The sequence below is a fragment of the Micropterus dolomieu genome, linkage group LG03, assembly GCF_021292245.1.
Source record: "Micropterus dolomieu isolate WLL.071019.BEF.003 ecotype Adirondacks linkage group LG03, ASM2129224v1, whole genome shotgun sequence".
Taxonomy (NCBI): Eukaryota; Metazoa; Chordata; class Actinopteri; order Centrarchiformes; family Centrarchidae; genus Micropterus; species Micropterus dolomieu.
In genome coordinates, this window is record NC_060152.1 from 7,827,327 (window position 1) to 7,899,415 (window position 72,089).

Here is a 72,089-nt window from a genome sequence, read left to right on the forward strand (position 1 = left end):
TTCTTCTACACGGGAAGCTGACACTTTAAAAAAGTCTGCACACTCAAGTGTTTTTACAGTATCAGATCCTTTACTGCCCTTTTCATGCTTTGCTGTAGTTTTTTTTTTGACATGGCCAGGGATCATGAAAGAGTGCAAATGAGTCCTTGATGGATCGGATAGAGCAGTCTAAACATGGGGCTTGACCTCCTTGCCCCTCCCTTCTTTCACTCCCTGGGCTGTTTTAGTGTTCGGATCAGGACCAACTCTCAGGCCCTAATGGAGGCAACTTGTTTCGAGGGGGCGGGTATCTTTGATGCAGAGCCTGTTAACAATGCAGCCATTTCTGTGACTGGGTAAGAATTGGCCAGCAGGGTTCCTGCAAGAGAGGAAAATGTAAACGGGGGATTAGCCGGGCTAATGGCCCCAACTTGTCGTTGATGTTAATTAGCGTTAATTAGGACCCCATCATTTAGCAGGTCGCATTGAAAAGCGGGGGCAAGCTGCTAGTGTTTTTGTAAATCTCCTGGCTCATGTTTATGCACACATGGTAAAAATTCCCATGCACACTTTTTCACACTTGCACACACAAGCCAGAGCACTTTCTCGTTAATTTCAGCATCTCGTTGGTACTCGTACACTGACAACTTCCTTCTGTTTGTTCTTTGCTCGTTGTCAGAGGCCATTTGCTCTCGCCACAATGACTGCCTTTCACTGGGTTTGATCTTTGCAGCTATTCATCCTCCTCTTTTCTAGTGGTCAAGAAAAGAAACCACCATTCCACTTCGACTCTTTGCACAGTCCTAAAGCCAATCGTACCCCTCCCCCTCCCAGTGTGTGTTTCTGTGTCCACTGATCCAGGGGAAAGACAGTGTGAGGATTTGGGATCTTTATGCTTCCAAGGTTCCTCCACAGACATAATCGGCCACTTTGTTGGGCCGGTTAACCCCGTATTGTCCCCTTAGAGGCCCCTAGAGCTGTGATGCCATTCAACCTGCCAGTATCTCTCCCCCTTCTGCTTGTGGTACAGCTTTGTGCATTATGTACATGTGCAAACTCACATTCACGAAACGGGTGACAGTAACACATGCACAGAAACACAGAGAAGGCATGTCTTGCGCGGTACCTGACGCTTTTTTTTACTTTGACATGCACGGCCACCCCTTCCAAAGGGCTCAACGTCCCAACAGGATTCAGTGGTGTGAAATGGGGGGCCCACAGTTTGCTGCTGGTGGGAGTTAAGAGAGAAGAAGGGGGGAAAAAACGCTTCTCTCAGGCCAACACCTGGTATCACTTTATTAACCCTCGGCTGTCTTGACCCCTGAGAGCCAAGGAACAGCAGGGCCAAAGGGGGCCACAAGGGAGTGAGAGGGGGTGGAAGAGGAGAAGGGGTGCAAGGGGTGTATGGACGTCACCGCGCAGCCTTTGAAGGGGGAAGCGATGCCCCCGCAGCGGAGCCCCTGCGATGACTTTACCAGTACTGTGACCCCCCTTGACCCTGACACCCCCCTCAGCCCAACCCAAAACCCCTACCCTCTCTCCCTGCAGCTGCTGGTTCTCATTGGCCCGCCGTGTGCCACTGTGGCAAACGGAACAAGGAATGGACGGAGTAAAGGAGAGCGAAGGAAAGAAGGGAGAAGGACGGGGGAGCAGCGAGAAGGGGGCCATGCAAAAGGTCAGCTGTTGGTCAGAGGTTTTTATTGGGAGTGCAGGAGGGAGGGAGCGGGAGTGGGAGTATGCGTTAAAGACCACCGTCTGAGATTTTAACTGCAGGGAGGGGAATTTGGCCTTTTTCCACCCTTTAGCAGTTAGAGGACAGGCTCTGAGTAGACCTGTGTGCTAGCGGCCTTACGCAGAAGTACAGAGAAGTTAAGTGAAGTGACGCCCCGTGGGTACGGCATGGTCATTTCAACTTCCACAGCTTCGATTTTGGGGATTGTATACTGCATGTTGCCTTGTAGTGCACAGCAACAAGTCAGCAAAGTTCAGTATCAACACAAAGAATATCCTCACGTCACATGCATTACTTGTTCAGGGTACTGAAGATCTCTTGGGTCATGTAATTACCGTCGGACAGTAGGCCTGTGGAAATTCCATCAGAGGGACGTCATACTGAAGGATTAGTGCTTATCCAATCGGAGGTTGCGATCGGTCTGAGGCAAGTCTGAAAACCCTATATGAGCCTCTGATTAGTTGCTGGCACAGTCAATAGGGATTCATGATCCACAAATAGAACCTGTAGGAACAAGTTAGCTCCTCTGACCTTTCATCAAAATCACCATCAAGATGCTTGCTGACCAGTTGTCAGTCTCACCTGTACTTCAGACAACTGATGCACTTGGATAGTCAAAGAAGAGTAGGGCTGCATCTTCAAATGATTTTCTTTATAAATGATTATTTTTCTAATTCTAATCTGAATGTAAAATGGGAGTCAATAGCTATCACAAGTGATGATATTTTAACAAGGTAATTTAACTTTTTGGCCCGAAAAAAATCATATCAAACAAATTACTTTTCAAAGCAGAATATTTGTATTTGTTACTGTAAAACTGTCTGGAGAGGATCTTTAACTTTTATACAATATATTACTGACAAAAGCAGCAAACCCTCACAGTGAATGTTTTGCTTTTTTGCTTGATATTTAACTTAATTAGTATTTGCTTAATAAAATGATTGTCAATTCATAATCAAGTAATTGTAATAGACACAATCCACCCTGATTCCCACATATTTGGTCCAAGCACATTCGGTGTAGCCAACTCCAGACAGATCTGGAGATCATCCAACCACTCAGGAACCACTTGAAGATGAATCAAAACTGCCTTCACTATCTCCAGTTTCTCTGCAATGGACTCTCATGTTGGCTAATTTTTACTGGCCTCCTTATTACAACCTGAGCACACGCAAAGATGACATCTGTCTAAAGGTGCAAGTTCTCTGAGAGACACAGCAGTTGCCAGGTCAAGCTTTTCTCTTCAGGGGAACAGATCACAGCCTTTCTCTGGGTCATGTTGGGCATTCATCCAGACTTCACTCCACGACCAGGAAGACTTTGTGAAAAACAAGGTTATCTCCTGACTCTCAACCCCTGCAGTGCAGCGTCAACACTGTTCTGCTGCAGCTCGCCTTCACTGGCGAGTCACAAGGGCTCAGCCTTCAGCCAGGGTCCAGAGGTTAATTTATTGCCTGATGGCATGACCGCAGTTTGGAGTAAAAACGGCAGTAAACGTTGCATTATGAAGGTGGAGGAAGGGTGGAGAATCAGAGTCTGCCTGTAGAGTACACCGCTTGGCTAAGTGCATTGGTCACAGTCTGAACGCCTGACAGTTTATAATCAGGGCTGTTTGACCACAAATGACCAAACAAGACAGTATGTCTCTGCTGTGGGAAAAAGGAAATGAATCATGATTCATTTAGGTGAACTCTTGTTCTTTGCATTGTTCTTGTTTAGATAGAGAGAGAGAGAGAGAGAGAGAGAGAGAGAGAGAGAGATAGAGAGATAGGAATAGAGATATATGCAGAGATAGATAGATCTCTGTACCTCTACCTCTCTGTCTTCTTTTTTTCTTTCCTTCTTTCTCTGTCTGTCGCTCTTTCTCTCTATAGGCATCTTTTTATGGAACTGACATTCCTGGAGTGGTTGAAACAGAAGCCCTTGTTTAGAGGCAAAACCCTCCCACCCTATCCCCTTTTTTCATCTTCCTAGTTTTGGAGCTCTGGGTCAAAGGTCGAGACCCCCTCCAGCTTCAGAGACATGTCAGGTCATGCAAGCCACATAGCATTCCCTGTATAGCCCCCACCACCCTGCCTCCCCTTCACCCCAGCAAAAGGCCCACTGCCTCTTAACAGTGACAAACCCCCTTACACAAGAGGTGTGAGAGTATGTACGGCTGAGTAAGCGTGCGTGTGACATTTTGAGAGATAGTGAGTACTAGCAATCACTTGAGGATTTTAAGTTGTCAAAGGTGGTTTTTGAGATGATCCCTGACAACCGATGTTAAAATGTTAACTCTAAAATGACATATAAGCAAGATTTAAACACATGATAATGAGGTCTAATCTGATAGCATGATAGTGAAGTTGTGAATTACTGATATTTACCTAAAAATCTGTCTTTGCAAACATAATCATTTGGATTTTTTTGAAAGAATGGCAGATGGATTTCCTACAGTAGAACTGATGTGAAAATAAATAAAGATATTTCACTTCCTAGAAATAGTTTTTTAATGTTCTGACACTGATGAATCGAAGTGATAAAAGTAAATAAACATAAGATGCTGGTTGCAATAATAAATTGGTGATTTGTACGGATGATGTTTTTAAAACACAGTTGGGATGGTTATGGTGATGATGGTCCTGTGTGAAATGATGAACTAAAGTTTCACCTGTCAGGGTTGTCAGCAATGGTTCACTGCCTTTGTGTAACATACGCAAGCACTTATAAAATAATGCAAAAATAGGAAATAAAAGGCCATAAATTAAAGTGCAGCTGAATTAAAACTGCCAGGAAGCAATTAGGAAAACACCATAAGTCCTCCAAATGGGGGCCAAAGTTGAACAGATAGCAAAATACGTGTTAAATGAAAATAACTAATTCTGGGAGTGTATCGCTGCCAAATGTTAAAGGTCACGAGACTCGGCGGGGCCTTCGCTCGTGTCCTCTTCGCTTAGTCAGCAAATGGAACCAGCGCCATAATCCCACAAGAATCGAGATGAAAAATGGGTTTGAGATACACAAACAGGGCTGAGATATAGTGCAGAGAAAAGGGTGACCTCTTCCAACTGATAAACAAATAACTAAATAAATCCTGGGGACACTGGGGGTGAGGGAAGCTACCCCCAAGGGGTCAGAGCAGGAACAGATAAATCTCCCTTAAAGACGCCATGCCTCTCCGCAGTTAACCTCTTAATCAACCCCAATCGGCCAAAGGAAACAGCACTGACTTTCAAAAACTATCAGCTCTGTGTCTCTGCAGTGAGTAAACACCCTCGCACATTTGCACAGTGTAAATGTGGGGCCAATCACTCTTCCCTGAAGTTCATCAACAGTGACTCTGAAGAAGATGCAGATGCTAAAATTTAAGTTACACGCCATTCACTTTTTCATGTTCTGTCTTTGTGATGTGCACATACAAACACACACACACACACACACACATACATCTTTTAGCAAACTACAATTGACTTTTTCCTTGTCTCTCCATCAGCGAGTCTTGCTAGAGCAGCACATCAGCGATTAACCTCCTGTGAGCACAAGAGCATCCAGATAGTATCTGGTCATGGGTCATGCAAGACACAGGCTGCAGAAGTCCAGAGCTCCTAACAGACATATTATTCTAAGCTTTGAATTTCTATTTTAGTAACATTCTCAGGTTACATACCTGGTCACTTGATTTACTACACTTGAAGAATATGCCGCTCCCTAAGCCTAGAATCAGTTGCAAAATCACCTGAATCTTTGGTCTCATTGGATGATTTTAAAGTGATTCTAAATGACTTAGAAGCAGGCTCATCTGGCTGTAGATGTTTTGAATGTCTTATAATTATATAATTCTGCGTTGCATTGTGGGCTCTGGTGTTGTCAGGCTGTATATAAATTAACAAGAAAACCGGTGGCCTCTGCACTTCCTAGGCCATCCAGTGCCGTCATGTTTACCACTCCTTGCCCCCAACCTGACACCCTCGTGTGTCAGAGCCTCCCGCTCCAGTTGGTCCAGGCAATTATCACTGAGCATCAAACACAAGTGGCAAACTGTTCTACGCATTTGTTTAAGATACTTTGAGGGCAAAGATTACTATGATTAGACAATTCAAGGTGCATCAGCTCAATCAGTTTAAAGTCATTGTCCACTTTCATTTGTTTCATCTCCCTGGAACATTTTTATGCTGCTGTGGAGCCTTGGACACCCTTTTAAGCCTCAATGTGGGATGAAACAAAACTTGCAAGTGTGTGACCCAGGTTTGCTTGGCATGCACAGGTTGTGATCTTGAATTAGATTAAGTGGAGTTTCAAAGTGGCTTTTCAAACTAACTTTTACATCTTTGAACATATATTTCATAACAAAACCTCTCAAAGGATAGGCTCATATTATCTTACAACAATACTCACATGCCACTATAATGTAAGTGAAGGGGACAATCCATTTCCCCTTTTCTGTGTAAGCTGAAGCTAATATGAGGTTACTTTTTTGCAGGTGTCATTGCCTTAGCCTACTGTATCTGAAATCTGCGAACAATATTGGTACAAATTCTTACTCTTGTGTGGATTTGCTTGTTGTTTTGTTTCACTTTTCAGTTGGGTTAATATCTCTAAACAACTTTCTACTGAGCTATGGATGAAATGTAAGATGTTTGCTCAAGCCTGAATGCATAAATAATGGGAGGCTGAACATGTTGAAAATAACCAACTATACACATTAGTTCTCCTGTTTACTGTCACCAGAGAGATAGTTTACTTACACGTCACGTTTTGGGGAGAGTTGTGAAAGAAAAAAAAAACTTAATGTCCTTAAAAAAAAGAGTGACCGCATAGGCTACATGTCAGCGTGGGTATTGTCTTAACTGAGGGATTAATGGGTGGACATCATATACATTAGCCTAGTAAACCTGAAGTTGATCCTCATTTAATTAACCCCTTTTCGGTGAAATCCTGGTCAGATTCATCATAAGCCTCAGCTGTATAGAATTACACTCTAATTATTAGGTCCCAAACTCTGAGGTGCCCTTGGTCTCTGGCCTACAGCTCATGGAATCTCCTATTAGCGAGTCACAGGGCTAATTGGAAGACAGGTAAGGTTACATGTGACAGCAATTAAGCTGAGCGTAGGGCCAACCTTATGGCCCCCGGCGAGCTGGGCGCTGCTCTCGGGACCCCTAAATGAGGTTTTGTCTTTTTAGCGCTTTCTTTTCTTTTGGGAGAAGCAGAGTTGGGAATTACAGTCCCCCCTTTAGTCTGTAGATAGGATCATGTAAGTAACCTGTAAAATCCTTTTGTTGCGCTCTTGTTGTTTCACTTTTCCTTTACTTTACTCCCCACCCCACCCCCTATTTCTATGCTTGTAATTATAATCAATAACCTATTATTATAGTGGTAGTAACATTATTATTATCAAATGTGTAATTGCAATGATAATGGCAAAGTCTCATGAACATAAGTTATAGGCGTACACACGTAACATGTAGCCTATCAAACTGAAAACATTTTTTAGCCTATATACAGCCAACTATGTAGGCTACTTTAAACGTGGTATCAGGAGCAGAAACGTCATGTCACGTAGGCTAATGAATGAAACAAGAAATTGTCCGAAATAGATAGATAGATATATAGATAGATAGATAGATAGATTCTAAAGTGATGGTGAGAAAACCCGGGAGTCCGTTTTTGATAGATTCATTAAGAGGGGAAATGTGAGAGCGTGTCTAAACACATTATCACTGTTCAGTCCGCGGTCCCATGCAGCACCCTATCTGGAAAAATAATCGGGTCCCCGCTGCTCTCGGCGTGGAAACAAACCCATTGAGAACAACACTGTCACTGTTAATTACCGCAGTGGCCTTTTGTGTGCTTGCAGAGACTGTATAACATAACAAACCGACAAAATCAACACTTTCGCGACTGGCAAACGATTTAAGGAGTGTGCATGGCTCGGTGAGAAGTTTGGCACCTTTTGTTATTGTTAACTTTGTGCAGCTCAGAGGGGCGTTGAGGGACCTGATTTGTGACCTTTTTGGAATATTTTAAATGTTCATTTATTCTGTAAAATTGTTTGTTAGCTTTAGTTTTGTGTTTTTGTACAGTTTAAGCTAAAGTATTTAAAGTTGTACGTGAAGTAAAATAGTATTAGACTATTAGACAACATCATTGGGATGACATCCACTAGACAGCTGCCCCAAGATGGATAACAAGGCAGTGCTGCATGGTAAATAAAACGGCTGGTAAACTATGACCTCTAGTCGTTGATCAGGGGGCAAAACAATGAACAACAAGACATTATATTTTCAGACAAAAACAATTCTTTACTTTTAATGTCATCAAAAATCCCCCAGATTCAGATAGCCTCTTGCACATATAATTTATGACAGATCCCCTGCAGACAGATTTTAAGACACATCAAAATACTCTATTTACTATGCTTTGAAAAAATTAATTGTGTCTGTACTGGTTTTTCCACCAAAAAGATCAATTATCTCATTAAAAACCTTCAAAAGTTTAACAGCTGGGCACAACATGTATTCTTCACTGAAGAGTCAATTCTCAGTGTATGTGCTCTGGAGGTCTCATGTTTCCACATCACACTTGTGTATGTTGCTTATTGGACCATGATTAACCTCCAAATTAGTTGTGATGTCACAAAATCCTGCTCATATAGGTCCACTTTCTTAAACTGAGATTCAAGGTGGGCAGAGAGAAACTTCCTTCAGTCGATAAATGTGAAAACAGCCTTCTTGCCTTCTAGCCTTCATCACTCTTTAGCACTGCAAAGCTCAAATACAAATTAGGCAGCCAAAGAAAAACACATGTTTGAGTGGAGGGCGACTTTAAACTCCTTGCATCCTCAAAATAAATTCCTTGAATCCTCAAAATAAAGACACTACCCTTGTAAAGCCAATTTAAAAGATAAAACTGGTTCTAGTGGTTTTTGCTCCCACTATACAGAATATCAATGCAGCAGAAGTTGTATAAGTAATGTTTATATTTAGTTTCAAATTAGCAGGTTTATTATGTCTGGACACTTTATTTCCAATGGGACACTGATGTAGCCCGTTTTAAAGTAATTGAATCACAACAACCGCTCCTGTCAGTCAAAATGATCCTAATCGACAGCCGTCCAATCAGAGAGCTCCTTACTTTTTAATAGACTTTGGAGGCCAATCACAGGCGGCCCTTCTTTTTTCACCTCTCCCGCTAAGGGGTGGGGATATGACCTTATTTGGCAGTTATGACCTTATATGGAGCGCCGCCAGGGAGGCAGCCGGACGAGGCAGCCCGCTAGTGACACTTTCCCCAAATCGTAGCTTTGACTCTCAGAGGTGGGACAGGCAGTCGAAGGGTGAAGCGATACACTCCAGCGGCACAGATTGTCCTGCGCGTCAACTGTCTTTGTTTAATCTCTCCTACACGGACGATCAGGAAGGATATTTAGGCTGTATGTTGGGTAAATAAATAGCCCACCAGAGCGCACACTGACGTCGCTTTCCAAAAGCTCATCGCTCTCAAGAACAAGGATCGCCTACTGCTCGGGACTGCGCTTTATACTGAGTCCAAGAGCTTGTTGGGACTAATTAAATCCTCCAACGAATAACATGAAATGTGGTCAGTATTAAATCAAGTGTGTCATTCAAGAGGCTGAAGATAGGCTATCTTGAATGAATCCAAATGCAGTAGGCTATTGAACGTGGGATAGACGACCGGCTGAGAAGCGAAATATTTTTGTTTGTTATACTTCGTGTGTTTAGCCCTCTTTCAAATTCTAGAGGCAAACAAGAAGTGAGATTACATTGTATTTTTGCAGCCTACATGCTGACTTATAGGACCGACTTTTCCAAGAGGTTGCTCTCTGAAGAACAACGTGTTTATGGATTGCTGCGCAGCGAGGAACACCGGGAGTTGTAGGCTACGCTCTTATGCATCGATCATGATGATACCTTGCTGTTGCTGTAAACTTTGATAGATGTTTACAGAAAGAACTCAGTAACATAGAAACACGTTTGAAGTAGGCTAAATACGATCAGATTGCCCCCCTGAGGAAGTCGGAAGCGCCTGTTCGCCCTTCCTCTGTTTTTCTTCCAAGACGTCAGCACGGATCTCTATCACTCAGTTTGACTCTCCTGTGATTTTAACAAAGAACAAAGTGTTTGGGGATAGCATGGCAATGGTAGTAAACCAGTGGTCAGAGAACATTTCTGCAGATCCGGGGTCTCAGCTCCAGATTTGCGGCCAGGAGCCTGGCGGGGCACCGGGAACACCCAACGGTTCCACCCCGGGGAACGACGCACTTTCCGGGGACAAGATCCCCAACGTGGACTGCATGGTGTGCGGGGACAAGTCCAGTGGGAAGCATTATGGTCAGTTCACCTGCGAGGGATGCAAAAGCTTCTTTAAGCGCTCTGTGAGGCGGAACCTCTCGTACACCTGCCGGGGGAACCGAGACTGCCCCATCGACCAGCACCACCGGAACCAGTGTCAGTACTGCCGGCTGAAGAAGTGCCTCAAAGTCGGCATGAGGAGAGAAGGTAAGGGCAGAGCTGTGATCTGTTGGTGTGTGATGGATGTAAAATGTGAGGTTGTAGCACGAGAGACTTTGTTTACTAAACGTATTTCTGAGCGTAATGTTGTTCCCTGTGAAATATCAATGTTAATTGGCCATTAAGTCTGGAGCTCAGTCGTAAAAGATTTTACAGTTTTAAAACAGGCGACTAATCTCTCTTAACTCTTCACACTCTTGTTTCTAGTACTGTTTCAATTAGTTTATTGCTTTTCTAGAAGCACTATTTTTGCAACAAAGTACAAATTTGCAGATCATCTTCTTTGTAGCAAGAACACATTTAAGAAACTTCTGGACACAAACAGGGAACAGTGATTTTACCACATTGACAGATTTTCTCTTGCTGTATAAGAAAACAACACATTGAAGACTAAACATTCCACTGTTGAAGTTTTTGTCATTTCACATGTCAAACTAAACAATTTCCAGTGAGACATTTGGTGCGTAAAACATGCGTCATGCTTGGTGTTGCCTGTTGATCGAATAGGTATGTTATACAGCTTATACCACAGCCACCGTTGTTATGGGTAAATAATCAGTCACCACCTGCGGCACCACAATGCTTATTTCACATTTATTTAGGCTACCAAATCTAAACCATTCACCCTGGTGCGCTCCTTTTCTGCGAAATCCCCTCCTTTGTCCTTCTGTTTTAATTATGCTGTTTGCTCACCGCTCACCGACACCCAGAGCCGCTATAAGAGGATGCCGCTACATTTGTTGTATTGTGTTGGATTAACGACGGGTCAGTTAGTGCCAAAGAGGAGGGGTGCAAACGCGTTGGTGAAGAAGAGCGCTTCCATTATTAATTATCCTTCAGCAGGGACAGCCCATTCACGAGAGATGCGATGGTGCATATTTAAAAATGTGAAACAAATCGAACCAAAAGTTCTTTCTATAAACATCTGTGTTGGCAGCGTTACTCATTTATTGTGTTTGTTTATGCACCTTGGAGAGGAGATTACTTGGAGAGGAGATTACTGAAAGTCAGCCATCAGTAGGTCTATATCATTTAGAGAACCTGATTTAGAGGCTGCAGTTTTTATGATCAGAAGGCAGTGACAACCTGTAGATAGCTACATTAAATTTTCTGTTTAATATTTGTGGGGAATGAATGAAAATGCAAACAGCAACGTGTAGGCTACACCGCTAACTATCACACACCAACACAAGTGAGCCATCATGTGCAATAAGGCTTTAATTGTCTTGTGATTGCAAAAAGAGTGCGTTTCACCCACTTATGACCTCAGTTACCCTCAACAGTCTGGGTCTTTAATGAAGACGTCACACTTCGCCCTTTTAATTTCCGTCTCAGAGGACAGCATGCCAGTGCTCATGGACACTTCGGTAGGTGATGTTGAAGGACAGACAGTGTTGCCACAACGACCCTGCTGCCCTTTGTTCTCTGCCTGAGCCAAAATGTAAATACACAGACGGTGGAAATACCCGTCCTCCTTAGAGCCTGAGATGAGATGATCCCTCAAGGGTTCTAGCTAGTGCTCTGCTATGCCTGTGTGTGTGTGTGTGTGTGTGTGTGTGTGTGTGTGTGTGTGTGTGTGTGTGTGTGTGTGTGCACTGTACACAGTCTTACCTCATGTAAAATACCCGCAAGCCACACTGCGTCGGTCGTGCTCCTTTCCAGCTGAATGAACCCGAGAAAATCGCCTGACGCGCCACAGCGTGTTTACTGCAAAAATCTGATTGAGTCTGGTTATGAAACATATAATTTTACCATTCAAACAGGCTAAAAGATATAGCCTAGCAGCAGAGATTTCCCCCCGCGGTTTCTAAACAAAAAGTCAGTTGTCTTATTTAGAAATAGGTAGCCAAAATTAACACTCCTATCTGAAAAGTCATTTCGTGTGCAAAAAAGACTATTTATTTCACTTTGGTGAATCCCAACTTGTTTTGTAGGGAAAACGTCCCTAGCATTAAGTTCTATCGCTATGTTAAATGTTTTGTTGAAAATTAGGCTATATTTTTTGCAGTGCCGACCACAGCCTTGAAGGCTGCATATTGTTCATGTGTCTACGCCTTAAGAATCGCGAGAAAAGAATTAGCGTTGTTGTTCAGATGAGATAACATTATTATGCTGTGCTAGTAGGCTGTAGACTTCACTACAAAAAGATTCCTCTTAAAAAGTCATCCAGTCTCTTGGTTTTATTAAAAAAGTGGAAAATCTGTCCATTTGGCAGAAATTGTTTCAATGTTTCTTTCAATTTAATTTCAGATTCCAGACAGTTATTAAGTTGCATGGCACGTTGGAATAAGGCAAGACAACGTCAGCTGACTGAAAGACAAAAAGAACATTTGAAACAAGTGTATATATCTCTAAATGTTGCAAAAGAAAATAAGAATTTTAAACTCATTGCCTGTTGACATTTTAATAGAGGATTTGTTGTAGTGCTGCCTATAGTTGTGTACAAAAAGCTTAAATGTGGAGCAGGTCAATTTACATTGGCTGAGCTCATTGCATTTGAGGTCAGCAGGATTAAACAGTGTCCTTAAATCCTCTATGTCGGCTGACTTCTGTTTATCAGGCATTATTTTTCTACTTAGGACAATTTTTGTTAAGACATGTTCAATTGTCCAGCTATTTTCACACCATCTTATATGACAGTTTGGAAAAGTAGAGAATTAAAAAATATATATTTAAGAATTTATTGTTACAAATAGTTAAATAGTGTTAAATAAAAGCCCTGAGAAAGGCAGTGAACATAATTAATGATTAATAATTTATGAATAATATCCATTTGCACTTTAAATTAAGTAAATCACAGTTGTTCAGTTATCTTGGCTCCCTTTGATTTTACGAGCTATAAATCACAACATATACCTATTTGAATATTTGTATAAACATAAATATTTATAAATGTTTATCCTAGCATCATTATTTTATTGTAACGTCTACAGTAAATTAAACACAGCTGCATCCTGGAATTCAAAGATTGAAGGTGTCATCTGAAAAGTGGTGGGACTGTTAAAGTATACAGCGGCTATCTTCCTCCCCAGACGTCATACATAAGTCATGTTTCCTCTACATTATTCAACAGGTTCACCTGAGGTTGTCAAGGGGACACAGTGTTTACTCTCAGTTATGATCCAGGTGAAATTGGAATTCAATATTTCTGTTTCCATTCTCAACAAAAGTTACTGAAAAGAAGATCTGGATGAAAATGTAGTTTGTTGAGCTAAAAAAGTTTGTGATTAATCATTCAGAAGCCTGTTAACTTACTTTGAAATCTACTCCGTTATAGCATATAGGTCATAATGTACTTTACACCGCAACAAAGTAAGAACTAAGTCTGAGGGAAAGTACTGCGGATGGAACAACTGGTTAATAGAATTATTTTATAAGTGTTGACTTGTTTTGTTCACATATTAAGTATAAACCTGTCAGGCTACAAAACGTTATGTTTTTGGAAAGCAGAGCCCTGTTGGTGATTAACTCAGTGTGTGTCTTCTGAAACGCCACCATTTCATCACACAGAAAATCAGAGAATCAGTTATAAAAATTGACAGCATGGTTTAATATCACTAGCAGTGCTGCGTGACTTTTCTGTTTTAACTAAACTAAATTGATATTTAGCTGCCTGCTGAGAAGACATGCTAAAAGTTTAATGAGCGGACTTCGTTAGATTTAGAACTTCTTTACTTTCAAGTGAGTTTCTTTTTTTTCCCCAAAGGGGATGTTTGACCTCTTTCTGCAGATTGTTGTGTAGAAGATAGTATCATTTGTTGGTGACTTTTTTTCCAGAGCACCTTTCAGCACCATGACAGCAAACATATCTGTTCTGGCCTCAGTGGGACTCAAACCCCTAAAACCGTGGCAGCGTTAGTGTCATTGTCTCACCACACAGCTACACACAACCTCCACTTGTTTCTCTGCCAGTGCAGTTTCCAGGCTGAATAGGAAGCAGAGAGGCAAAGAGAATCAGTCTGACAGTTCTTTGAAGTGGAGTGAATGTTTTAATTTTGAAACAGCCCACAGGGATGAGCTGACTTCACTGAGACCCAAAATACACGTGTGGTAGTTTATTGTGCTGATGAATGCATACACACACAATGGTAATGTCATCATCTCTGTCGTTTGTGACTTGAATCACACACCTGGGCAGCTATGAACACACCAAATGCATGCAGACACAAATATTTAATTTAATATTTAGAGTGTAGTGACAGTCTCAACATTAATTTGTAGAACAGGAACATGTAATACCTAAAACATGCATAGTGGGAAAGCTGCTGTCTCCTCTGACCCATATTGCACTCTGACAAAATACCAAGAGCAGCGGAAAATATAGGTCAACCAAAACTAAAACATTAATAACAGACAGGCTCAAGTCAAAGTCCAAATGTGTGAACTGGACGGGGCCTCTCCAGTGAGTAAATACCCCAGTGGTGCACTAAAGTCTGACTGACAGCATGTATTGACTAATCCATACTCCACAGTGGGCTTGTAACAGCGGGCAGTTTAACACCAAAACACAGCAGTTTCGCCTCCTTTAGCTCTGAAAACCTTTACTTATCCCAGTAATTTAGCTATTGACAAATTCAAATACTTAACCCCAGCTACCACACTCATAGGCTGAATCATTATCAAAGGTCTCTCAGAGAAAAATGGCTACCATTGACATATCGCTCAGTACTGCCCAGCATTCATTTAAAGTGATTCACTGGAGCCCATGATGTTATCTCAAGGCTAACTTTAATGCACATAAAGGCATGTGGTTGAACAGATGAATGGTGCCGATTTTTTAAATGCTTTTGGGCATATCAAGGTGAGGCTTCATGTTGCAATATAACACATAATGGCCACTTCCATATAAAATTATATAAATATGTTTTTTATCTGCACATCCCACAGTATCAAAAAGTAAATGTAATGTGACCATCTCAGGTGTATTTGGTCAATCACTATAACATGCTGACTGACTCTGGACTCTGGCCTGCGTGTGACTTAAGTCGCTCAACCTGTTTTTGTATGTCACTCGGGTCACTTGTAATAACACACATTCAAGAAAGAGGTAGGGAATTTGTCAGTCACTGTCAGGAACATTTAACCCCCAACAGGTCTTCTCCTTCAGTCTGCCACACGTATGCTCTCTACTAATCTGTGCCCATTTATATCTTAGGCATGTAGTTAATGATCTTATCTGTGCTCTCTGAGTGGAAGTGCAGTGGTAATAATGACAGTGAAAAAGAGGCAGAAGAAGCCACAATGCAACAAAAAAAAGCCATAATTAAACTTTTCCTATTTGTCCCCAACAGTTTTAGATTTTCATTTTAATAAATATGGGATATTGACCATCGATGTCTTCCACTTCTACTATGATGAAGGTTCCTCTCTGACCACAGTTAATATTAAAGAATAATTTCACCCAAATAAGTCAAGTCATCAATAGAATGAATTTTTATTGTATGATGACAATAACTAGCTTGGGAACCAGACAAATCTGCTCATGTCCTATTTGCTCTGGTATACATTTGCGAATTTGTCTGGCGATGCTAGGCTAGATAACACAAGGTGACAAATAAAGCAAGGCAGCTAAGAGCTATTTAAAAGAACACATGTATGCACAGCTTGATACATATCTTCACCAAAACATAAACTTACAAAAAAGACTTAGTCCTCCTGTGGCCCACTGTGTGGTAAATAAAGAGGAGCAGGCGGGTGTAAGTGTAAATAAGGATAGCATGAATCAGTCACTGAGTAAGGGGTGAATTTTGTTTACTAATTAATGCAGGAGCTGCCTCATCCACGTCTGAGAGACTGAGGCAACTGCATCCACACAGCAAAGCCACCAAACTTCCTCACGCAAAGCTCTTCTGCCCTCCATGTCTCTGTCTCTCTCTGTCTGTGTCACTGTTTTCCCTCCCGCTCCTGCACTGCCTCCGGTTTTTCTGCACTCTCGTTCTGTTGTGTCTCTCACGTTGGCTGCATACCTCTGCTCTTTCATGTTCGACACACAACTGGGGACAGAGTCAGTCCTCTACCAGTGTGCTGATGGCTTATTCAAAACCATTTCTCAGTAAATGTGAAGGAAGAGACCAGTAGTGTTCTTATGAGCAACACTTGTATAGTAACAAAAATCTTTGCATTTTTTCTATTTCTATATATTCTTGTTTTTAACAGTGTGTCAGTGGGGTGCAACAATTAACAATTTCCAGCAGCCCTAAGATCTCGCTTGAGTGTTCAAATCAGCCTTTACTGCACTATTTGTACCATTAAACATGTATTTAATGTGACAGTTCAGTGTTTTGTCCACAGACCAGCATTCACTTTTATTTTACTACTATTAATTTTATTTTTACTTGTGTTTTGAAATGCTGAGCACAACGAGTTGTTGTTTAAGGTGAGAATTTGAATGTTGTTTTTTTCTGTCAGCACGTCTGTGTAAAATAAACAGAAGAAGAAGTTGGTCTAGCATGAAAGCCTCTTCTTGCACAATAGCATACAATGGGACAAATACTGTGGACCATGGACTCAACAAGACTCTTTGAAACCTTTAAACCACAGTCCACAGTATGTGAACATCTCATATCTTTTTCATAGAAGTAAGTAGGACACCATGAGTTACAATGTACTACTTAACACTCAGGGGGAAAAAACATAAACTTAAATGTTATGGTGTAGAGTAGGATTTAACAATAAAAAAACAGAATGCATCTTAATAATCAGGTGACCCCTAGAGCAGTGTTAGCCAACCAAAACAAAGATCATCACAGGACTGCCCGCTATTTCATTGACAAATTATATACAACATTTAGAATTTCAGTATAAATACATACCAGCAACTTGAGCTTTACACCACAGTTGGCATTCAAATGATAAATATTTCCATAACTGTTTTTTGTCTATCTCAATCTCTAACTCTCTCTTGGTTTATACATTAGCTCCTCTTTGCTCCTCTCCAGCTCTCTTTGGGAGCTTTGCCCTGTTGCAGAGCACTGACCCGCAGGTCAAAGTTCAGGGCCAAAATAAAACTGCCATAGCCATGGGGATATTACCTTGGTGTAACATCACACACTGCCCCTCTTAGCTCGGTCACACCCATGTGCATTCACATATGTTTGTAGTGAGACACACATATAGGCAAACACACTGAAACATGATCTCTTTTACATTCCAAATCCATTTTCAGCAGACAAAAGTTTTTTTTTTTTTTAGCTTTACAACCATTTGTTTTGATATTGTGCTGATTGCAGCATTGCATCATTTTGTAATGTTATAAACCTCCTTCATACATGCACACACAAACACACACGCACACTCAGTTGAGCTGTGCCATGGAGACACAGTCACAGGTTCACGCAGGGTAACGTATTTATTTTTTACTCGCCAATGGAAGCTTTGAAAATGGAAAAGCTACTTATTAAACGCAACTGTCAGAGTGAGCCAAATCTATAATGTGTCTGTGTCGCCCCGGCACCGTGACCTTTTAGTCCAAATGTTGATAGGCCTTAATTGTATTTAGCTGCTGTAATTCCACTAACAGTCTGACCCAGAGGCTAATCCAGGGCAGCCAGGCAGCGAACTGTGCACTCTGCCAGCTGCCATTTGCTGAAGTGGCATTTTGAAAGTCGCAGCTGAAATGTCCCATGGTACCTATGTTTGCATGCACTTTCCTCCTCTCCCTCTTGTGCCCTCATTTTATGTCCTACCTACACAGGATACTGTTTGTTTCGGGTTTTAGTGATTTGTAGGTGTTTTTTAGTGTGTTTTCTGCTCTATATTTGGTATCAGATTTGCAGAGAAGAATAACTGTGCATCGTGAAGTTTTCTAGCCTTTTTTCCTCCTCTTACTGTCAGACGATAAGCTCAGTCAATTAAATTAAGCTAAGCCACGGTGCACCAATTAAAAAGCAGGAAACGGTTCATGGCAGACACCCAAATCTGACTTTATACTCCCATCCCCCCTATATTCTCTCCGTCTCTGACCCTGCTTTCCTTTTTTTCTCTTATCCTCGGGCATCTGTTTCTCTCTAATGTCAATTCTGTCTCTCTCGCTCTCTTGCTGCCCTACTCTATGTCAAGATACTACATCTCTGTCTCTATACTTGTCTGTCTTTCTCTCTATTCATTGGACCTTTCTATAATCACCTTGCTCCCTTTTCTCTCCCTCTCTCTCTGTTCCTCTGTCTAGTCAGCCAGCTGCAGGCGAGGAAAAACAGAGAGTGATGTGTCTCTGTTGGAAGTACTCAAGTGCTCTGCCTCTCAGCCATGAGTGACCCCCACAATGAGGCTTTTGAAAAGTCAAGTGGATCAAGTAGATTCGCCACCATCCGCAGGATTAACAACTAATCAATATGAGAGCAGATTAATAGCTGTGAATTCACATATCAGAGACATGAGAAGCAGCCACATCCCAACAGGTTGTGGAATTTGTGGAATGTCATTCAATTCTGATAAATTTGATGAATTCAAAAAATTAAATCAGGGACAATATGTTTTACAACCCGTTCAATACATTAGCGAGAAGCCCCCCCCCCCCCCCAAAAAAATCTGTAAATGTTCCCCCTTCTAGAAAAGATGTCTTTAGATGAAACACATGAACAAACCAGGGCAGAATGACAGTTTTAGGTTATGGAAGTGCTCTGACTTAGATAAGGACAGTCTGAGAAGAATCTTCGACTTCCAGCAGCCGAAGAAATGACATCCATTGTCCGTCGTGAGCGAAGGAGGAAGTCGGGTGACATTATCATAGAGGGGAAAAGTCTGCACAGGGAGGAGGTCAGGTCAACACAGAAGGTGGCTGTTTGTTGCCCGTTTCCTACCGACTGTCAACCAACAACTTTCTTTTAACCATGATCATTGTTCCATAACCTTAACCACGTGTTTATCATTGTAACCACACCAACAAAAGTTCCCTAACAACAAAGTGCTCATTTTAACCCTAACCAAGGTGTGCCTTTGCCTAAACCTAACCAAACCTTACAGACAGCATGGTCAGATCATAACTGATTTGTTTACTTTTAACAGTTAACTAAGGGTTTTGGAAGGCACAGACAAACGATGTTGTCCTGCTGAGAGGGATGTCAGATCATAAAATGCTTCAATGTGCCATTTTAAAGGGCACTTACAAACAACATAATTTGTCGTTTATTTTGGAAACATTCATTACTGTATGATTTAGCAGTCTTTCACTTCACACTCAAAGCACCTTAAAGTGACTGAAAACATGTTTGACATGGTAATTTTTGTGGAAATTGCGGCACCTCGCTCAGGGACTACTTCCACCCCTGCTGTTCAAAGCGGTGGTTTATTTTCTTTGCTTCGTGAAATCCTGCAGAGACAGACATGTGTGGCTAATCTGACAGCCGTCCTTTGCAAAGCAAGACAAGAGTTGCTGTAGTGCGAGTGACAAGGAATATCCCATTGTGCAATGTCTTTGTGACAGGCTACACCTCATAGCTCAGCCCAGCGAGACTTCGTTGTTTGCCAAAGGAGACCACATTCTCTCTCTCTGGGAGAGAACATGGGTTGACACAGGTTCACAGGGAAAACTAGTAGTCTGAGGTCAACACCTTTTGTGAAGAGGTATTTTTTTCTGCTCAGAGGACAGGCTAGAATTAAATGCATTTTTATAATGCTCTTGAGTGATTTGACCTCTCATTTTTCCAGGCGTGTCACTATGTTCAATTGACACAGCTGCTGTGTGTGAGGTGACAGGTGTGATGCACAGTTGAAAAGCATTTTCCAAACCCCGCCTTTTCCCTTTTCTTTCACCCCTCTCTCCACTTTCTGCCTCCATGTGTGTCTTTATGTAAACCAGCGCACTCTATCTGAAGCCTCATCTCAGGCGATATTCAAACATATTGAACTCTGCACCTTTTTTCTCCTTCCCCTCTTCCCTCTCCCTGCCCTCAATTTCACTCAACTTATCACCTCTCACTCTCTCCCTCTCCACCTTATCTCGCCATTTCACCCTTTTACCTCATTTTTCCCCAGACGCATGGCCCCCCCTTTGCATTTTCATTGCCTCTCTCTCCTCTCTCTTTCTCTCTGTGTAACAGTAGATGGAGTTATTAGTCAGACAGTGGGGATGACTGAACAGGTGTTTTCCAAATGGGCCTTTGAGCACTCGCCGCATCATCATCGCTCCACAGGGGGGTTGGGCATTTGTGTGTGTGTGTGTGCGTGTACTCGAGAGCTTGGCCTCTGCGTGCCCTTTTCCCCTCAGGCTGAGCCATTTGCCAGTAGAGGTGGTGGTGGTGGTGGTGGGGGGGGGGGGGTTACTGTATGTATTCATGTGTGGTGTGTGCATGTGCATATGCGTATGCGGGTGCATAACATATGTAGGTGTAAAGAAGTGTTATATCTTTACCAGCTGCTGCTTGTCATTACTCATTGATGCACAACAGCAGTGTAGAATGGCCTTGGCCTGGCCACTTTCCACAACTCCACTGAAAAGACGAGCGCTGACATATTTAGAAGTCAGAGAAATGTTCCCGTCTCCACACTTTTTGCCCCCTTTGACCCCATTCCGCAAACCCCCCACCCGACACATGACATGCCCAATTTCACTCTTTCTTTTCTGTCTTCGTCTCCTCTCCCTTCTGTTTCTCCTGCTGGCTTTTAGGTTTAACTTCACTTTACATGCAGGGAGTGCAGAGGCTGTTTAGACCAGGTTAAGGCATATTGCATACTGTTATAGCAGGCTTCCTAAATCATAAAAGCGTAATAACAATCTCATGGTATTAAAAGACTGAGATGAACAGAAAAACTGGAAAAATGTCACATATTCATGGCTTTAAAAAGTTCAGACTTATGTGGCTAAATCTTCCTCTGTCTTGTTTTCCATCAGCTGTACAGCGAGGACGTACATCGAACTCCCAGAGCAGCCCAGGACAGTACCTGACCAACGGTACCGATCCGTACAACGGCCAGCCCTACCTATCTGGCTTCATTTCCCTGTTGCTGCGTGCCGAGCCCTATCCCACATCTCGCTATGGGGCCCAGTGCATGCAGGGAAACAACCTGATGGGCATTGAGAACATCTGTGAGCTGGCGGCCAGGCTGCTCTTCAGTGCTGTTGAGTGGGCCAAGAACATCCCTTTCTTCCCTGATCTGCAGCTCATGGATCAGGTGAGTCAGCCACTTTGATGACTGACAAGAGTATCCATTAATATATCCAACCAGCAAACTTATTTTTCACTGATGGCAGAAACAGGCACACGTGACATTTGATATGGATAGACCTGACATGTGGATTTATACCAGCTGCTACCAAGTCTTGGCACAGAGTAATTGCCTGACCTATAAATATTCACATGCACCTTGGGCATAGTCATCACAAATAGGTCATGATATAGCTGCACCATATGATTACATTATTATATTTTTAACACCATTTTTCTCTCTCGGTATGTGCTTTAGTATCATACAATTGGTTTTAAGTCCACTATAAACCCGCTTTTCGTGTATTTTAGATTCTTTTCAACCAGTTGTCAAAAGACTCTGTTTACACCAGGCATCAACAAGTGTCAGAGCAACAAGTGTTGGTGTAACTTAACTGCATCTTAATCTTACACATTTATCTAGATTATCCAGTGTAGACAAAATAATTTAAATGCTTAAAAGAAGAAAACTTGTAAACAGAAATGGACCGTTATTGTAAACACTTTTACATAATGGATCATATTAGGTTGCATGCTGATTGCAGGCCAAGTGTCCAAATATATCTCGATATCCTCGCTGAATGGGTTCAACTTCTATTCATCATATATAATGATTTCCCTCAAAACATGATCCGTAAATTGCACATTGGAGCATTTTTATTCCATATACTAAACTGCTGATTGCCCAGTTATCTAAAAGAAAACAAATACTGCTAATTGGCAAACTCATTATTTTTTCAGTAGTGATGACATTAGAGTTGAACTCCTCTTCCATGAGGTTTTTACATCATTTATTTATCAACCCCTACTGTATATTATGATCACTATGTTTCCATATTCCATATTTAAAGCATATTTATTTTCTTCCTATCATAACGCAGCTTCTTGGAATCTATTTGACCTTTTAAAACTGGCAATCAACACTTCAATACATGATTCATCTTTATAGTCACTTTTTGAGAGTTAGGCACTCTCTGTGAGCTTTATGGGATGTGCCTGGTTTGCTTCCTCCTTCTTTCAGTGTGTGAATATGAATGAAGCTCCTGTCCTGTGTGTAGTTTGCATTTGCTCTTTGATGATGTGACCAAATTCTGGATTATTCTGTCTTTGGATTATGAGTTGTCCAATGGATCTCGTCTTCCTTTACACTTTATTTTTATTAGAATTAATGTGTATGTGAGCTACTGAATTACAGTTTGACTCATGTTGATGCTTGGTGGGAACTGTTTCTAAAGCCTGTAACAAGAAGGAAAAAAAACATGACCAATTCTCATATGTGCATTTTTAAACAACATTCCTATTAAATACATTTTTAAATTAAATTTGACCCTGTAAAACACACCTTTAGTGTCTGTAAGAATCATATTTCTGATTAAAAAACAATTATTGTCTTAAAATAATTGAATTCAACATTTTATTAAAAATTTTATGTTTTTGAGATATCCTGCTGACACAAGCAGGAGTGAAAATAATTTCCAGCCTGTAATAACCATTCTATTCTATCTGTATTCTAGGTGGCACTGTTGCGCATGTCGTGGAGTGAGCTCTTCGTCCTCAATGCCGCCCAGTGCTCCATGCCGCTTCATGTGGCCCCCCTGTTGGCAGCAGCAGGCCTGCATGCATCACCCATGTCAGCAGAGCGCGTGGTGGCCTTCATGGACCACATCCGCGTCTTCCAGGAGCAGGTTGAAAAGCTGAAGGCCCTGCAGGTCGACACAGCTGAATATTCCTGCCTCAAGTCCATTGTGCTCTTCACGTCCGGTGAGTTTAAATGAAGAACATGTCATATAGAATCACAGGGAGACATGCATGAAATGTCAGTGGTGTCATGGGTCTGTAATGTAACATTGAACAAGATGTTGAAGCAGGATTTAACTAGAAGTAGATGGCTCCAGAGTCAGTAATCTGATCTTTAAAAATTATTACAAATTCATGACCTAAAAATCTAAATCTAGGGTATTTTTTATTACTGGTTAGAATTTTGATGCAAGGTGTTTACTCATTAATACAAATTGCATGTTAGATAAGTCAAGTTTAATATCACAACCCAATATAGCAATGCTATAATCATAATATGCCTTGAAGTCCCACATTGTCAATAGTTCCAGACCCAGCTCTAAGAAACAAGAAAAAACTTTAAAACTTAAAAAATGAATAAACCTACAGAGAGCAACTACTGCTGCTCATAGTAATATAAAGTATAACATGAAATTATTATTATATTATTATAAGTCGAATGTTGGTATAATAAATCCAAAAAATAGATTAGAAAACTAGGAATTCATGTTCGTATCAATGTCATTCTATGCTTATGCACTGTTGGACATTTTAAAATAGCCAGCAAAATCTCTATCTAATAACATGCACGAGTTAAAGTTTTTAGAGGATCCACTGTGAGAGGCAAGCATCTCTCGCACACACACAGTGGTCCTTAATTAAGGCTTCAATGCCAAATAATTTTTTAAATCCATAAGTGAAGGACACCTTTGACTAAATGAGAAAGCCATTTAACACATAGATGAAGCCAGCAATGTTACATATTTATGTCCACTAAGCTCTCTGATGAGCAGCACTATATTTTAGTAAATAAGAAATCAAGAGAGAGGTCCTGCAAGTATTCATGTTTGTCTGTTATGATAGTGGCCGACTACTGTATGACACACAATCCAAGACAGAACCAAACTCCTGTCCCTGGTTGTATATTTTGACCATTACTTGATTAAACCACATAATAATATGTGATCTTAGCGCCAAGAAACGTTTATTCCCTCTGCTATTTTGGAATCCTGTTTGAACTCACACACGAAGCCAACTTCAACTGTGCTTAACCCACAACCTTTTCACCTCCACTGAGCTTCACCGAGACGTGACCTCTAAAGCTGCAGCAGATATTGTCTCATTGGCTCCATATGTAAATGCTGCCGCTACAGTCCTCCCACTAGTCAGTCATGGTCTCTGCCCTCCATGAATTTGACTGTAATTCAATCGCTCCCTCATACTATAAAAGGCCGCTATTGACCCCGTGAGTAGCTGCTCGTGCCTTAAATCACCTTTTTTCTGAAGTTAACCATAAGCTTTCACCTGAAGCTTTAACTTTTGTATTTATCTTCAAGTGCTCTGTCACTTAGCAATATTTGGATTTTGTCCATCTAGTACATTGTTCAAAACATTTTGTGGGAAAGGAAATGCCAAAGAAAAGAGATGTGTTTTTAACAGTGATTTAAAACGTTCGAGAGTTGGGGCGGTTCTGATATGGACTGGCAGGTTGTTCCACAGGTTAGGGGCAGCTACACTAAAGGCTCGATCGTCTCTGGTTTTAAGTCTGCTTCTGGGTACATCTAGGAGGAGGAGATTGGTCTCTCAGCACTCTAGCTGCAGTATGAACGTGAAGAAGCTCCATTAAGTACAATGGAGCCAATCCATTAAGGCATTTAAAAGTTAAAAGTAAGATTTTAAAATCAATCCTGTAATGTACAGGAAGCCAGTGGAGGGAGCGCATATTCTATCTGAATCCACCGATCCATATATTTATGACATTTTAACAAAAAGGAAGCTAGCAGCCACAATCTGCTAAAATGTCTTTCTTGTGACATTTAATTAACATTGCCTGCAGTCTGTAATTTCTTACATTAATTAAACCACTCTCTTGGCTCAGTATATTACAGTCAATGGGACTTAATGACAAGGAAAACGCCTTCATGCTAACATAGATTTCTTGATTTATTGCTGTTTGCATATAGAGCTCTTGAGCTTGAGCCTAACACCTTCACTGTGTTGCTTCTCCCCACTGAGCTGCAGACAAGAGTAAATCAAAATATAATGGTTTTACATTTTGAGGAAACCCATGAGATAGCCATTGTTTTGATACTGCTTATATACAAACCCCGTTGAGGTTTATCCCAACAGTCACTGGGCTCCAGTGCCAGCCAAAATACTGTCACATCTGGGATACTTCACTGAGAGATCATGCTTTGTGACCCAGGGGGAAACGGATGTTGAAGAAGCCAACACTGAGATGTCTCTTGTCTGTTTTTTTTTACTTCATTTTCCCTCTTTTTTTTCCTTGCATGGCTTGTCAGATTCACCCAGCGTCTCTCCTCCATGTATCTGGGTGGCTGTGCATCCACCTCTCCCTTTTCTTCCTAGCTTTCATCAGCCATCTCTCCTTCATGATCCCATCTATTATTGAAACCAGTCATTCACCCTTCCTCCCTACACTCCCTAAACCCAACCCCAAGCTCAGCCCAAGCCCAGGGACCCCTGCCCCCACCAAGCGAGTTTAATTATGTATGGTGGGATCCAGTGAGATGGAGGATTCGCCACAGCCCCGGCCATGACCTACATAACCCCTGTAGCCCTGAGCATCCCATGTGACTTCCCTGTATGCTGGCAGTTGTACCCACATGTATACACGTTGCAAAACAGTGCAAGTCTTTCCAAAAGAAGACAATACATTTAGTGAAACATGCAGATATTAACATAGATATTTGAATTTAATGGAGACAGACATGCACACACGCACGTACTAGATCTGTTAATAAACTTGACTCCTGCAGACCTGGTAGGGTGAGCTAACAAGCTCCGACAAACACCAATCGTCTCTCACCTCCCTCTGAGTCCCCTCCCTCCGCTCCCCCTGTGAAGCCCAGTCCCATCAAGCCACATCAGAGAATGGGCATCTCAGTGCTGCCACCCTGATCCCTCACCCCCACTGACCCGGTGTGTGCCCAAGGATCAGACAAAAGAACACTGCGCTTGGCGAGGAAGGGCGCCCACAGAGCTGTCGCTTCGGCACACAAAGTGGTTTCAGTCACACAGACAGCTTTGCTAATCCCAAACAGGCAGTGACTGCCTTGTCACGCAGGACCCAAAATGGCGGTCTGACATGAAAGCAGTCCATCTGCCCCCCAAGTGGAGGGAAATACAGCTGAAGTGGGAGCAATTATTCACTCAGAATGATGAGAATAGTGAAGGCGGGGGGTGGGGAGGTTTTTACACACTCGATTAAAATATGACGTAAATTAAAAAATTTTGTTGTGCGGAACTGAGGCCCAGCAGAGCAAGGTTTACACAGGGGACAGATCAAAGTGTGAGATGACAAAGGGGACCTATGATGCAAGGTGACAGGTTAAAACACACGGGCCATCACTTATAGACTAAAAGAATGTGCTTGAGAAGAAATTGCCCTCATCGAGAACCTGTCTTCCAAATGAGGGTTCATTCAGGGGGCAGAGTCAGAGAGTACTACCACTGAATGTACAGTGTGTGTGAATACAGTAAAATGTCTTTGTTTTGAGTTCATGTATCTCTGACCTCTTTTGCTAAATCCCCAGTGTTCTCCCCTGCACACAGAGGGTGCGAAAAGTATCGCGCACAGTGTTACACACTCTCTCGGTTGTGTGAGACTCTTGCCAAGGCGGGGGCCAGCAGGAGGGGAGGTGTGAGGAGGTGTGAGGCAGAACATGACCTCCAGCTGCGGGGAAAGGGAACGCTGTAGTGTGCTGCGAACACAGACAACAGGGGTGTAGTAGATACATATCTCTGCAGTGACAACCTCGATTTCATCAAGTTTAAGAAAGATTTCTCTGACTTGAGGAATTTGAAAGGGAAAAAATACTTTTACCCCCTCTCTCAATCAACTAGATAAGATATAAACTACATGTAAAGTATCAGGTCAAGATTTCACATTGAGCCACCCACTGTGTCTGCAAAATATCTAATATTGAACATTTTATCGCAAGTTAAATCTAAGCCTCAGTTTTCAGACTACACAATATCAACCCGATAACAGGTCACTGGGAATAAAACTAAAAATCAGATTGACAATTTGTTACTTGTCCAGTGCAGTGTGTCCAATATAAAGACAATCCATCCTGCATCCTTAACATTTCACAAGGCTTCAAAGGAAATATTAAAATGTCAGATTTTCTTGCCCCTTCTTGACATGTTTAACAACATCTTTAATGCACTCAGTGACCCATGGTTGTTGACATTGATCCACAAATCTCTCTGGCCTCTTCTGGCCGACGACCATCATCATATAGATTGTGAAAATTCTAATCCTTTGTGTTAATTTTTTGTAGCTAGTGGAGCAATATCTTAGTAACGAGGATGTGTGTTGGATTTCAGCTGTGTTTACATTTTCAAAGAATGTGGTTGAGGTCTAAAATTTATTAATATAACCCTATTGCTCCCTCTTCTGAGGGAAAAACTCTATTGTCTAACTCTATTTGCTAATTGATGATTCAAATCACTCTTGTAACTAAACCCCGTCCACATATTACAGTACACTGTAACTTCTGGGCAGCATGATCAACTTATCTGACAAAGTGAACTTCTTGACAGACAAATGTTGTGTAGTCTGCCCCAAGCATGAATCTGTCTCCTCCCCATTCTACATATCCATCAACTGATTTTGCTCATATTTTGTAGATTCTGTTTACTTTCTTGCAGTGTCTTTTCAGGCACTATAATCTTCTTTTTGATCCATTGATAAACCATGAATCTTAATATTCTTTTCCTTCCCTCCAGATGCTATGGGGCTATCAGACGTTGCCCACGTGGAGAGCATCCAGGAGAAGTCCCAATGCGCCCTGGAGGAGTATGTAAGGAACCAGTACCCCAGCCAGCCAAACCGCTTTGGACGTCTCCTCCTCCGCCTGCCCTCCTTGCGCATCGTCTCTTCTCCGGTCATCGAGCAGCTGTTTTTTGTTCGGCTGGTTGGCAAGACACCTATCGAAACACTGCTTCGCGACATGCTGCTCTCGGGTTCCAGCTACAACTGGCCCTACATGCCCACCGTACAGCGCGAGCGGCCCATCTCCCTCCACTACAACGAGAATGGGCCCTGAAGTGGAGAGACAGATGAAGCTGAACGTCCATCTGACTACTCATTCATCCATCCTTCCTTCCCTTCATTCTCTGCATTTAACTTCTCAGCTATCCCAGTGGAAGCATCACCCTCACCATTCCGCTCCAAAACCCAGACTGACAATATCATCCGAGACCGTCCCAGTTCCACAAGCCAGCCAGTCATTTACAATGGCCATTGCAGAGACTCAAGGTCCATTGCAGTCCCTCAGCCGATGGTGCAGTCTACATTTGAGATGTGGCATGAGATGGTCAAGTTGGTAGAAAAAGTTATGCGCCGTTAACCAGCAGGTCTGTTGGACTCACTTCAGATGTCAATCTAAAACCCCATGAAAACAGGGGCAGCAAAAGACAATACATTTGCTTTATTGTTGGTGCTATGCTTATATTTGCAGAGACAGTGTACATCAGAATCCCAGTATGGCAAATACTGAGCAAGGGCTTTGCTAAAGGGACTCTGACTGAGAGCACAAGGCCCAATGTATATACCAATTTTTGAAAAGAAAGCCAGAAGCCATTAAAGAAAAGACAAATGCCAAAATGTCTTGGACTTTTGCAGATGATATGTTTTAATATGTGTGTTTGTATTGGCACTGTTTATATGGAGAGAAAACTCATGATTGTGTCCATATGTACAGTATATTGGTGATTCATAGGCATCTATAGCAAATTGGGGTTTAATGGAAAAAGCTCAGGTTCAAAGGGTGGGTAGACTGACAGACATGCCAATATCAGTGTAAGAGCAAAAATACAAACCCAGCAAAATTTACACTTATCAGCCTGTGCCAAAGCTGAAAAATGCATAGTGTTTGAATATTTTTGTGGTAGTGTTGGTGATGAAATGTTAATGTTTGGTTCGTCTATAATTTGACTATACTTGTTTTTGGGTCTCAGGGGGGAGAAGGAGTTTGTAAAAAACAAATAAAAAAGCTTAGGCACTTGCATTGTACACTAGTCAGAACCTACACTTATTCACTCCTGTAACATCACAGCACTGGTAGATTCTTGCTACCCTTATGCCATTTGATTGATTTACCTTTTTACTTATTGAAAAGACCCATTAAAACTCTATACATGTTGTCATCACAGTTATCAGAGGAGTGACAGCTCATCCTCATTATTGTTTTATAGTCTTGATTGTCAATATTGGACCTTTTGGACTGGGGAGGAACATTTTACAAAACTAGCTGTACTTGCCTTAGAACAAAGATTTTGTCACTGAGCATTTATCTTATGACTGTGCCATAATCTCTCGTTACCTGTTATAACAGGTATTATGTCCTGTCAGGAGAGGAAATTAACTCACATGATGTAAAAATGATTAATGTGCACATACAGTTATAGAAAGTGATGCAAAATAGCAAGAAAAACTTGTGTGAACATACATTTCTGCTTTAACATCATAATCATTTTCATTTTTTAGTCCTCATGCGAGTTCTTTTCTACATCCTGATGATATTGTCACGTAGGGAAAACCCCCTTGACTCATGTAATTTGAGCTTATCGTACCGATACCATAGAGAAAAGTATCACTAACCTCTGAAAACCTCAGTCTATGTTACAATATTATCCCAGTTGGACTGTGACTTAGCTTAGGACTATTTTAAGTAGTAGTTTGTTTTTTTCTTCCCCTTGGTGGGAGCATGTTTGTTTTGACAACCTGTCTCACATTTCCAACATGGCACTGTGGTATCAACATCAAGTATTGGTATTGAAAAAGCCATCTGGGACCTTAGAACGCTGTCTGTTGATAAATGAATTCACGGAAAGTTTCTATGAGTTTGTTTTTATCTTCTCTACTTTTGTTTGGAAATATGGTTTATCCATTAATTGAAATAAAATTTTGTGTTCACAGAAAGTTTTATGCTGTCTTTCACTATCATATAATTGTCAATATTCAACAGTACATAAATTTGTTTAAAGCAGCACACAAAGTAAATAGCCTACATTAGTTTAGTTATTTACTTCAGTATACTGCAGCCTGCATAACAATTCTTATTATTTTTAACACTTACACAGTATTTTAGCTGAGTGACTTTGTTTTGACCCAATGCTCAAAAAATAAATGTGTTCCTGAGCTATAGTGCAGAAATGGATTTAAAAACTGACTGACTCCAGAAATGTTTTTCCATGTTCTATAGTCCCATTTCATATGTTTCGTTAAAAATTATCCTCGATGTTACTTAAAGGTGTAATATTTCTGTGGATTTGCAATATAATATCTATAACTGTGTTTTCAGTAGTGTATAAAGACCTTACATAATGTTTTTATTACCTCAGAATGAGCCAATTTCATCTACATAACCGCGGGCACCCCCTTCAATGGAGGTCGCAGTCCTTTGTCGTCATGTTTCTACAATCGGCGACAACAGACAAACAGCGCTACAGAGCGCGTTTCGTCCAAGCGGGAAGCTTCCGGTCAGCGATGTGATGCAAAGTCCCTGAAACCGACATTCTAGTGAACAACCAGCAGGGGACGACTCTACTGGTTGCAAAAAGAAGTCAGGCTCCATTAGAAATAATGGCAAAATGGGCAAAACCCTACTTCTCACCTGAATAATTACATCAGTAAACACATTCCTGATGAGTTCATGGTCTCCATCTCCGGTTTCATGTTTTGTTCAATACAACAGGTTGTTCATTTAGTAAATTATGGTCCCATTTATTTTGAAATAGACCATAAAGCATGCACCATAGAGTATGCTTCAGGGCGGGATTATCTATGATTGCCCACAGCACTGTGTAAATTTAACCAGCGCCGTTGAAGAAGCTTATTAGCAGTTGGCTGTTCACTTTCTCTAGTGAGTACATTTAGTTTTAAGACTGTTGTTCGTTAGACAAAGTTATCAGCCCTGTTAAAATGACAGTTAACGTGAATTGCAGATACACCTAGCTAAGCATGCGAGCTAGCTCCGCACACGGCCGTTAGCTCCACCGTCTTGTCCAAATATGGTCACTTCCTGGCACTTCCTGGTTGCAATCTATCTTATATACAGTCTATGGTTTCGTCATCACGGCGTTCTTCTTCTGCTTGTATAATTTCAGCAGTGTAGACGCCTGTCACTACATTAAATGCATCCGTAGAAGAAGAAGAAGAGGAAATATTAATTATAATAATTATAATAATAATAATAATAATAAACTGTCTCTGAGTAGTCCTCTGGTTTATTAGAAGAAGAGAAGTGATACTTCGACAAATGAAGGAGCACAGTGTTATTTAGCAGTAGAGCCGACAGCCTGTGGATCTGTAAACCGTGAAGCCAGAGGAGTCAGGACAAATGCAAACAGATGATGGCAGAAATCACGGACATTATTGGTGTGGATTTTCCCAGATGGAAGGCTTTGATGTGGGACAGATGTTTTCAAATCGGAGCTGACCGTTGTCTGTTTTCTGCTGGACAGGTAGGCTAATTAAGTTAGCCGGACTTTAGCAATGCAAATGAAAGCTGTTGTTTGATAGATTTAGCTTGAAGCTGGCCATAATCAACACAGACCTGGCGTGCTTCTCCCGTCCACTTCTGTAAAATATGTAGTTGGATTAATTTCATGTAGCCTTGTTGTTCTCCAGAGCTGTGGTTTGGCATTTCCGGCTAGCCAGACAATCAGCTGATCAGTAGGCTAATTGGCAATAAAACTAACGTTAGCTTCCTGCATGGAAGCGATCAGCTGGTTAAACTTTTGCTGCTCTGGTAGAAAAAACATGTAGTTGGATTAATCTCTCTCTCTCCAGCACTCTGTTTTGGCTTTGTGGATTATGTTCCTCAGGCAATCAACTGATCACTAATTGGCAAAGCGCAGATCAGCCAGCTCAACTTTTACTGCCCTGGTAGAAAAAAATATGTTATTGGATTGTAATTTAAAGTAGTTATTCTACAGCGCTCTGTAACGGCTTTGCAACATGGACAGAAATGTGCCGTTACCTTCCTGACCGTGTGCCTATCAAATGACCAATAATGAATACTTTCCCGAATCTGCATTTAAAAAAATGTGGGGTTTATTGGATATTGCTTCCCCACTGTGCACACAAATGTGTAATTTGTACTTTCACATGCTAAATGCCCATTACAAACGTTGCACCGTTTTACCACAAGCTGAAATTATGGCTATCAATACTACTTTGTGTTTGTGTTTTATTTCAAAAAATTAAAAAAGACATTTTGGTAAGATTTGCAAGCTTATCTAATTAAGCAAAGCGAGAGGAACCTTGATCCTCACCTGACAATGCATTTATAAACTTAATGTATTATGTGGCGGGCAGCGCGGTGGTGCAGTGGTTAGCACTGTCACCTCACAGCAAGGTCATGGGTTCAAACCCTGGTTGCCCCGGCCTTTCTGTGTGGAGTTTGCATGTTCTCCCCGTGTCCGTGTGGGTGCTCCGGCTTCCTCCCACCGTCCAAAGACAAGCAGGCTAGGTTAATTGGTGTCTCTAAATTGCCCTTAGGTGTGAGTGGTTGTCTGTCTATGTGTGGCCCTGCGATGCAACCTGTCCAGGGTGTACCCCACCTTTCACCCAATGTCAGCCCCCTGTGACACTGTACACAGGATAAGCGGTTGACAATGGATGTATTATGTGGTTTATAATGGACTGTGGTGCAGAAACAGTGAGGCTTACATTTTCCTGGTATCTGTCAGTGGTCATACTTGATGCACTAGATGTGATATCTATCATAAGGTTTTACTGAATAATCAAGTAAATATAATTTCTTAATACATCAATGTAAAGCCCCATGATCCTGTACGCATGAGCGGATGACGATGGATGGATCGATCGATCAATGTAAAGATTTCCTGACTGACAACTCTCTGCTATCTCACAGAGGACATCTTTTGTCCTGTCTCAGGCACCGTAGTTATACTACTTGCTTGGATAAGGGAGGGGGGTGCAATTCGCAACTCTCACCACTAGATGCCACTAAAACTTACACACTGAACCTTTAACAAAGGAACATGTGAATCTTCTGGAAATCGCTATGGCATCAATACACTAATGTTAAAGCCATCAGTTTTAATTATTTCAACTTTGTCTCTGTAAAATCTGATTTCTTTCATATGTTTGGCATGGTGAACAGATCTAAATTTCACCATGTTACTGTTACGATGGATAAGAAGCCAGATGTAAATTAGAGTGGTAGCAGATTCAATACGCTTGTTTGTCATTTGTGTACAAAACACAACACCATATTTGCCGAATTAATGCAAAATTCACCCAGACTGTGGTGAATTGATTTAAACAGCAGACTGTATGTAATGTAATCTTTAGCTTCTGCCCATTCTTGAATTTTAAGCTCAGTGATTGGATGTTTCTTGCCAAAATGCACCACGGGAGTCGTAGGACTCTCCTCCCCCAGTGTTTCTATACACAGGTTTGTACCTTTGTCTATAAAAGAAAGAACCAAATATTTTCTAATGCAGATGTTTATCTTTTGTCCTAATGATCACGTCCACTGAAACTATAGACGTTCTGTGACTAACAACCGTGAGTAACGTTATAACATAACGTCTATGGGATACTTTTTACTTTCAGCCGCCCACTTTGAAATTCTGTTAGACCCTCCCTGTCTCATAAACTACACATCCCCACTTTGTAACACAGGCTTTCAGTTATGAATTTGTAGTCTCTTAGCCCGATCTGAGATAACCCTGAGAACTGTATCAGGGTTATTTCACAGACATTAGAGACCTCCTTTCAGAGCCACTAAAGGTATCATACAACTGTTTTCAAAGTTGAGTACTGCTCCTCATGATGAATAAACTGAACTGTATAAAATCCATAGAGTGAGCCTTTAAAAGCTGTGCCTGCTTTATAGGCTAAGACAGTGTTGTACAATTTTATTTCACTTTTATTGGACAGTTGATGGTACAGAGACAGAAAGGAAATGAGGAAAGAGAAAGATAGGGATGACATTCAACAAAAGTCTTTGGCCAGAAATAAACCTTGGACGATACAGTCATATGTTATATGCGCCCCGACTATAAAGGGACTATTTTGAGACAGTAAATGGTTGCTAAAAATCGAGGCGTCTAATGCTCACTGTCACCCACCTTTAAGCTACCAAGGTACATGGTGTAGTACACTTAAAAAAGATAAATCTTTATCTTTGTATTTCCAAAAACTCAGGGAAGTCTTCTTGTCTAGATCTAGAAGCAAATGTTATTCTTCTGAATCTGATTGGCGGGGTGTCTATTGACTGTGTTGAAATCTGTGATACAGTCTTTAGATGGCTCATCTATCCATAGTAGCAGGTGTTTTCAAATTTCATCTACTGAAACCAATAAAAAACTTCCAGCACAGATAAATAATTCTACTACTCGCTTGCAGATATTTCTTTTCCAAAGAGCGCTTTGACTCAACAACGGAAAGAGGCACATGCGCCAATCAATACCCTGGATCAATCAATAATTTTAAACCAAGTGGGGTTTCCCCGCTCTCACGCTGGGATGCAACCCAAATGATACAGACCAGCTTGGTACGTGACAGAAAGTAAACAAACACCATGACCCAGAGTATGCGTATGTGTGTGGGAGACAGAGAGAGAGAAAAAGAACACACATGGTCTTTGACCTTTGGGTTCAAGGTGCACACTAGTGATACTAGTGTGTACATGTGTGTGTGCATGGTGGTGTGTTCAAGTTAAAGAGTAAATATAGCTGCTGGTATCTCTCAGTGTTAACAGTAAGACAGAGACCAAACAAGAGTGATGACAAAAGAAAGACAGGAACATAGACAAGTAAAGTTTGTGTATTTAGACTCTCAAACGTGATCTCAGGTTCCCTCGCACCAAACACACACAGACATACAAAATACACTTCCAACATGGTAACCTTGTGCCTCATACACCCAACCTCCCCTCCTCCAAATACATCCCCCAATGCCTCAGTCCCCACCCCCTATTCCAACCGCCCACCGCCTTCCTTCCCCAAGTGTGTGTGTTTGTGTGTGTGTGTATGAAGAGTAGGCGATTGACTTATGCCTTCATTTCAGAGCTGTCACTCCTGGCCAAACACCATGACCCCTCAACCTCCATTTTGGAGGTGCACATTTTTTTCTTTCCTTCGCCATCTGAATATAAAAAACACATGTGGCCCAAAGGTGTGTGTGTGTGTGTGTGTGTGTGTGTGTGTTTGTGCGCGCATGGTTATGTGTACAGGTAAATCAAACTGACATAGCTCCTTTGAATGGCAGGAGCTGAATTACTTTTGCACTTCAATTTTGCACACCTGCCATTTATGGCAAACACTCGGCTCAGCATAAACCATAAAAGCAAAATATGTTGCTTCAAGATACAAATCAGAGCCAGTAAATATCAGAACCAGGTGCAGCAATTACACATTGTATATTTGTGGGTAAATTAATTTACACATTACAAATATGTGGTTTATATTGTAGGTCTACATTGTATGTTAATATGTGGGAATTTATTGCATTTAGAGCAGATTTCTTGTTAGTTGCAAGTTGTGTTTATTTTTAATAGACATTTTAAAGTTATCATTTGCAGTGAAACGACAATGACTCTTCTACTATAACCATTTCTTGTTTTTGAACTTATATAGAGGGACTCTGGCGTAATCAACAGCTAATTTGCGTTTCCCTACACTTTCTATTTGTGGAAAGCTGCTATCATAGCAAGATCACCTTCTCTATTGTAAAATACGGTGATAAGCGTCTTCTCGCATCAGAAAACAATTTTTACTTGTATGGGGACAGAAGATCTAAGTGATAAATCGTTTAAATAGATTTGCACTTCAGTGTCAAAATAAGTAAAAACCAAAATACTATGATCTTTATGTAAGTTTATCAAAAATGTCCCAGGCCCAAAATGCTCTGTTTGAATTAAAAATCGTACTTTAATATATCTAAAAAAAGCCAACAAGTAAAATTACATTCAAAAACAATACACAAAATGTATGCTACTGATAGTTTTGCAAGCATAGATGTCATATTTTTTTCTAATTGGATGACTCATTTTGACATAAACGTTTCACCCTATTACACAAGAGTTCTTAAACTAAACCAAGTGAGAGTCAGTTAGGTTGGATAGTAGGTGCTATGATACACACATTTACACATGCAGGAAAGAAACAATGCATCCATCTGAACAGTCTGTAAAGGCGACCATACCAATCAGGTCCCAGCCAGAGGTCAAGATGACAAACACAATAAGGCAGCAGATTCATCACCCCGTGTGCTCTGACAGTAATTGTCCTGGGTCCATGTCACAGTCCCCCTGTTAAAAATACAAGGGATGCTCCTTTGACAGAGATGACATTGGCGCCAGTCACATGCATTTAAGCCAGACACCACCTCTATTTGTTATGACACACTTTCAATTTAACAACAGGGCCCCACCGAAGATGAACAGTGCCCTACGTGGGAGGCGGTAGGCCTTTGAAAGCAGGTCGCTGTGTGTGTAATTTTATACTTGGGTAGAAGAGTCGAGACATGCGGAGGGATTTTGTTTAATAAAAATGCATGTTTTGCCGCTTAATTTGAATGTTAGCAGTACAAGGGCAAGCTAGACGTCAATCTCTGGGTAATACAGCAGCCCGGATCGATAGGTGGGATGTCAGATTGAATTGAGGTCACTCTTTGTCTCCCCAAAAAGGTTCCACTTACTGGCTCACCATCAAAATGTAGCTTGGTATTAAGTGCAAGGGAGGGTGTGGAGGGGGAGGAGGCTGGACAGTTGTTTCACTGACCCTTGTCTTGTCGGAGCAGCGGGGCTTTCTGTTCTGCAACATGTTCATTTTCAGTTGTCCTGAGAGAAGGTATACGCTTGACACTGACAGAGTCTGTTCTTTGAAGGATCAATAACCTGATGAGATGTGATGGGGCTGTTGTTGCTTAATACTATCTAAATGTTAAACAGACTATAGAGTCTTTCTGCTCAGCCGGAAAAAAAAAAGAATTCACATGTGTGAGAGTAAATATGGTGGCTGGCAAATGGTGCAACGCGAGCGGAATCACTGCAGTCAGGGGCTTAAATGATTAGTCAGTTGATCAATTATTTGCTAGACAATAAATGCATTGATTACATTTGTGATAATTGTTTTACTCCTTAATCAAGTATTTAAAAAAGCATTAAAATGTTAAACGTTCCTTATATTTCTCTGTTTCTTCTAAATGGATAATATGGATTTTGTGAATATGGCTACAAAATTTAAACACAACCCCTCTTATAATGATGTCAATCAAATTTCATTGGTTTTGACATCTTAAATAATACATTTAAATAAGCTGTTTTTATGTCCCACAACTGCATTGTTATGGTTCACTCTCAGTGCTCTCGTAGCATCATTTCAGCTGTTTTAAGCAAAACAAAAGCTCTAAAATACCCACTACACTACTTGCCCAGTGCTAAATGACAGACAGACAAAGGTAGAGACTGTGACCATAATGGAGCAGCTGAAGATATTTTTTAGAGCTAAAAGGAGAGTGAGTCCTGGACTTAGATTCATCAGGTGGCCAGAAACACGTCTCCTGATCAATGCTAATGTCACTGTGTATACGCACTTGCTGTTTCCACTTTGTAAAGTGGTAATACAGTATGCCAGTATTGTGTTTATAGCTCGTTCTCCCTAAATGGACAAAAAAAGAATACTGGTTTAATTGATGATATAATCCTTATTAGCAGAATTTCTGCAGTTCATTCTTGTGCGTCTGTCACTGCTTTACAAAACACTCAGAATCCTTCTTTAGCTTTACATGGCTTTTATAACCTATAATATTTTATGTAGCATGACATACGCAGCTGAAAATCTCAAATACCAGTGTAGGCTTTGCAAACGGTTCATGAGAACAAGACAAAGCCAAAGTTAATTTTGAGTTTCATTAAATTTCTCTTGTTTGTTTTTTTCCTCTGTATGATTTATATCTGAATGCAGGCCTTCAAGCCAGGCCTGAAACTTTTCACCGAGCATGCCCTCTTGACACATAGAGAGAAATGCATCTCCAAAGCTAATATTATAATAAATTGGATATGTGTCTACGTGTGTGGCCCAACAGTGGACTGTTTGTGAAGATGTCCCAAAAGCAATACCACCATCTCCAGAATCAACAGACCGCCATTTAGCATTCCCAGATCCTCCGAAATGAAATGTTCATTTTTCCATAACTATCATCTCCGGCAAAGCATTGCGGGGGAATTGCACAACCCTTCTCCACTCAGATCTCATCAAGTGTGAGTTGGAGTCACTGCTCTCCAGCAGAAATTGCTCTGAATGGGAGGAAAATGTACATCATTGAGGTGCCGACCAAAATGGCATTGGCCTCTTTCGCATACAGACACCACCCCCACCAGTGTTCCTCTTATAAATCCTTAAAGAGGGCCCCAACTTCAATGTATGGCAACACCATCAATATTGATGTGGGAGAAAGTTCTTCCAAAGCCGCCTCAGTCACAGAACATTAATATTGATAGTGTTGTGCAACAGCCCAGATGCATGGGGGGGCTCTAAAATGGTAATGGCATCTGGACTGGGGGTTAGAGGCCAATATCATTGCTGAATATGGACATGGCTGTTTAGCTGCAAGCAGGACAGGAGGCCATGCCAATCATCATGTCCTTTTTGTCAACCTTACCAACCTAAAAAGGGCATGTCTGGGGTCACTGAGGAACTTTGACTCTCACTTCATGTGATTTCACTCTTCTAATAAACTTGAACTAGGACTTAAAGCTTAAAGATTCTTTTCAAAGGAGATCCCACCAAAACATACCATCAAGAATAACTTCAAAATTATTTCATTACCTGTGGCAATGATGGCAAAAAATATATTTAGTCTTTTCAGCCACAGCTTTAGGGATGGCAATGTCGGCCTGTCTGTCGGTCAGGTCCACCACTTGGGTCCAGACAGACTGAAATATCTCAACAACTGGACAGATTACCATGAATTTTGGTACAAAAATGAATGTCCACCATAGGATAAAGTTTTCCTTCGTTGCCACATTCAAGTCAAAATGCTTGTTTGTAATTGCTTTATGACTAAATATCTGCAAAACAACTGACAATGAATGAAACCCATCACCCTCAGCTGTACTTTGTGTTTATTGCTGATTTGAAAATGCTAGCATGCTAAACTATTGTGATTGTGAATATGTTAAACATTATACATGCTGAACATCAGCATGTTACCATTGTCATTGTGAGCATGTTAGCATGCTGATGTTAGCATTTAGCTCAAAGTACAGCTGTGACTCACAGAGAGTACTCACAGAGCTGCTAGCATGGTTGTAGAATCTTCTTTGTTTTAGATTTTAAAAATGTAATCCTTTGATTCTAGGAGCCCTACATTTGAAAATAGGTGATCCAGGGGCTCAGCACCCTAATTACATAATTAGCAATACTAATTTGTTGTATGTATTGTAACATACATGTTACTATATATAATGTATATCTACATTTTCTATAAAATGTCTCATAAGGTCCTTGCTTGACCCATACTAGGGACTAAAATATCTTAAATTTTTACCATTCTTTCTCTTAATCTGTCTCTTGCGATTTCCCTAACTTTATGGAAGTGCAATATTAAATTGCTGGAGCTCCCTTTAAGAACATATACCTAATTTAATCATTCTTTGCATGATTTTATCAGCCTTTTATAACTGACCTAATTAAATAAGACGCACATGCTTCATTTGCATGTGACTTCAATGCATAAGGCGGGCAGTACAGTATGTAGCTTGGATTTTATTAAGAGTTACTGTCAGCCCTAATGATATCATGGCTCTGTCGCTGTGGTGTCCTCTGCCTGTGCAAACATATTACACTGAGGCTGTTTTCTGGGTCAGTAAGTTAAATATTTTAGATGGTTTATTTTTAGACCCGTCTGTTCCCGCTTTGCGAATGCTCTGTGTGTGTGTGTGTGTGTGTGTGTGTGTGTGTGTGTGTGTGTGTGTGTGTGTATCTCTTACTCTATCTGTGATAACTGCAGGCTGCATTTGACCCACTAAGTCATCTTCACATGGCCCCTGGGGTTGATCAATTGAGTGTTGTGTGCAGAAAGCGGCTGTCATAATTGGTTGCCAACTGACTAGTAATACTTCCAACAATATACAGGACATATGTTGGCTGTTTTGACATTAAAAGTATTGTTAGTATAAGTGTAACGTCAGTATCTACTCACAACCTATCGGTTAGTATGTTTCACTGTGTGCTAGTTTCCAAAAGCTCAGTTTTAGATGCTTTTGCTTACTAATCAATAAGCCATTAAAATTCTTAAAACACCATACCGTTCCTTAGGGAGCTGTCTATGTATAAAAACCATGTTAATTACCAATCTTCTTTTATAACTCTTTATGAGGTTGCTTACATCTAATCACTTTACTGTGACTATAATCATCCTGCACCACAGTTTAAAATATTCAGTGTGCTTAGTACTGGTAAACTAAATCACATTAGATCACTTGTACATGGCATTGAACTATCAGGTTGCAAGGAGGGCACTGTAATTGCTGCAGAGATGGGTGGTCATTGAACTGTGAAAAGCAGACAAGTTTTCCACAGATTATGAGAAACAGAATGATTGGAAAATGCCCAGGGGCAAAGGTCCCATGATAGTTTTTGACCTTACCACATATGTGGAATCAATGCAGGGCTCTGTTGTTGACCGCAGACGTTCTCTGCAACACATACCACTGTTCTGTTTCCTAAAGACAGCACTCCTGCTCATACTCCTCCATGCTCGTCCCCTTTTTTGCTCCTCTCCTCTCTCTCCCTCATTTCACCTGTCCCCAACATTCTTCAGGTTTTTCGTGTCTAGAGTGTCTACGGAAAACTGCCTGGTAAATTAAGCCAGGATTAAAGGATCGATATCTCACCGCAGTCAATGTTTTTGTTTGCTTGTGATCAGTCATTACCTAAAAAAAGAATTGGCAATAAAGTGACAAGTAATATTATTTAATATATTTAAAGTAGTATACCTTTGATTAGCTACACAAAAGTTTTTATTACAACTGAAATATTTAATAAATCCAAATTAATTTTAAAAGAAAATTTTTTCGCATTTACTACATTTGAAATTAAGTTAGATTTACTAAATATCTGGATGTAATTGACGTGGATGTATTAAATATCTAGGTTCAATCAATTTGGTTTAGTTAAATAATTTAACACATTTTAATCAGTATCAGAACACTTTGTTACCATACATGTATTATTTTCCCTGTACTCAAAATCATGTCTCCTCGTTGACCTGATTTATGTAAGCAGTGTTAACAGCTCATTGTACATCAGTAAACCTTTTTTTTGAAATATATTTTCTGCTTTTGGGGGGAGGATCAAACTTGAATAGCATAAAATTTACACTGATTTGAAAGCTATGCAAATCTCAATTATTTATTTTTAATTCATAGGTCCTGAAGCTGGCTATGACTAGACATTACTGCAGTACAAGGTTTTATTAAATTATTACTTGTCTTTATGATATCCTTTTAGACTTTTTCAGGGTAACAAAGGAAAAACTTAACTCTGTCAGAGCTTAAATGATGGGAACCATCTTGACTATCAGTCTTCTAAGTAGGTGCCACAATGTTTATGGAGACAAAACAGAGTTATTTTATGTTCAAAAACTGTTTCCAAATAAGTTCTATCCTTGCACTCCATCTGCAAACGGACTTGCAGCCCTTCCAGGCAATGCTACAGGGCTCCATTGTGCTTCTGCCAAGCTTTGACAGGGTCCCATCCAACTTCTCACCTGCAGCATTGTCCGCCCGGGGAGTTCAGTGCAGAGTAATTGGGAGCTGAGATTCCAGGACAAGTTTCTTTTTGTCCATTTTGTGGGAATCACTGACCCGGATGTGTGAGGTCACAGCTGTGGTAATTGGTGATGCAGCTGTGTGTGTATCTGTGTATGTGTGTACAGTACAATGTGTGAACAATTGTTCTGAATTACAGAACACAGTGTATGGACAGTATTAGCAATGTGTTCATTCTTGTTGCAGGCTAGTGTGTGTGTGTTAGCAGTGTTAGCGCATTTTGTGTGAACGAGTGAGAGAGAAAGCACAAAGAGAGAGTACTGGTTCTAGGGGATTGTCATTGTTGGCATCTGGTGGTAGCTATAAGGCAAGACTTGAAAGCTATGGATATAAGAAGCTTTTTAAAAAAAGAAAAGGATGAAGGCAACGAGGCGTAGGCAAGGCTAGAGGAGGAGAAAGGGTTATCTCCTGTTGCTGTAGCAGAATGAAAAAAGATGGCTCTGTACCTTTCTAGTCTTTGCGACCACTCAAAGCACTTTTACACTACGTCACATTCAGCCACTAATGGCAGAAAGCAAGGCTAAGCCAAGTGAAAGGAAATAACATTTATAGATTATAGATATACGCATTTATCCACTGACGACACCGGGAGCAATTTGGGATTCAATGGACAAGGACATCTCAACATGTTGCTTGGAGAAACCAGGGATCAAACTACCAACCTTTTGGATAGTGGACGGCCTCTCTACCATTGAGGCACGGCCACCCCTAGCTACTCTCAGCTATTCTAGGGTGAGTAATTTATTCATAAGGAGAGCAGCACTCCAGTCCAGAAGGTGGCGGTAATGCATCTAAAAACGTTTTCTTTATGTATGCTGGCGGTGTGCATTTCTTAAGTGCAAATATGATACAGTAATTAATTGTGGCAGTTAAAATACTGAAATAAATACAGCTGATGAATTCCAGCCCGAAAACTGATAAAAACCGCCCAAATGCACTAAAAATATGTTAAAATATGTGGGGACAAAATCAACCATTTCAAAATGTGGTCCCCAGTGTAAATGACACCTATGCCCTGAAGCATACTTATGAAGCATTTGCATCTCTGCAACTGATTTGGAGATTGAGACATGTATTCCTCTCAGATGGCTAGCGAGCTAGCTAGGAAGCTACCGAGCTAGTTCACTTTCAATAGCAAGCAGAAATGTCAATCTAGCAACAGATCATCACCATATATGTATAAACAATGTTGGGCAGTAACGGCGCTATGTGTTTAACTACATTTCTCAGTAGCTTGGTGGTAGCGTCGCTGTTTTCTGAGTCAAACAGCTTTTCATTAACAAAGCTCTTTTATTGACCGAGTAGCGCGGTAGCGTCCACACACGTTACTTTTTCCCAAGCATTTCTGAAGGATCAGTAAGTGATGCCTTCGCCACGCACGGACCTGTATGTTCAGCCGGTGGAAGCACTTCCATGTGACATCATGTACTGATCCTTGGGATGATGTCTGCGACTTTGCTGCAGGGGAATAAAGACACGCTCGACTGAGTTTACTTTCTACTGTGATAGTTATTGTAACACCTCTTGTGAGAAGGATCAGGGTCCAGCCTGGACACCTCTTCCTCTAATGAGGAGGAAACTTTGATATGTAGTGGCAGACATTTGTTTCCATGAGATGAAATGAGAGATTTCTCTCTCTCTCTCTCTCTCTCTCTCTCTCTCTCTCTCTCTCTCTATTACCATGAATGTTTAGGTAAACATGTTGCCAGAGCACAAATTCACATATAAACAATAAAAAAGATATAATTAATAAACAATGAAATGACATTATAAAAACTAAAGAAAGAGGAATAAAAACACAATATAGGCCTATGTTACATTACAAATATTAATGATATTAATAATAATATTAATGATAATAATGTGATAATTAAGTAACTTTATACAACCAACAGTGGTTCTCCGTTTGTTGCATGAGGAAATACATTTAGCTGCAATGATATGGCAGTAAGTAGGAGAGTTTCTGTGTGTCCGATTTAAACTAGGTCTATAATGTGTGTATATATACAGTATACTGTGTGTATGTGTGTACTGTGTGTAGACCTAACTATAAAATATTAAATTTTAATTAAATTTAAATTAATTAAATTAAACAAATTTATTACAGTTATATATATATAACTCCTACCAACAGGAAAAAGGCATAGTGAATAGAAAAAAGGTACGCAGAGAATGATGCTGAACCCTTTTCTGGTGTTCTTTTGAAAAGAAGGGGCTTAACATCTGTGTAAATAATAACCCATAAGCGTTTTCTAAATTAGCGCTCCTACCTGTGGCATTTGTTCATGCCTCCCAAAACAACACATATGAACGTTAACTATGTTACATAAGTCACGTATGACCTAATTCACGTGACATTAAACACTTGGTTAACGTTCTGAAACGGTCGCAGTTTGGTTAGGTTTAGACAACCAATAGGTTTTATAATATTTTAAATGACTTCCTCCTTTGCTACTGTTGTACTAAATACTATAAACAAGTACTGTATGGAATATAGTAAGATGCGGCACAAATTACCTATATTGTCATTTTTCTGGTGAGGACAGTCTTTAACAAACATGTTGAAATCATTTCCTTTTTTATAAAACGTTTGAAAAGCGGATTTTTTAAAAATATTTTAGTGTGCATTATTTACATCCATTTTTGCTTGCTTGCTGTCTTCTTCTTCCCATCTTTTGCTGGTGTTTTGCTACAATCCGACATCAGGATGTACAATACAAACAAAACAGGACACACTTGTTAAAACACTGCTCCACAGCACTACTTTACACTACCTTTAACAAAATTTCCACACCTTTGAGAAGCTTGAAATTCAATATACTTCTACCTGAAGTTGCTCGTAATTATTTGGGGAAAAATAATCTCAGAAATGTGATGAACTGAGTGCCAGTGTTGTTATATTGCATGTTACACCTGCTGCTGTGTCCATACCTGTTTTTCTTAATTGTTGGCAATTTATGTTAAAACGTCTTTTGATGATTTTTGTCTCTTCTCTGTTAACATTTGATGCAGTTTTAGCCCACTGGAATTTATTCCCTTCAATTTAAGAATATTTTTCTTTATATTTACTGGAAATAGTTTCTATTTCAAATGAAAAACAGAATATTTTAATTTATAAACTTTTTTTATTTTCTGATTGTTCAATGTCCACCAGTTAAAGGTTGGGTGGTGGTGGGGTTCACAGTTCATAAGACATTTAGTTAAATATAAATTATATAAAAAAACAGTAAGGAAGAGATGAAATGTGCAGTATGTATTAAATGCATATGATGCTTTGAGAAAAAACAATTGCATTGACAATTAATATTAGGTTAGAAAATGTAACATTTGTCTGAACGTAACTTCCTGTTTTAACGATGCCCACTTTCAGTCGTCTAGCCGAATTCAGATACTGAGACGGATCATTTTGTCAGTTGAACAGATACAGATAATGACGTCTCACTACGCCTCTACAATATACACAGCAAGCAATTCTAACTGTTTGCCATAAATACTATTGTCATTATGGCAATATTACCTTTAATATGACTCGTACTTGTCATAAACAGCAAAAAATTGCATTCTTTTAAAGTTTTAAGTTAAAATTTTTAGCCAATAGACAATGAAAACTTGATCCTGGACACAGTGACCTACATTTGGCCCTGAAACACCATCCCACGTTATGATAGGTGGCGCTGACACCGGCCTCTCCCCCAACTGACCACCTGTCAGTCTACACCTAGCCTGGGAGTCTACTGACTGGTCTCCATGGCAGTTGTTCCCACTGTTGCAGGCCTGAGACCCCACCACCTGTCATGACTTCAGGGAACACTGATTGTAACACTTCTTTTCCTAATTCTGTTTTTCTCTTGAATGGAATAGTCACTAATAGTGTACGAGTGAGCCATCGCTCTGGGAGGATTTAGCTTGGTTAAAGCCTGTAATATTTTGCTCTAGCTCTTTAGTAGTTCAGCATGATCTGTCCAAAATCCTTCATTGAGAGATAGAGACATGATTTCCCAGACGGAGACTAATCCTATTTACATTATGGGTCCTGTATAACAGAAGATGTTAACAAGGGTATGACCCACGTCTGGGCCAATTTATTGGAGCTAGTAACTTAGTTCAGACACATGTTATTGTCATTAACAAAGCAGTACTAAAAAGTAAGAGAAAAGAGTTACATTTTTTAAAAAGTCATCAAAGGTCAAACTTGTGATAGCATGCCAAGATGAAGAAAAATGTTCCATTTTCGAAGAAATGGGTGGTACATACTTTATTTTTAAGTATCTGGAAAGTATTACTCATTGAGATTACAGTATATGTTTGTGTGCTTTCGGGTTGTTTTTTTCACCAGGTGGAGGGAGGTTGTTTAGGGAAAGCCGTTTGTCCCAATTCATTCACAGGACAAACTACAGATCAGAAAGAAAAGTGAATTGTTTCTCAATTATCCCTTTTGTTGTCCTATAGGGAGAATAGACCCTCAACTATTTCTTCCAGGGAAAAAGATGAATCTGTCAGATAATCATTACTACAGCCGTTGTTGTCAACTTTCAAAGTCATTCTGTTTCTGCTTCAAAAGGTGAAAGATAAAAAGAAAAGCAGGGCCACAACCAGAGCTACACATAATGACAGTATAGACCTATATAATACAGCCTATATACAGCCTTGACTCAAACTCATTCAACACTCTGATAAACAAGGCAGATTTATTGTGCTGGCTGTCTGTGTGTATACATACACTTGTCGTGTCCACAAATTAATCAAAACATGGGAATGAATTTTATCCTCAAAAAACATTTTTGAGGATAAATATTTCAAGAATTAGTATGGGACTGGGACACAATGTCAGCCTTTAAACAAGACAGGGTCTCCCAGCCATTCCTCCAGGGACACCACTGTGACCTTTTCACATACAATGTGTGTGGTAGCACAAGTAACACAACTTGTTCTGTGATGCCCTCCAGGCTGGACACCAGCATGCAGTCCGTGTGTGACACACATGCAGAGACACAGTGTCCCTCTGATCCCTGGCTGACAAACCCTGTGACATTACAGGAGAACAGTGGTAATTCAGAGTTATGAAACAACAAGGGATCAATGGGAAACCCTCTTTTCATCCCCACACAGCTGTCTGAATAACCACCTACAAGTGTCTGAAATGCAAATATCCTTATGTTTATCATTTTGAGTAATGGATTCAACACTGTAGTCTCTAGTCAAACAACAGTGTCATCAAAGTGTATGATATAGAACTAGCACATAAACTAACCTCTCAATAACCTCTATAATTAGTTTAGAACCATTGTTTACAAACATATACTAAAGCTATGTCTCTTCACTTTGAGGAAACAGCCACATATTATGTAATTTTAATTCAATTTCAGAGGGACGAAGGTAGTCAATGTCTTTGTGTCCATGTCTGTCCTATTGCAAGCTAAAAATGTGCTCTCCTGCACTGTTATTTCCTTTATTGAATTTGGGAAAAAGTATTACTGCACTGTAATCACAGTGTAATTGTATTTCTACTCATTTATTTCTTTGTCCATTTGTAGTTTGTCTTTTCAATATTTTTTAAATCTCATTTTGTTCAGTGGTGGTTGATTTTATTTTCCTTATTTATTTTGCTTTAAGATGTTCTAATACATTTTTTCACCCTAGGTAAAGCTCTTTGAATTTCCTCTGTGCTATTTAAATAAAATTGCTTTTGCCTCACATATGGCTCGTCATCAACAGACAGACACATTGTGATAAAAATTGGGATTTTCCAAGCCTGATTTTAATCTAAACCTGATTTTAATCTGTCCTATCTTCTTCAAAGGGATTAAGACTGAATTCACACATTGTTTCTTTGACCTTGGACCAGCCAATCATTTATTAGCGACATTTTTTCCTGCGTTTAGTGATAATGCTGACTGCTCTGAAAACACAAAAAGAATGTTACGCCATGTGTTATCTGTTTTCATTTTCATCATGCTGAAAAAGTATTTTACTTCCTAGTTCAACATTTGTGACGACCCATTGTGCTGTTAAGTTTGTATTTCACTCAGAAAGTGGAAGCCAGTAAACTAGGCTTAGCTTAGCTAACCTTAGCACCGAATCCTATTTAATTTTAGTTCATGTTTTTTCAACACCTGCAGAGTCATTGTCAAGCTCCTGCAGACACAGTCCTGTGGTTGTCCAACATAATACAGAGGCCAGCCAACATCAGCTGTCTCTGTTTCATGTTGTGATGGCAAAGACGGTCAAAACCCACACCAACAGATTGTCCTGTTACCTCATAACTCCATACATAACTCTATGATGTGAATTACAACATGGCGTAATGTACAGAGCAACATAAAGAGTAACACAAAGAGTGCAGATATTACAAATGGAATAATGATCACCAGCTTCAGATTCATTCATATCTCTCACTGCAATGTAACTGTATTCCCATTGTTATTGTTGCTTTATTCAAATTTTGCATTTTCGCTGTTTTATTTTATTAATCTAAATCTATTTTCCTATTTATATATTTTTATCCTCTTGTGAGACTTTTATGTCTTGTTTTAAGGGCTTTTGATGTTTTACATAAAGCACTTTGAATCGTCCCTATTGTTGAAAGTTGCTATACAAATAAACTTGCTTTGCCTCTGCATTTTGAGTTATAATTCAACCAAGACATTGTTCTGCCCCCAGAGATGCTCTGTCTCAGAGAAATGTTTGTATAACTAAGATGCCACTCTGCCCCTCAACAACTACCATCGAGATGCCCTTGACCCCAAGCTGCTTGGCTGAAGCTGCAGTCATAGGCTGTGGTTGTACTGAGCAGCTCCCTGGAGTGAATGTGTGTAAAAGTACAACCATGAGGTATGGTGGTGCTGGAAATGAGCATCCATGCTTGGAAAGCTGCTCTCAGGATAAAGGTAAAAAACTCTTTTGCACTGACAAGTGACTCACAATTTCCTTTAAAAGGTCCATTTATAGAAAAATAGAGATCCGCTCCTTGCACTTTTCTTTTTTGCATTGTACCTGTGGGATATGAATAAGTCATTAGAGGAAAGTCTTTATTTAAGTCAGGTTACTCCCCAGTTCGAAGGGGAATGTGAGGGGGTAGTTTTGTCCCATAAGAGGAGCCGTTTAAAATGTGTTTCTGTTGCTTTGAAATGTTTTTTGTTTTGCTTAATGTGGGAAGTCTGTCAAACAAAAGGAGCATACACCACTATGTAACTTACAGGAATTCAATATAACATACATATAGGGGTTTTTTATTAAAAATATTGATGAGATTTTTTTTTTTGTTTCTGTGTATTGTGCAAATGGGGATGTAGTAATACAGCAGACCTGTTACATTTTACCTTGAGTCTGATTGTAAAATGCCCCATCTGTCATGTTTTTCACTAGTCTAACTTTTGTTTAAATGTGCATTATTTGAGCAGCATCCAATCAGACCTGGAATGACAGCTCACAATTTTCTAAGAAGAAATAGATAAAAAAAAAAAAGAATAATCCAGCTAAGTAATGGACTGAAAGAACAGTCTGGATCTGGCGTGTCTTACTGCCTTGTTGTGGCATGATGACATCTAGAGCCAGTGCTAAATCAGATTTGACAACATAAGATTGGCCTGATAGGGCAAGGGTACAGCTCCTCTCAAAAAAATCCTTACTTTTTTTATTTTACACCCCTGGGGCCATATTTAACCTGAGCAAGAGCAATATAAATTCCACTACCAGGTTTAAATGCAGGAAAAGTATGTGTATTTTGTTTAAATGTTTTCTCTAACCTCAGCCATCACCTTCTCCTCTCCGTCTGTCTGTCAGCTGAGCACAAAACAGAACCATGATCATTATGTGTTGTGGTGACCGATCTGTGACCCCACAATGCATTCTCCTGTGCCCTCCTGGGTGTGCCACGGTGGGAGTGGTTAAAAAGCTACCACAACCTCTGACATGTCTGGTGGAGTGTTATGTTATATTCACAAAAGCATTTGTGTGTGTGTGTGTGTGTGTGTGTGTGTGTGTGTGTGTGTGTGTGTGTGTGTGTGTGCGTGTGTCGTTGTGTGTACTTAGCACACCTTTAAACTCTTCATGTTACCTTTCTACATGATTGCAGATCTCTGTGGATTTGGATGTACCATCTAAAAAGGTATATAGGGTGAAGGACAAGGTTAACATGTATGTTCAGATGATCAATGTGTGTGTGCCTGTACATGTGGGTGCTTTTCATGTGTGCAGATTTCACCAGTAGAATTGTTTTGAGTGGATTTGCGTACACTACAGCGATGATGATGGAATTATCTGTGTGTAGCATTGGCATGGTGTGTGCAGTTTGTAGTGTGTGTGTGTGTGTGTGTGTGTGTGCATTATTCTGTGGTCTAGCTGCCACTGTTCCTAGCTCCCAGGGAAATCCGTGACCAAAGATCCTCAAGTTTAGGGTTCATCTTCAGTTCAGAGAGAGGTTCAACTGCCGGTCATCGGGCCACTGTTAGAGCAGCCTCTCTCTCTCTTTCTATTCTCCACCCCCCCACTTCACACACACACACACACACACACACACACACACACACACACACACACACACACACACACACACACTCTCCCTTTCTTTACATACAGCTCTCTGTTTTATTCAAATGCTTCCCCTCTCTGTTTCTCTCAGCTGATCTTTTGCCTTCTGTTTGACCCAGGTTGTGTAGCAATCAGGTGGCAAAGTGAGTCTACAAACACAAGATGTTTTTTTTCTTTCTTTATTCAAACATACATGAATGACATGGCTGACAAATAAGTAAATAGATTAAGTAAAAACATATGAATATAATAACATATAACATATGAATGTCCTTCACTGCCTGTTGTAAATTGTTTATTAAACTGACTGTATTTATCTTAATATGTTTTTCCTCTGATTTGTCTTCTTCAGCACATAGGACAAACAGTTTGTCACTGAAAGCCAAAGGATTTGATTTGTTGGCTTTAATTGACTCAACTTTTTTTTTCAGGTCATTTATCCACATAATATAAATGAACCTGAAAGCTTTTGTTTTGTTCTTATGGTTGGAATTTTGATGAGGACATAGTCCTTTTCTGCTTGACTAGCGTGTGCCGTGAGCCTGATGACCATTATAGCTGCAAAAATTTAATCAGAAACCCCTTTGTCTCTCATTACAGGAAAATGACAACCTATCAGAGCAGCTGCCCTCAAACAAAGTAGTGCCGAGAGTGTTGGGACTCGATTTGAGAAGCCTTATTTGTGGACAGTGCCAGGCAAAGTGGCCAACTTGACCTGACTGACAAGATTAAAACCAAATACATCAAATTACATTCAAATGCTAACAAACATTAAATTCCATTGAGTTGCACATTGTCTAACACACTGATTCTATTTAATTTCACGTTGCAATGTTTTATTAGTAGTATCAGAAGCAGTAGCAGAAGTAGTACTAGTTGTACTTGTTATAAATCAAATTACTTTATCCTGAACAGTCCAAGTACAGGTTTTCAAACAGAGATCTTTTCACTCATTCATTTGACAGATATTGAGTTATTTTGTTTATGTTAATACAGTCTCAGATCATCCATGTCATGTGTGAAAAATGCACTGTATAATTAATGCTTTATGTATGTTCTAAAATATCAAAAAAAAATGGTTGAATCACTTGGTTGAATTTACTCTATTTGAATGCATAGCTTTTGGAGATTAACTATTAATTTCCTGGCGTTTTTTCTTGTCATCTGAAAACGACCTCCATAATCTTGCTCTTGGGTGAAGTTCATCACCAACTTTGTGGCTGAAGAGGAAACTCCCCAGTGGAAGAACAACTTTATAAGTAAGTGCTAGAGTAAGTACTAAATTGAACTGTAGTGGGTTGGCGTTACAAAATCACAACCAATATCACAGTGAGCTTTGTCGTGATATACAGTGCATGTTTGCTTGCTGTGCTTACCCCCACAACCCCTGCACCTCCCTGCATGTCTGCTCTGATGTGGCCCAGCCTGTTAAGCCAGCCCATTGGCTTTGATCCAAGAGGGATAATGCCAGATTGAAGGGGTTAGAGGCAGGGTAAGAGTTTACCACATGATACAGGCAGGACGTGACACAGGACAAAACAAACCAGTCACACATTATTGGCTTAGATAAGCTGAGACGCCTCGACTTTAAATATGTTGCACTGTCTGAGAAGTTGGTAAAAATATGAAGTGATAAAACATAGTATTAGAGGCATTATTGTATATTCCAAAACCTGTCCACAAACAATATGTCTACTACACAACACTACTGTACACTAGTTAGTGTTAGATAATGTAAAACATATTTAATAGTTTTTCAGCTGATAATATATCTTTGGTTTGACTTTGTTTGTATTTCTTACATAATCTGCTTGTTAAAAATTAACCACTTGAAACCTGGGATATAATGGCTGAAATAATGGTACTTTTTAAATGATGGACATATTTAGACATTATTAGTGTATATATATGTACACACACACATTTTGAGGATGAACTTTTTCAGCACACTCATACAGAAACACTGGAGTAGACCTAGTGTATCCACAGGGAAATATAGAAAGTTATTAGAAAGAGTGACTCTTTGCACAGGCAGCTTTTTGCATAGTTGGACCAAACTATGGGCTCAGCAATGGCACCTGGCGATGAAACCATCTTATCAGAGAACAAGCTCTGCTGCCTCTGCTCTTTGGCTCCCACCGCGATATCGTATTGCTGAGTCTCACTTTGCATGAGAAATCGAAGTGCAATCCCGTTCTTTATGGCCACTGCCCGCGACCTTTGTCAACCCAGCGAATTAACCTAAAGGCGTATCAGCTATGTTGGCCCTTTTCTCCTAGAGCCTGTCCTATTAACTGGGTGAGGAGCACAGTGAGGGTCACACTTAAATAACCTTATCTTGTAATTGGGTTCAAGGTTAAGTGACCCTGGAGCATGGAGGTCTGGGGGTTAAGGTCACAATGTCAGGCAGAAGGGGGAGCTTTTAATCACCGATGGGGCTGGAAACCAAGGCCCAGGCTTCTGCTATCTGGCTGGGCCGGAGACCCGCTCACCCCCATCACCTCCATCCTCACCCTCATCCACATCCCACATGAAGCTGTCGATGTATGCTGGAACAGGGTGGGGTTTAGGGGGTCGAATAGAGCAGTTGCCAGGCAACCCGTATTCAAGCCAAGGTCTTGCAAGCTTTTAACCTTAGCACAAATCGATATAGACAGCAATTGGGCTAATATTCATTGAACAGATGGGAAAATTAGGTGCAAGTCTGCCTGCAGGAGAAAGAGGAGAGACATGCTGTTGGCCTAACAGTCATAGCGTCATAGCAAAGGATGACAGGGAAATAGCTCTGACAAGCTTTTTAGTGAAGCGAGCTCTTGCCATATCCTTCTTTTTATCATGCATATCACTCTCTCTCTCTCTCTGTGTCATCCATTCACCAGTCCTCTGCTCATCTGCTGTAATATATCCAAATAGGTATTTGTATCCAGGCATCCATGGTTTGTTTTCTGAGCATATATATATATATATATATCACATTTTATGTCACATTTCTTAGGTTATCTTGTTAAAAAAGGGCAATTTCTTAATTTTTCACATCTGCTGTGTGCCCCCACACCCCCTGTCTCTAACTCCTTTTCTTTTAGAGAGGGAGATGGATGACCACTGGTGGAGGGGTTCAGGCAGCATGACCCATAGACCTATCCATTGCCAAGGGCGAGGAAATAGCCCAGATTAAAGAGCTTGTAAATAATGGCCCATAAACATCTGCCTGTTAGCCTGGCTAATCCATCTCAGTCTCCCATCTGGTCCTCTCTTTCTCTCCCGCTCCCCTGCTTTTGATTTCCTCATTGCGAACGGTCCACAGGGCAAATGCATCATCAGACCAAAGTCAGTCATATTCCAACACAAACAAACACTGAGATTGACCCTCAGGTCGTGTACAGTTCAAATCCCCACCAGCCACTCCACACATGACTCAACCCAAAGACAACAATGGAGAGCATTAGCTTTGTTTTCTTTCCTCGGGTTTCCTTCCATTTATTTGAGCCTCAGTACAGTATATTGCTTTACTACATTAGCATAAGGCAAATGTGACTACATGTATGTATTTATTTACAGCTAAAGCCATGAATTCCCCAAATTATTACTGATTACAGCTGTTTTACAGTCACCCCTTCACTATGCCAGAATCAAACCTTCGCTAGCGCTCTTGTTAGCATTGTCTCATTAGAAACCCGCCCTAATTAGTGATTAGGGGTTGTTAATGTCAGGCTCCCAACATCTGCTCCAAGGGCTGGCCACTTGCACTCTCTCAGATCTCCTACCACAGCAATGTGTGTGCAAAAAGTGTGGCTAGAGCTGTGTGAATAGACCCCTGGCACCATTATTAACCACCCCAGTCGTGGCCTGACTGCAGGTGGCAAATCAGACCAAACAAAGGGCTGATTGCAGGCAGACTGAGGCTGAGCTCTCTCCAACAAATCATGCATGGTACGACATGGTAAATGCTTTGCCTTTTATGTTACATCCAAGGTTCAAACAGTTTCGCTGTTGCTAAATAGCAATTACATAAGCATTTTAAAACTTGGAGAGTCTTAAATGCTTCTCATGCCAATACTACTAGTTAAGAACTAGTTTGTTTAACTACCAAACACAACCTTGATATATCAACTTCAATGCTGATGTGGGGAATTTGTTACCAAATGATTGCATATAAGCTTATAAATTTACCAGACCGTTCTCATCCCAGTGTGTCAAATACCAACGCTTTCAGAAAAAGTGATAAAGCATAGTTATTTGAAGCAAAAGGTACCCTTCAGCATCTGTGTGAGACGCCCTCATACAAACCGGAAGTGCTAGCTAGCTAGCTACATTTGTGTTGAAGGCGTGGGCAGCCCTCTGAAGCCCCCTACCCTTACCATAACCATCAGAAATGTTTGTGCCTAAACCTTAGTCAGCGACTTTATGCATGTCGACCGGGTAACCCTACAGCCAGGCACATCGGCCGTGAGCAGTAGGGTTAGCCTCCTTTGTGTTTTTGCGACGTACCAAACTGCGGCATTTCATACGGATGCTGAAGGGTACCTTTGGCGTCACATAATTACACTTTGTCACACTGTCTGAAAGCATAGGTAATGACGCACTGAGATGAGAATGCATTGAATTTACACATCCAGCAGTTATGGAGCAAAATCATGTTCCTGGATCCCCAGCAGTCCAGTATACACTTTTTTAGGTGTTGATCACAAACACAGCAAAAAAATGTCTGGCTCTCAAGCTGCCCCTGTGTTCCACTGCTGGTTTCTTATTGTGTCTCTGTCTGACATTTGGTGCTGAGCAGGTATGAGCAGGTGCTTTGAGCTAAGTGCTATAATGATAATGCTAACATGCAGCCAGATATAATGCATTGTATAAAAAAAACATTTTTAAGCTGATAGTGGCGCTACAGGAAAATTTATGTGACATACAATTCATCCTGAATAAATGTAGAAAATTTCATGGCAATCCACCCAATAGATGTTGAGATATTTCGGTCTCAGACAAAGTGGTGGGCTGACTGACCAACCTTTTTACTAGCTAGTGTGGCAAAAGATTTTTCTTTGAACGTAGATATTTTTATGATATCAGGATCTCTAACCATCCTTATCTATTAAAAACTACAAAGCTATAGAGTAATGAGTATATGTGATGAAATTTACATAGAGGGGCACATAAAATCTATCATATCTATCATGTGTATGCTCATAACTTATTCAGTTATGTGCTTACCTTGGCAAAGCAGCTCCTTGGTGTCAGAAGGAGTGGTATGAAAGTAATTGTTATGTGCAACGTATGCAACATGCGTGAAATGCAAGCTTGGAGAATCACCAAATAATATATTGATCCCATTGAACTTATTAATTGTCAAAGTAGCAATCTTGTCCTTTTTGTAATTGTGCGACAGTGTGGCATGTAGACCAAGTATCAACTTCGGATATCTCACAAGGTGAATCAAGACCTAGGCCAGACTTTAAGCTGCATTCAAATCAAAATTGGCCCCAAGTTAAAACAACACATAAGCTAAAGTCAAGCTCCTTGCACATAATCCCCTATTTTAAATGGCTGATTACCAAAAACAAAACAAAAAAAAAACTTTTTTTATTTATATTTGTTATTGTATGTTCGATTTTATTAAAACCTAAATTAATTATGAAGCTTCTGTCAAAAAATAGTCTAACCTGAAACATCTATAGTTCTCTAGGCTCTGACCAGCTTTTAAAGATATCGCATGATGAGTAAATAACACTGGAATAATCCTCAGTAGGTATAAAAATCATAAGAGCTGAGAAAACACTGGCCAGTTTTGTAAAAATGTCAGTAAGGATTGGACTGAAATTAAGAATTTTTGTTCCAAACAAACTTCCACAAACACTCATTTGCAAAGTAGTCTGTTCAGAGATGGAAGTCACTCATCATTCTGGTCTAGTATGACTCTCAATGTCACAATAGACAGCACACACTAGCCTCACCAAGACATATAAGTTTGAATGAGAGGCAGGTAAGCAGATTTTCCAGGCAGGTGAGCTGCAACTAAAGCCTCATGATCTCACATCACTGAGAGGGACACTGGCCTTCACTTCTTAAATGAGCCCTCTAACCTCACACTGTCAAAATGAGTGATATACCATCTTAGCGCTGGATCTCACTCAAGGTAAGGTATCTAATGATGGCACCTTATGTGTCTTGCTTTTATGCATCTCAAAATTGCAGCATATTCTTCTCTAGATTGTTTAAATTTTCATAAGTCATCATTCATTTCATTCTGAAACCTTTTCCCTCAAAATCACCATTTCCTTGCTTCCCCTTTTAAGTCATGCTTAGCTTAAATTTATGAGCTGCCATTTTTGACCTAGAAAGTGACCCCACACCTTAAACACATTCCAATGGAGCCAACACATTTATTTGGCAGATAAATCATTGCTTACCAAATGCTGGTGATGTGCAAGGTCAAAGTTGTGGAAGGGCATTAAAATGGAATCACAGAGATAGTGGGTCAAGCTGAGTGCCAACATCAATGTCCTATGAGTTGGTGCTTACACACAATTTAATAGAAATTTCCATTGTTTGCATGCATTTACCTAAATGAGGTGGTCATGGAGCAGGTCACCGGCAGTATCTATCATCATTTATCTACAGTACGTGTTGGAAAACATCTTGACTCAACAGATGTTGGTCAGTTGAATAATCCTCTCATGTTTCCAGCCAAGTTCGAACAGTTCTCTTCTTCCATACTCTAGCACACAGTAATTAAAGTAACAGTCACACTCTAGCAGCATAAAACTGACATGTTTATGAACCTAGCACTCTTGGGCCTGTTCACACTACACCTAAATGTGCCTGTAACTCCCAGAATTAGCAGCAGTAATGAAACGTGCAAAACAGATACTAAATGAGCTCCGCTGGATATGAATGAGAGATGACATTTAATGTTTTATGCACAGTGATAATTGTGCAGAGCTATCAAATAATTTTATTCTTCTTGAATTCAATGGCTGGGCTGGCAGATCTCAGTTCAGCTTGATCAAACACTTGTTATTTAAGTTATCTAAGTTATTTTTAACTATACCCACTTATCCTGTCCAGGGTTATCTCAAAGCACTCTGAGCACACGACAACCAGGCTAGAACATTTTTGATGATTGGACGAATTGCCAATTTGTTTTATTTAATTCTTGCTTTCGACAATATCTGTGCATGGAAACTACGGTATGGTTAAGGTTAGGGAAAGATTGTGGTTATTGCAAATAAAATATGATTACAATGTGGTTAAGGTTAGACAAGTTAAACACAAGGTTAGGAAAAGATGTCATGCTTAGAATTAATGAAAAGTCAAATGTTATTGAGATTATTAATGCGTGTGACGGAACATGAACTGCAGTCTCAGGAAAATCAGATGTGCTACCATTCCATCCATCATCTGGACACAAATTTTGAGGTGCGTAATTGTGAGCTAAGGGGGTTACATCTTGGACGTATCACAGGGCTGACACATAAAGACAGACAAATTCACTCCAACAAGCAATTTAGACTCATTAATTAAGCAAATCTCCATGTCTTTGGACTTTGAGAGGAAACCGGAGCAGATTCAATTAGAAAATGGAAATCCCATTCAGAAAGGCCATGTCCTAACAGCAAGAAAAGTATGTAGCCTTCAGAAGTACATATGTGGGCATGCAGAGACACATAACATGAGCAGCTACAGTTGGTGACTTTGATGAGCCCTTTGATTCCCTAGTCCTGGTGGCCTTTTTGTAAGACAATGACCATGTAACTGTTATGTCCCAAGTTTGAGTCCGGCCAGGGACCTTTGTTGCATGTCATCCTCTCTCTTTATTTTCCATTGTTAAGAAAAAGATACAACAGAGAATGAACTGTTAGTTGACTGCTTTATGCTTGTCTGACAACATTTTACTCTGATGATATTTTGGAAGGACCTCATCTCCTCGTCATGAACACAGCACTGCACATGATGGTTGCATAATGATTATGCAATTCTTATTTTTTCCATTCAAGCCTTGTTGCTAAGTAAGCTAACAAATGCATTCTCATTTACACCTGTGTGGTATTTGAACTGCAAGGTATGTTTAATTGTTAACCTGTCTACATATCCACAAGGATGTCTCAGATGAAATGTGCTGCCACCCCATCTAATTCCTCATGGGTGGCGGTTTAGGAGGGGATCACCAGGGGATGCTAATTTGATTTGTCTGACCAATCACCCAATAGGCCGGCTTATCCATGACCTCTGAAACTGTGAGTTTTCCAGTTGGCTGATCAGGGCAAGAACCTTCACTTGACCCCCCTCAGCCTGTATGGTAATGTCATTTACAAGGGAGAGGGTCACTGTTCAGGGGAAAAGATGTTGAGTGAGGCGATGCAGTCCGAGCTCAAGGCCAGTAGCCTCTCTGTATCTTGTCATGTCCAAAATATAACTGATATCCAGAACAACGGGAATCTGATGAAGGCCTTTTGCTGTATAGTTTCAATGAAATTCTTAAATAAATGTGTGTAAATGTAAGTAATGGAATGGACAAGGAATGTATGCAAATGTTTTGCCATGCTAGCAGCGTTGTTGAGACTGAAATATCTCAAGAATTATTGCCATGAAATTGTATACAAACATGCATGTTACCCAGAGGATGACACCGGATGATTTGATCCCCGACTTTTCCTCTAGTGTTACCATGAGGTTGACAAATGTGGTTTTGAGTGAAATTTCTTAACAACTGTTGGTTGGCTTGCCATGATATTTTGTACAAACATTCATGTTCTCCACAAAAGGAGCTGTAATGACTTTGGTGACTTTTCATCTAGTATCACCATCCCATCACAATTCATGTCCAATACTTGCAATCAGCCTAAGATGTATTTTGTGTTTAGTGCTAATTAGCACAACAATTTGCTAACATGCAAAAAGGAAAGTGAAAGTGATAATTGTTACCTGCTAATCATCAGCATGTTAACACTGTCACTGACATCTCCATCTACAGTACCCGTCTCTCTACAGCATCAATCCGACAAAAGTCATACACAAGCATACATGTTAGAGGATGTGGTTAATCCCATGCCAGGTATCGTCAATGATAGGTAGACAATAAAAGGGATTTCCTGGTCAGACTATAAAGCCCTGTGAAAGCATGCGGAGCTTTACATGGAAGCGCTGTGATCAGAGCACTGGAGCTCAATTAGCTACTGTTGATGGGGCGGAGGGCAAGCAGAGGTCCAAATCCTCTCTTGCAGGCCCAGCTGGGGGGGATTAAGAATGGTTCCTGTCCCGTGGCTGACCTCTTCAAAGCCTGCACAGATGTCCTGATCCCCCTCCACACACCTACCAATCACTAACACACACACACAGACACACACACTCAAATACCCCCTCTTCTCAAACTCTCTCTTGACCCCACAACCAAAACAAAGCACTCAGGTGACATTTCTTATCACAAGAGCACTCACCCGCTCTTTGAATTGGTATCTCTGGTATCTCATCTCCTCTGCAGTACGTCTTTCTTTCTCTTTCTTGGTCTCTCCGTCTTCCCTCTGGTCCTGAGAGGGTTCCATCCCAGTATCAGCTGTCCTTTGACACTGAGCACGGTCAGATTTCTGAATGACCTTAGCATGGGAGAGCCTATCACTCTCAATACTCTGCTGCCCTTTGGTTGCAGTGTGTTTTCAAATGGAAAAACCAAGGTCAAGAGGCTTCAGCAAAGACAAAGTGTGAGTGAATCACACATCTAAATCAAAAATCAACACTTAATATGGAGATTGCTAAGACTCTGAGGTCGTGGTGGTCCTTTAAGGTTATGACTCTTTTTTGGACTATACGTCATGTCTTGGTCAAAATAATGGCCACCCAATTGGAGCTTCATTTAAGGCTATGAGGGGCATGACGGACAATGAATGGATTAAATCACTCTAGAGGCCACAATCCAAGATTACTTTCAATCAGTAAAATCCCGCACAGATCTTTTCTCAAGAAGATGCAATTTGGGGTAGCATGGGCTCTCCTACAGCAGACAATTGGATTCAAATAGTGATGACATAAAAACAAAATGAAAATTATTAGCTTGTTCCAGTCTGTTTCTAATAGATTACTGTCTAATTAGCATTTTTTCTGTAACTTTAGTTTTAGCTACATTTTAATACATAATGAGATATCTCCTCATGCAGAATAATGGATGACACAAAGCAAAAAATAAACTCAAAGCAAAATAATCTTCTGCTAATTCAGATTTAGTGAATAATACATGGTGATGGCGGTGGTGAATTCTTTTTCACATCACCAATAAACTTACAACATTTTCCTCCTTGCAGGAAATATCTAGTTGCAAATTTTGAAATGGTTTGTTTTATCATTTAATTTGGATGGTAAGAAGAGGCTTCGAGGATTCTTGAAATATCTTCAGAACAGCTTTTACACAACCTTATGGGTTTTTCAAAAATTAGGAGATTTTCATTTTAACAAAAAACTAATGCTTAGCTCTGTGACTCAATGGAAGAGGCACAAATTGGGAGTATCTTATACCACGGCCACTTAGGCCTACCTCAGGTCAAAAAAGAGACGCTATGTTCAAACTATCATCCACTTTTTATAGTTTGTTTTTAGTCATTATAACCCTACATTAGGTCTGTTTTAACAGTGACTTAGCAGGTCTGTTTGCAAGTTGCAGCTGTAGCATGCTTTGCTATACATACCTGTAGTTTTTTGTACACTGATTAATAATTAGATTTTTCAAAGACATCATTACTTCATGTGTCTCTGAATGTACCATTAAGAATGAGCATGTTTCCGAAGCATGTGGAGTAGAATATGTAAAGCATCTTTTTGTTTCAAGTGGTCATCATAACAAAGTGCCAAGATTCAGATGATGCCTGTATGTTTTGAGACCCTGCCTGCTGACCCTTTGAAATATCTTCTCCATTTTATCAGCCATCAGCTCCTCATCTCTTCTGCTCATCCTCCAATCTGTGCATCTTCAATTTCCACTGTTACTTCTGCATTCATCGCATCTGCCGCTCCATCCCTCCACCTCTCCCTCCCCTCACTCATTACCCCCCACCTCAGCGCAAGGCTGTCAGAGTTTTAGGGATCCGGTGAGCTGTGAAATCGCACAAATTGCTGTTGCTTTGCGTCTGGCCCAGCAACAGAGGGGGGAGACAGACAGAGAGAGAGAGATTTTATGCTTCAACACTTCTGAACCTGAATCGCCCCCCACCCCGTTGCTGCCCCTTCCTCCCCTTATTCACTCAGACATGGACAAGCACACGCACAGCTGCAAGACAGCATATCTACCCACTACAACCCAAATACCTCCCTCCAACACACATACACACACACACACAAATACATAGTCAACTTCTTCACCCCCGCCATCACCACCACCTCTGAACATGTGACCGCACCACCGCCCTTGCCACACTCACGGTAAAGACACCTCCACCACTTTGCTTCAGTGTGCGGGTCACTTCACAGAACAACTTGACGAGAGCCTGCAGCCCTCGAGAGGGATAAAACCCCTTTTCAACCTGAGCAGAGCTGTTTCAGCCACCTCTACTAGAAAAGGAAAGCCCCCCACCCCCAACACACCACATCATCTGAGACAGGACAAAAACTGGCAGAAGGTCACAAACATACATGTTGTAACTATTTTTGCACTCTTTACTATTGTGTTGTTTTCCTTTTACTTGTTCCTGCTAACAAGTACGAGCCACAGAGGGTGGACTATTGGCATAACTTCTTTCGATAGCAGCTATTATTCTTGGATATTTATTGTATCTTTATTTTAATTGTTCATAACTGATTAATCTAGTATAATGTCCACAATGTTCATTATAATTTGGATATCACAGACCGTTAAGTGCAGTGAAACCTCCCAATTCTAACTGCACTTGTCCAGAGTTTCATAATTTAAGTGTGAAATTATGCAAAGGCTGTAAGACATGATGGGATCATTAACAAATGAAAATAGTTAAATAAACAAACATTAAAATTCAAAGACAAATTGAGGAAATAGTAGTGTGGACATTGTTTGTAAGTTGAAATAAGTTGAATAAACACAGTACCTGAAGTACTTTTGGGGAACTGCACCAACAACTTCTCATTACTCATGAGAGTGCCATGTGTTAGGGATTCTGTTATCGCAAGGACATGTTTGCACTGCATTGTGTTCCACAACTCTCTTTATGTGCTAACTATAACAAAACTATACACATGCAGCAAAATAAATACATACTGAGTCACTGGCTTGGGGGAAAGGGCTTACGCACAGTGCAAACACTGCAGAGTAACTCCACTTTACATGCAAAACCATCTATACTGCCCTCCAGTGGAGCAAGTCATCTACTGTTACACACAGAGACTCTCTGCAATGCAGCCTCACACAAAACTAAACATTTGCTTTTTATTCTGCATTTTTGCTATCTTGCCAAACACAATTTCCATACAGATGACATGTGAGGATCCATGAATAAAACAAACAAACATGACCTTACCTTTGTGTATTAAAAATTCAAGCTTCAGACTTTTGGGGAATTCATAAAACTACAGGTATTTATATTTAATAGTTTTGAAGACTTCTAAAACCATATAGCTATCAAAAAGATACATTTGTGTGTCACCTAATGGTTTGGATAGAAAGAAGTATTCAAACGACTGCATTAAATGTTAACAATTTGCCCTAAAATGCAAAGTATCAAAATTAAAACTGCACATTATGAATAATGACCTGATTCTTTTCACAGTGTTATTGTTAGGCCATGATCACTCAGGACACATTTCTAAATGCAGAGATCCATGTTTTCTCAGTTATTAACTCATTGCACACATGCACCTGCAAACCATGTGTTTGGTTTGCATATCATTTTGGGCAGCTTCTTCATACTCTAAATATGCAACACAAGGGGTTAATTTATTTTAACCAGCAAAAGGTTAACTTTTAACTAGGCTACATCCTCTGTATGGGATCAGTTCCTTGATCTGCCCGGAATCTGAGCAACAGAGTTTCAATCAGGAGAACACCACTTCCTTAACTGTAAGTATTTTCTTGATGTAATAAGCCTGAATGATCTATTTACTGTAAAGAAAAATCTTATTTTATGACTTTGAGCTTTAGTATTATAGCTATCTGTCAAATTTCACTGCATATAAAACATAGCCTATAAGGGTGTAGAATTAGGTGTGTCCCTATAACATCCAGAGACTACAGAATTGTCCCAAGCAATAGATTTTATCAAACAAATTAAAATATAAGCACTGTTGTCCATCCGTGTACAGTCAGTGTATTTGGTAAACAAACGGTCAGCAGCAAATTAGCGAGAGAACAACATTTGACTTTGATGTAGTCTGCAAACTACGTCGTAGTATTTGGGCCGCTGTTAAAAACATATCATTCTGAGATTTCGAGAATTAAGTCATAATATCAGTGTGTGTGGGGGGTGGGAGTTTTTATTTTTCGAGATTCGAAAATAAAGTTATAGAGTACTGTTTTCTTTAAAGCCTGACAAGCCTGAGATTAAGTAGCACTAACGTGATCACACCAGAGGTTGGCGCTGTGGGTTTACAACATCAAGTACAGTCGAAGAAGTCATCGTCAAGCTGTTAGTAAACTGTACTGCCTGCTGCAAGTGAGACGGTGTTTGATTTTACTTTTGTTTCTCAGTTAATAATAGCAAATCGTAGACAAGCAACATTTATTGGCTCCAATCAAAATATCCCGTTTATTGCGAGAAAAGGGTGCTACGCTAACAGTTAGCTAGCTATCAGTTAAAGGACAGTTGACGTTGAGAACATAACGTTATAGTCCCAAATGTACTACTCATGGACCGTATACAAAAAGGTACTACTGCGCTGTTACACAAGAAGGGGTTCTCGTTTTAATGCACCAAAAGTGGCAATTACGACTGTAATGGACTCCGGGTGGTGTACGAGATGGACAAGTGGAGACGAGCAATCTGAAAATAAACTGCAACTCCATCATCATCCAGTCTGAGATCACCATTTCAGACTGGTTCTCGTGACCGCTTAACGTTACTGATTCAAATCATGAGAGACAACGATGTGAAAACGAAATAAGCAACACATAACGGAGTTCCCCAGTGAGTATGCTTGGATAGCTGCTATAGCGCTTCTGCTTTATTCCCGTTACTGAAATTAGGTGTGTGTGTGTGTGTGTGTGTGTGTGTGTGTGCGCGCGCGCGCGCCAGTCAGTATTTCAACAATATTTATTTTAAAGCCTAGTAGTAATACTGGTATTCTCTTGGGGGACTGCTTTTCTTACCCAAAAATTTCATAAGATTCCATCCAGTCTTGTCAGGAAAGGCGCCTCTGAAAAGCCATATTGTATTCCACACATTAGATGAATTTAATATAATTTATTGTAATTTTTAAGTTTTTAATGTGGAGCAGATTTTTTAATGTGGAGCAGATTTTTAAAGCATGTTTAAGGTTTCATGGCAGGTTTGTAACACCTTTGAACCTGTTGGGTAATATCATCACCTCCATATCAGACCAGTAGTAGTAGTAAAGTAGATTTAATACAGAACTTTTCCCAGAACAAGTCACAAAGTACTTTACAAAAGTAAAATAATAAAGCCATAGGACTAAGAGACACCAATAAAATGAAAGCAACAACAAAGTGGAATCATTCACTGTTTGATATCCATTTTATTCTGAGAAAGGCTGTTGGTCTGATATGTCAATCTTCCCTCCCCTCATGAGAAGACATGGTCCTCTCTTTCTTCAGATACATCATTCTTTCTCTGTCTTGAAACAGCAATGCCCACATCACTGTCTGCAGAGTGGAGAAGAAGGCATTTCTTCAACCTTTGCATCTCATGTGGCGCTTCAGCAGCATAGATCTCCAATCCTCAAGTGAACACTGTGCACTCACATGGCTGCAGTGTAGCCATCCCTGTGGGAAAACCTGCCACTGAGACTGTCTACATCAAATGGGAGGTGTGCGTGAGAGGAGGATTGCAGAGTCTCATGAACAAAGGTATATTATCACTCACATTACACAACTCATTTCTAGCTGGAACTCAAAGTGTCCTAGTTTGTAGCTAACACTGTGTCTGTCATCATACCATTGTGCTTTAATATTGATTTCATTCTGCACTTGACAACTCGAGGTACTTGTGCTATACTTGAGTATTTTCAATTTATGAAACTTTGTACTTCTATGCCACAACATCTCAGACGCAAATATTTTACTTTCTTCTCCAATAAATTTGTCTGACAGATTTAGTTTCTAGTTACTTTTCAGTACAACTTCCTGTCCAATGAAAACCATGTATCTCTAAAATTGGATTTTAATCTTTCTGACAAACTTAAGAATTAAAGTTGACCTCCTATATTGTACTTCTGTGCTCCTCTATGGTAGCTTTGTATGATTCAAAGTTCCAAACAAAAATGTTCTATCTTATACTGGCACTTCGTGTAGGTCTTCATTTCAGCATCTGTCTACAAGCTGTAGATGCTCCTGTCTCTTTGAGACCCCCCTCCAAAGCCCGCTGTCTTCTGATTGGCCATTGTCTTATGTATTTACCAGTTTGCCGCAGGGATGGGGCTGCATGTTCCTTTGTGGACTGGCCAGCATTCTCTGCCTGGATATATGACCATGGCTTTGTTCGAAACGGGCTAAACTGTTGTCTCAGAAGGTGTCTAACAGGACAGCGAAGCATTGAATGTTATTCCAAACAGCTCAAACGATCTCTTCCTGTCTTGTAAGATGCCTTCAGACTGCCCCTGTAACGGCCGGTTTTCATCCTTGTGACGTCACAGGGATGAAAGCTAAATGCACCTCATATAACGCTCGCCAAGTGGCTAGTCCGACACGCCCTCTCAAACACCGGTGGAAAAACACTGAGCTGCAGCACACACCTCCTCTCCCTTCCAAACACTAGCTACCGTCCAGGCAGTCAATGGACATAAAGATGTTACTGTGATGTAGAGACAGAGCTCGGTTATAACTTTATGGATGAAAAATACTTTTGTTACAGGTTAATAACTCACCACTCGGAAACTCTTGCTCCAGTCCATGTAGGCTACAGCTAAACCGAAGCTGTTTACCGGCTTTTGGCAGACCCGCCCTTCTCTGCTTCTGATTGGCTAATAGTCCTTAACTAGGAACTGCACAGGTGCAACTCCCAACAAAGATCATTTAGAGACAAGATGTATCACTCCACAGCTAAAACGAAGCCTTCAACACAGGGTGAAAAGAGGAGCTGCAGCAATGTGCAGTATGACAAACAATATGGTGTTTTTTGAAAATTAAACCATGTAAACCTGTTCTGGTACAACCCATAAACGGGATTTTGGACCTGAAAATGAGCATAATACCACCTGTTTAAGCAATAGCTCACGACAGGCCGTTGTTCGGCCCGACACGAAGGTTACCAAGTATGGCAAAAAGAAAGTAGGCAGACAGATGCACTATAATTTGACTTTGTTTTATTTCATCAACAGACATTTCTTTATGAATACAAAAAGTAGTTCCACCAGGCTCCTGGTAGGCTACATAGTACATGACGGTTGCTAAGCAACATACATGAAAGACTAGAATTAAAAACTATTTATGTATAACTGTTTGCACGTTGCCGTTGCAGAGAGTATGTGTTGATGTCACTTCCCTTCCGGAACACGCTGGCCTGAGTGGCAAAACATCTGTTACCATGGCTGCGTTTAGCAAACTAAAAGCAGTCGGACTCGACAGTGATCCAGCTGTTTCCCATTTTAGATGTGTTTACTGTTTTATTGATTTATTTTAATTTTTTTAACGCACACACAAACACTTTGTGTTTTATTTACTTTATTTTATATATATATATATATATACTGTATGTATGTGTGTGTGTGTGTGTGTGTGTGTGTGTGTGTGTGTGTGTGTGTGTATATATATATATACACACATACATAAATAACACACACATATATAAATAATTATTATTACTTTTATAGTCATTAATGAACTGTTTAAAATTAATTGTTCTTTTGTCATTTATTTGTAGCTTTGACAATATTGTTGTTTTACATTCATGCCAATAAAGCTAGATTGAATTGAATTGAACTGCGTTCCACGACGTCACGCGCATACCCTCTGTTGTGCAGCCACAAAAAAGTGTCCAGCATCAGGAGATTGATTTTGGTAACTTATAATATGCTTGCTCTTATGTGCTGGCGGCCAGCAGAGCGTATATAATAACATAACGTAAATAATAACACTTTAATATTATTCCTACCATAAGGGGCGTAATTGCGTCTCTCCTTGAGCAATAGTCTTTTGAACAGGCTATTGAAACTTAAACTTTGCTGCAATATCGCAAACATCTGGGGCAAGTAGTGGAGTGCTGTGTGTGTGTGTGTGTGTGTGTGTGTGTGTGTGTGTGCGTGCGTTTTTGTGTGTGTGAGAGAGGGAAATGTTGAATCACGTAATAAGCAATGATTTCTCTCTTTCTCTGTCTCTCTCTCACTTTATTTATCTCTGCCGGTAAGATGCACATTTTAATACCAGGTGTAAATGGGGCGTGAGAACCCCCACGAAGCTCAGATTATAACTCAAACCCTGTTTGTGATCCGTGATACGGATATGTGCAAAGGAATTCATCGTCATACCCATTGTATCCGCTCATTATATCACTACTATGAACCAATCTGATTGGTTGATTTGAGCTACCCGTTTTATAATTTTAGTTTACACATATCTTAATAATCTGTCTCATTGTGAAAATGACCTTTGGTCTCATTTATAAACCAGTGCGTAGGATCCTTACTAAAATCCAACGAAGGTTGAGGTCAAGGGCAACTGGACGTGGTTGAAGATACTAGAAGACGTTTCGTCCCTCATTCAAGAGTCAGTTCTGAAGTAGAACTTGACCTCAACCATCGTTGGATAACTATGTCCTGGATGACTGAGAACCTTCACAGACATCCTTACTAAAAGTGTATGTGCGTAAAAACAAAAAAAATGGCTTGTGCCAAAATAAAGACTCATAATACCTTGCCTACAGTGAGTTCATCAAACAGACCAGTACTTGAAATATAAAAAAATAAGTGTTTAGATCTAAAGGTGAAGGCAAAAAACTAATTGCACCCAACCTCCAGAGCGTGGCTGCTACTGGTGGGGAAGGTGTGCCGGGTGAGGTGACTGGAGGAGGCAGAGTGTGTGCGGCAGCCACCGCAGTGTCTCAGGGTTTTATGAAAACAAAATCATTCTGGGTGGTACATATATGGTATATGCATAGCATTAGAAGGAATTATTAAAAACTACTGACACTCCAGTTCTGCAATTCTTTCATGCTATTTGATATCTTGGATCCTCAACCAATGACGATAATTTTATCAGTTTACCTAGTTCATTTGGTTGAGGTGAACAGGAAAAACTATTGACACTCTGTTCTGCAGTTGTTTAGTCTATCTGATGTATGCAACAGTAATAAATGAGATCCCTGGTCAAAATGGCATGAGCAATATTAATGTCCCCTCCAATAGAGATATACTAAACCTTAGTTAGCGTTAGAAACAAAAGATCCAGTTTTGAGAACAGGTGACACAAATGCCAAAAACTCCAAAAGTTGTTGTATTAACTCTTAATATAATCACCAAAATTACATACGTACATTTAAAGAGAAAATGCTACTGTGAAAACCTCCTCAACAACAACTTTCTTTTTAAACACTGAATGAAATCACAAGTTCACATCTGCAGTCATTTAGTGGAAATAAACAAAATAATAGCAAATATTTAAGGAAGCCTGTTCTTCATATTTTGCCTGTCATTTACATTAAGCCATAGTCTTTCATCCACATCACACCTAAGAGAGATTTATATTTTAGACTGAACTGCTGCTGCTGCAGTAGACTGATGGAACCTCACACTGTCCAATATGACACTGAAAAAACACTTAGTTTCCCACACCCTTACATCACAGCTGCAAATGGGACACTTTCTGCTTCCATTTTTTATTTTCATTTTTTTTACTGTCTGTACAGTAATGTAACCAACCTGGCGTGTCCCTTCATACTGATTACAGTGAAAGGTTTTGTACATCTTATGTGTGTTCTGAAACTGAGAATATTGTCAGAAGACTGTCAGGTGAAATCTGTTCTCAGTCTGCACTTGTGTTACACCACTCTTTTTTCATGTCTGTTTAAAGAACCAGATATCATTTAAAGTTAAGTAAATGCCTTTGCAGTCTATTCAGTAGCACATCAGAGCAATTGAGAAGATCTGTAAACTGCAGCAGGTTCAAGTTAAACCTCTTTTACAGTGATCTCTAATGGCAGTGAAGACACAGCAGCTGCATAAAGGTGCATGTTGGTTCTGAGGTCACAAAAATTGGGTTTGAAAAAGGGGAAATGTATCATCTCCATTGAATCCATCCTAGTTATTAGCCACTGTAGAGCAGGCTGCGACTAATGATTATTCCGCTAATTATTTTGTTAATGAATAAATTAATTAATTAATAGCGATTAATCACATGATTTCCTTGTAATTAATCGCATTGTTACAGGTAAAATTGAATAATGAATTCTAAAGTAGTGTATTGTGCAATTTTAATTTACTGCTATATACACAAAAGTGCAATAACATGTGGTTTGCAAACACTTTAAAGGAAGTTTTTCCTTGCCTCTGTCGCCTAGTGCTTGCTCTTGGTGGGAACTGTTGGGCTTCTGTAAATAGCATCATAGAGTACGGTCTAGACCTGCTCTTTTATGAAAAGCGCTGTGAGATAACTGTTGTTGTGATTTGGCACTATATAAATTGAATTGAATTGAATTTACCAGCAGTATTCCCTTTACACAGTAGCAATAAAATATAACATTAATGTAATCAAATCAAATATTAAACCAAAGCTATTTGCCACTGCCAGGGCGTTATCTTTTATCTAGCTTGTTAAAACAAATTACCATCAGAGTCCAGTTTTCTTGTTTTTTTTTGCTGAACAGGTTGGTTGGGCGGGGTCGGTGTGTGTGAAACGACCATTTGGTTTGGGGTCTCAACGTACACAAGCCATGCATCAGGCCTGCAACGTTGTTTCAAGTGATTTTGCCGGGTGTTACAGTGTGGGCCCACTGATATTTGTTACAGTTAAAGTGCATTTGTAGTGAACTGTGGTATTGTTATCTTGCTACAGAACTACTGAATTACCTCAGATCCTGTGTGAAAGGAGGGAAACTTGAAATGTGATTTATTGTATATTGCACCAATTGTTTATTTTGCATTAATTTTATTAAATATTTTTCCAACGAAGAGAACTTATTTAATCATATACCAGAGTGGTGTTTGATTGTTTTATTTGAAAGCCAGTTATCATATTTGAGTTTTACATTTTGACTACATGGGAAGTTAAGATAGTTGACACTAGCCAACAGCAGTCTTAGAAGTTACAGTTGTGAGTTTTCTCGTCCGACATTTCAGCTTTTTGGCGGCGAAAAGCATTCTGGGAGATCTGGCTATCCGAAGTCCACACAAGTCACCACCGATGCAGGCTCGGTAAAACGGGCGGAGCAAGAACACATTCGGGTATTTGACTGTATTTGGCTAGATGCGGACTTTGGAATTGGAACAGTACTTTGGCTGCGACTCATGATGTTTCACAAGTCCACAAGAACACCAGTACAGAAAAGCACGCAGATTGAGAAACAGTCTGAGTTTCAGTGTTGATATTAAGCAACTATATTCTAAAAGAACTCAGGGCCCAGCCCAAACTTACTTTCTAAAGGGTAGGAACATTGCACTAATCCATTTGAGAAGCTGGGACTGTCAATTGTTTGCATTTTGCTTGAGAAAACACTATGTTAATTGACATATCGTTGTGGCTCTGTGGTGCAGCTCCTGGAGACCTAACCCAGTTTTAAGATCAGTGTCTTGCTCAAGAGCAATGGCAGGAACAGCTTTACAAAGGTGGTATTTACTGTTCAGTTTGTGCTTTTGTGACAAACCATCACCTCCAAAGTGGTCCAAAGCACTGCAGGTGCAAAGCTTTGTGGTATTTTTGTGTTAGAGTGGCATTTGGCTTTGACTTATATTGATACAATGACATTAAATGAGATGTGTCTGTACACCTACTTGCTGATTTGAATACTACCACAAAGGCCCACCCATTGTACAAAACAAAAGCTGTTATTTTGCAGTAATAAAGTTTAAATGGCAGGATTCTTACAATTCAGCTTCTGGTGGATGCCGTGTAAATCTAGCTCAAAATGCTCTGAGTTAATAACATTTAAGCTAACTTTAAATGACCTTGACCTTAATTAGTGACCTCTGAGGGGCTCCACAACATGATTATGACTCATTTAGTGCCAAACAAGACACTGCTGGAAATGACTAAAAACCCCTGATAAACTGCTATTATATCCATGTAGGTGTGTGATAAGGGTCTTCTAAAAGTATCATATCTCCTGTGTCAGTGTTTAGAATCATCTCAGTACTGAAAGCTATATTGGTCGTGTTTTGAGTAAATGTTAAAAATTATATGAGTAAGGAGGTGCTTTGTAATAATGAAGACATTTTTGACAGTCAGTAGAACTTCACTTGGTGAAGAAAAGGATGCTTAAAGTTCATCAATGTCTATTTTTATGTCATTTCCTCAACTGAAAATTTA

General features: G+C 40.2%; 2 protein-coding genes across 5 annotated transcripts in view; both read left to right on the plus strand.

Annotated features, from left to right (window-relative positions):
• The first annotated feature begins 6,746 nt into the window (after positions 1–6,746).
• Positions 6,747–30,036, plus strand: nr2f5 (nuclear receptor subfamily 2, group F, member 5). Its single transcript, XM_046046125.1, has 5 exons — positions 6,747–6,768; positions 9,492–10,212; positions 21,053–21,333; positions 22,880–23,126; positions 27,897–30,036. Exons 2-5 carry the CDS (start codon positions 9,846–9,848, stop codon positions 28,214–28,216), a joined length of 1,215 nt encoding a protein of 404 aa, XP_045902081.1. The 5' UTR covers positions 6,747–6,768; positions 9,492–9,845; the 3' UTR covers positions 28,217–30,036.
• Positions 30,037–63,996: 33,960 nt separating this feature from the next.
• il21r.1 (interleukin 21 receptor, tandem duplicate 1) overlaps positions 63,997–72,089 on the plus strand; it is a 19,008-nt gene continuing 10,915 nt past the window's right edge. For 2 of the 4 annotated variants that reach the window (XM_046045834.1, XM_046045838.1), the window contains exons 1-2: positions 64,059–64,584; positions 65,262–65,483. In XM_046045834.1, the coding sequence (XP_045901790.1) occupies positions 65,474–65,483 (10 nt within the window). In that variant the 5' untranslated portion in view covers positions 64,059–64,584; positions 65,262–65,473. Of the gene's footprint in view, positions 64,585–65,261; positions 65,484–72,089 lie in introns of all 4 variants that reach the window. The other 2 variants (XM_046045836.1, XM_046045837.1) reach the window with 2 other exon arrangements.

What these genes read in the sequence shown, in the direction of transcription:
- nr2f5 (XM_046046125.1), top strand. Translation starts at nt 9,846, where the DNA reads ATGGCAATGGTAGTAAACCAGTGGTCAGAGAACATTTCTGCAGATCCG. An exon ending in ATCTGCAGCTCATGGATCAG is followed by an intron (nt 21,334 to 22,879) that starts GTGAGTCAGCCA and finishes TCTGTATTCTAG; the next exon opens with GTGGCACTGTTGCGCATGTC. An exon ending in CATTGTGCTCTTCACGTCCG is followed by an intron (nt 23,127 to 27,896) that starts GTGAGTTTAAAT and finishes CCTTCCCTCCAG; the next exon opens with ATGCTATGGGGCTATCAGAC.